General features: G+C 31.2%; 1 protein-coding gene across 1 annotated transcript; it reads left to right on the top strand.

The window, feature by feature from the left end:
• The first annotated feature begins 27,864 nt into the window (after positions 1 to 27,864).
• On the top strand, positions 27,865 to 28,278 carry LOC128995482 (uncharacterized). The gene has a single exon (XM_054420501.1). It carries the CDS (start codon positions 27,865 to 27,867, stop codon positions 28,276 to 28,278), a length of 414 nt encoding a protein of 137 aa, XP_054276476.1.
• The last annotated feature ends 43,811 nt before the right edge of the window (positions 28,279 to 72,089 follow it).

Below are 72,089 nucleotides of genomic sequence, written 5' to 3'. Positions count from 1 at the left end.
ATAAAAAATTATGGTTGTTATTCGGTTTAAAACAACGCCTGTAATGCTTAGCAATTGCTCGAATTCGAGCTACAGGGACACTAGTTCTAATAAAACTTATAAACACAGCTGTATACCCAGATTAATAAATGGTTAAAAAGTAAAGTTCTTTTTCACGATAAAATATTATTTTTCAATATAATATACCTGTGAGCTCTAGCATTGCCACGTGTATACGAACTCCTCACGTTTTGCATATTGTTATGGTGATATTCCAGTCAGGTACACCGTCACACGAAACCCCAGCATGACTACAATCATGGATTAAAATCATAAAAAAACAAACGAGGATTATATGTTTGGTCAAGATCCTGAACTTTCCTAATAAAAAAACTCGCCAACAAGACAAATAATATTAGGTTCAAAATCGAATACTACAGTATAAACCTATAAGTAGAGATATTTGTAATATAAATATATAAACAAACAATAGGCAAACTAGAAAACATTAGCATTCAGATTAGAATCAATTATAATTACACAGCCACAAAGTAACCCTATGTGTAATTTATTTGACACTGTTAATTGTTTTTTTAGAATTTGATTTGAAACAATGCTGAAATGCTTGAATGTTAAATTCGACTATTAATAAAATTCCTTATAATTTGGATATCTGTCGGTTAAACTGTCTTGTCAGTATTTTTCTTTAACATCGAAATTTTCATGTTTTTCCTAGTACAACTCCCAACATTCGTTTACCTTAGTTTTATAGCTTTGACTGTTTGTTAAAACGCTAAATAAACCGATTTAGGTATAATAAAAATCTTCAGAAAATTATGCTGTAAATTGTAAATATACAGAGAATTGTAGGTGTTAAATTACAATTTTATTGATTAAAAATACATTTATTGAGGGAATTATTTTTGGAATTATCAATACAGATTCTATACGGCTATTGTTAAACACTAGAAACGATTTCACTCTGAAAACGAACGCTCTTGTGTGTATCATGTGTTTACTATCAACAGCTGTAATTACATACAAATTATTCGTCTGTTTAAGTAAACAAAATCTTTTCTTCATCTTTACTAATATTATAAATGTAAAAGTTTGTGTGTGCGTGTTTGTTTGTTTATGTGTTTGTTTGTTTGTTTGTTTATGTGTTTGTTTGTTTGTTTGTTTATGTGTTTGTTTGTTTGTTTGTTTGTTTGTTTGTTTCTTTGTTTGTTTGAAGTTCAATCACGCAATAAGCACTGGACGGATTGGGCTGAAATTTGGCATGATGATAGCTAACATTCCCGATTAACATATAGGCCAATTCGTATCTCAAAAATCCATTCGGGCTTCGCCCCAGTGGCTCTGCAATTCCCTGTGTTAATCTTATGAGTATTCATATTTAAAAGGAATTATAGAATTTAGGCAGCTGTTTCAACTTTACAAGTTGGTTCTATAATATGCAATAGCATTAAAAAGTTATAAGGTTTCCCAACAGGGTGCAGCACGATTTATTATTTGTTACACAAACAGCTAATTTGAACTTAGCAGCAACACACAAATAGAAGCAATGACAGCAATACACAATGAGAACTGTCAAAGTAGGATTGTTTACAGTTATGTTTATGTTTTTAATGTAAAAATGGTTTTTGATATTGTGCGAATGTTTGATGGTTTATTTGTTCTATTGTTTAGGTGCAGTGGTAGAACATAATGGTTAAGGTATATGTGTTGTACTATATCATACCGAAAATTTAAAGAACCAAATTTTATCAAACTGTGTCCTTCCCTTATTGCAAACGCAAAGCTTGAGTATAACTGCAATAAGCATTTTATACTTATATGCTAACCCCGTACGAAGGACGGGTACTCTGCTAGTAAGAAATATATCGGGATTTTGATGGCCTGTGGGGCAAAGCCCGAAAACTTTTATTACAAGAATTTGTGAAAGGGGGCTTCTACACAAAAAATACTTAATTTTGACACATCGTTTGTAAACATCCGTCAATTATTAACGGAGGAGTAGTGTTTCGTAGAAATCGCCTTCACATAATATATATAAGGATGGATAGATAAAAGTAAAAATTAGCAGACCATTTCAGATGATTGGATTTAATGGTGTATTTGGATAGATGGAAAGTAGGCTACAATTTATTTGTGAAAGCCTACTTGTTTCTTACAACAATAAATAGTTTGGTATTAAATGGTAAAATGTATTATACCCTAAAAAATTTTTTTTGCCACGAGCATAATTAAATGAACATGTCCTGTGCAGAGTAGTAATTTCACCAGTACAACTGTAAAATGAACCTTACATAAAATTATAAACCATCTATGCTCCATGAGGAAGGGGTTTTACATTAGAATCAGACTATTTCAGATTATTTAGTTTCTAGTCGTGTTAACTGATACTGCTTTTGATTACACGTTCTCACTATTATTCCTCGTTATTTTATGGTTCAATTGGCCACATTTTATTATAACTATCCCTCATAATTATGTTAGCAAGAACGCAGATTCTAAATAAATACTGAAGTCAAGACAATGAAAGAAAAAACAATATATTGTTTTGCGTTACAACGCTGGCAATATATTGATATATAAAGTATAATACATTGAATTGAACACATTGGGTTAATTAAGTGGTATTTTCATTCATTTATCGTGCTATTAAATGTATAAGCCACCGGAAAAATATATAATCGGGCATCTTATACAATGCCTAAAATGAATCTGGAAACCAATGAAATTAAGTTTATTATATAGATCCATGTATTGGTTCTATAGAATGACCGTTGTCATTACAAGTAAAATATTAAATGAGCTGTTGTAGGACTTGCCTTTTGTTTTCTTGATTGACATTAACTAATATAATAAAACCAATCCATATACAAAATCCTATCGTACTCCATTTCACATCTTGCCTAAAAGCTTCATACAATGTATTGGATGCCTAATTGTTTTTATAGAATACCTTTATTATGTACTTTGTTTATAACATCTACAATTAGTGTCGTTTAACTTTCTACTGTCGTTTTACTGTTCCGTATACGACTTTTATTATTTTTTTGTCATAAAACATCAAACAAGGCAAATGATTGATTTCAAATCATCGAAACTATTAAAACTTGTGTTACTAAAATGTATTTAACGAAATACAAATTGCTTTTCATTTTTGACATTAGATAAGATGAAAGATGATCAACGAGTGATACAGCAAAGGTTTTTGTTACAAATGTTTCTGAAAGTATAACACCTGAGCACTTAATATAATGCTTATTATTACCCTGATGTATTCTATAATTATTACACTTGTTATTGTAGGGTTTTATTGATCAAAAACAACATTTTTAAACCAATAAACAAACCGACATTTCTAACACAAGGCTAAGTGTAAAAACTTAGTAATTGGATTCAAATGACTTAAGCAATGTCATGTGTAGGATTGATGAATGAGGTAAAACAAAACAGCCTGAAGGAGTTGCATGTGTTCTGTAATTGGGCTGTGTCCAACTGCTGATGGAAATGCTTGGCAAACATGATTCCAGATTCGGAACATATACGAAATTAAATTATAACATATTAAAATAAAACTTAGATTAAAAATGACCTATTATTCAATATCATCAAAAAAGTGGTTGATAAGTTATATACAATTACTGACGTATTAAATTATTTAAGTTATTTATGGTTAAAAAGAATAAGATGTGTCAACGTTTATCAAACTTCAATTCAATTAGATTTGTAATATTAAAACACCAGTACAAAATTAATTCACTAGGAATATGGGGGTTAGGCTCCTTAAACTCCTATGGCTTAAAATAGAAAGAGGATTTACAAAGCAGTTTCATTCCCTAAACCACATATGGGTCGTTGTCTGCTGTACAAACCAATGTTGTTTTGATTTTTAAAATATAAACAATATGATCCTAGTAAGAAATGCAGGGAGGTTTATTCGTTAAATATCTCGATATTGTTAAATAAGTAGTCTACAGCCCTAAGAGTAATCGACATTAAATTTGTGTGCTAATACAGGGTGGTTATTTTAACTTATTCAAAATTAAAAGTACAGAGCGTTACCGTTTGGAAACATGATATCTTACCAACATATACCAATATTATCTGTATTATAATTCTTAAAAAATAAAAGATGAAACTAGCAATTAGATACAACTTAAAACTAGTGATACTTCGCATATTTCAGTAGTAACAAGAAAATTTAAATGCTTTTCATAAAATGAATTATGTACAAAATTATTAAAAATAAAGGTAGCTTGTTGTCTAAAACATTACACTTGAACTATGTTGTTAAATTTCATATACGTTGGCTTAAAATGGAACAAAACTTCACAAAGCAGTTTCAGTCCACTACAAACGACATGGTGGGCCGTTATCTACCGTACAGTGACAATATAGCCGGGAGTAGGGACATTAGACCACCATATTGTCCTCTACGGAATTACTCTGTGTAGAATATCTGAATGTAATACCTTTTAAATACGATGTATTTAAAGACATGTCAACATGGAAAACATCTGTAATGTATACACAGAACTTATTTCATGTTGTGATCTTTGTTCGGTTTAAAAAAATATTAGAGATGCATTTTTTCACACCTACATTTAATCATTCCAACCATAACTAAACAAAAAGCTTTTGATTATACAATTGATATTTGTAGTAAATAGATTACCACATCAGTTCCTGACTAGTTATTTGTATAAATCTATACTATTATAAAATGGAGGTGGTTTCTGTTTCTCTGTCTTTCTGGGTGGCTGTCACGATTAAAATACTAAACCAATATAGCCAATGTTAATCACAAAGATGGTCTATAAATCTATGGACGTCATTGGACTATTCATTTCCTTAAGTTACCCTCGGGCTTTGTTCCGTAGATGACCGAAGTTTTGAGGTGAGGATTTCAAAAGTAAATATTGATTGGTCTCCAGGTCAGAATGAGAAAATGAATTATGTTTATCTTTGCTTTGACATTTCAATTTATGTAAACAAGAAGAACTGCAAAATGCTAATTTCACAATTTCAGACAGCTGATCCAAAAAATTAAACATATTTTGCACAACTATGTTGTAGGATTATTTAATCTAAATCCTTATCATAGATTATTTATTCTTAATGTCTTAATGTCTTATTCTTCTATGTCAATGACTAAGAAACTAATTTTTATTCCCGTTGCGAAGCTCGGGTACAGCAGCTAATTACTGATAAAGCCAAATGCAAATATCCAAATATAATACTGTTAAGCATGGTAAAACTAACAGCAGAATATTAATAAATAAATCATAACAATAAGTAATTAAGTAGTTCTTTGTTATCCACTAAAGGATAACAAGAATGTTAAAGAAATCTGCTTAGTATTGTCTGAATAAGATTTTTTATACTTTTTACCTGCATAGTAACGCTATAAAAATCTTATAGTATACTATAGGATATAATGATATATCAAAATATATATGTAGATAACTAAGAGTAGGGATGTTATGAATCATCTGTTTAGAATATTTTATTTATTTAAAACCATAGTATCTTACTACAACTGAAATTCTCCAATTAAAGAGTAAATTTTTTTCTACAGCCCAGTAAAATTCACTTTTCTTGTTATAAGTATAGATAAGACCATGGCAATAAACAAGTGAAGGAAATATTAATCCATACCATCATTCTTAAATTGAAAACAAATCTATGTTAACCAAATAGAGTGGAAGATATTCTGCAATTATTATTCATGTAGATCGAGCCATTGTTGTGGGAAGACGCAATTGTTAGGTTTATTGTTATCTGAGAGTAAAAGATTAAAAAGGTATAAATCCACTTTCGCTGTTCAAACCACTCTTAGGCCTATATACTATTGTTTGCTAATAAAAATATAGATGGTAACCAACATATATTAAATGTACTGCATATAGACACATATAGAAAGAGTATTTTCTTGTATTGGTACAAGAAAATACATACACCCTTTTTAATACGAGTGTTTAAACTAAAATATTTAGAAAATTTTTCAAAAACTAAAAACCAAAGATATATTTAACATTAATTGAAAGATTTGAGTTGTACTGCATGATAGTAGAATATGCTAGTAGGAAAGATAAGAAACTGGTGTTATGTTTAAATGGAAGCGAGAACGAATATTTATATTAACTTATAAAAACATATTCGATCTAATTTGTTGTATAACTAATCCTTCGCGAAAATAATATAGCTTCGAAATCAATGTGATATTTACAATACCAATCTTAGCGTTCCGTGATGTAAAATATCTGAAAAAATACTTTACGGTACAGTCAAGGATGTGTGATGAAGCTTTGATGATCAAGATATACCCACTGCATACTAGAAATATAAAATACATATACTGGTGAAAATAGTTTCTTAACAACATCGTAACTTTTAAATGTCATATCGTAATAAAATAGTCAATATATAAGAGTCAAAAAGTAATACTAATGTATATTAAATGAAGAGAATATTAAAGATAGGTTTTTGATTTTAAGAAACTGTCAACGGTAAGCATTCAGAGAGCATTACGAATTCAAAATATGAGAAAGGAAACTCAGTCCAAAGCTCAAGTCTATTACCATTACTCAGGCTCAAGAGTTGACACCCGAAAAGGAACCACCATCTCTTACGCAATTTCTTCTTACATGCATTTCGAAAATTTTGTATATTCACTGGAAGATTTATTAATTAAAGGGCCCCTATAAACCTTAACACGTTTTAGCTTGAATTCGGTAAATCAAGTGGTTGAAGTGTAATAACAACAGTGTAGTCAAAAAGTTGCTAGTTTATCATAAGAGCAGTTTAAAGTTATGAAGCCGTGATTTGCTAGCTCAGAACTGAACCCAGCTTTCCTTAATCATTTACTATTCTCTAACACATTATTCTAGTAAATGAGCCATCTGATTCTTGTCAGTGACGTTATATTAATTCAACACTTATCGCTTGTTTTACAGCATCTTTAATTTCATCATACCAAAAGAGAATTACGAAAATGAATAACATTAAGAACTTAATTTTCAGTAATTACATACTAAATTATTAAAAATTAAAAATGTTAAATTTTCAAGTAACTAGGGGTAATTAGGGGGGTTGTTGGATCAGTTTTTAAAGTATAAGAGATTAATTTTGAAGTCCGAGTTAAAATCCTGATAATTTGTTATTGCCATGTTGATCTGGTGGGGGGAGAGTTACATAGGAAGGGATTTAGTTTTGCCAACATATTAATAAATATGTCAAGTAAAATTACTATAACTTGTCTCCGATATCTTAGTGTTATGTAAATAAAAATATAGTGTAACGTAAATAAAAAAATTATCTGTATCCACAAATTACGTTACTTTAGTTAGATAGACAACTTCCAAATTTACTTAACTTCTTAAGTTAGCTACAGGCGAGTTTCTGAAAATCGAAATAGGTGTACCTTGGTTTGTAAGGCTTTTCCATACAAAGTCTAATACTCTTAGTTTTTGTAGTCATTGTAAATGCTTAGCAAGATATTTTTTATAGTAAACATCGGATAGCGATACTTTTGAAAACTTATAAATGACTTTATGTTGCCATTTATAAGGTGATATTTTCCAATTCCGAATTCACACGAATTCCTTTTTCTAAGAACTAGGAAAGTTAGATATAAAATCAAAGTCGTAAACCTACAGTGCCAGGCACAGCTCTTGGTGTCCATTACATGATGAGATTTCTGTGACAAGATGAAGCTTTTGTTTCCCCGCAAAATAAAAAAAATACTTCGTTAGTATATGATACATGTAATTACATAAAAGTTTTCCTTAAATACACCATTAGTCACGAAGAAAACTCTTATATGTGCTAACACACAGGTGTGTGATTACACGCAGATTTATCAGCTGACATTAGTTATTTGTGCAACTAGTGAGCAATTGCACTTTGCACTCGAGTTGCACATTATATTTTTCTTACAGTTACCATAAAACAAATAAATTGGTAAAGAAACGTAAAATATTGTTACACAGAAGTCAACTTTTAATATGACATTTAATGTGAAGTAACAATACAACAGTACAACAGTACAACAGCTGACTGTTAACATTGTCTCACTGATGAGCGAATTGGCCACTTTGCTTTCTCAAATCAGTGAGATAATATGTACATTGTTAGGTAACTGTAGGAAAAGTCTTTTTTTAAATGTGTGTGCTATGATTCTTTGTCTCACTTCAATGACTACTTTAAATGCAGTTATATGCTTCCAGTTTGCGAAGGTTGGTGAAACTGTTTTGTTGAAATAATTACTAATGAAGAAACACTGTTGTATCTAACCATCCACACGGATAAAAGCAATCTCATAAATTTATAATAGGCTATGTCATTTTTTTTATTAAAACAACATTAATATTCATAGTACATCACATAAATACGGTACCACTGACCATCTAAATCATTTCAATTAAGATATATTTAATAAATCTCTTTTCAATCATATTTTTATTAGCAAATAAGTTGGTTTTATCTTTACAATCCAATACCTATAGGTCATAATGAAATACATATATTCTGCCTGTTTATGGCTCCGAGGAGTTTGAGTATGCAGTAACGTATACAAGATAGCATTATTGGATGTGTAAGTACCAACTTTAATACAAAGAGGAAGATAACAACTTTGGACAATCAACAAAACTTACATATAGTTACTGTTAGTGGGCAAATCATTAAAGTTGCCCTAAGTCAAACATTGCATATTTTAGTAATAACTACTACCTTCTTTTTGTCTTTTTGACTAACAGTCTTTTCGTGTAAGGCACTTTAAGGCTTAACTTTGAACCATATATTGGTTTTATATTTCCATTCAATTTCGCCCTCAGGTATGCTATTCATGGTTGAGTTGAATACGGGTTGTTTTTCATATTCGAATAATATGTAATAAGTTTGACCTTTTATACATTAAATTTCATATAATTATTCAACTACGTAAACATTATTTTATTTAATATATATTTAATATGTCTTTAAAATATGGAAATATATATTTAAAGGTAAAAAGTACGAATCGAATAAGATTATTTTAGTTAAAGTTTCAAGAGGCCAAGTATTACATTACATCCTTCTTGTGAGTTGAAAAGTAAAAGCATGTTCTTCAGTAACAAGAACTACTTGGTGTATTTTACTCTTACCGTGAAAGAAATAGAGATGTTCCACGTACGTTAGCAGTAAAGTGTCAAGTTTTGTACATAATAATCTTCATCCTTTTTTTTAATTTAGTTATTATTATTGAGTACTTTTTTCGTTATCGGATGCCATGGAAAATGTGTATCCAATAGTCAATGGTAATACTTACTGTAATATATCAATTTAATTGATTGAGTGTTATCATTTCAACAAATAATCCAATAAGTAATGAGGGATGTAAGACGATAACGTTGAAATCAGCTGCGCAAACCTAATAATTGAAATAAAATGGGTAATTTTCCATACAAAACATTAAACAGAAAATTCAAATGAATAAGTATAGCAAATTTGATAACTAAAACAGATAATTAGCACATGAATAAATAAATAAACAAAAAATAAACAGATCATACGATTAATGAAAGCAACTTAACCTCAATATCAATTCAAATTAAACACTTAAAAGTCTTCTAGCGAAAGTAAAACTGACTTGAACACCACTCTATTAGCATGGATTTGACCTTAAGTAATAAATAAATTGGATCGTAAGGTAAGCCTTAGATTTAATTATGTTCAATAACGATCCAGAGGCTATATCTCCAAATCGTATAACGAAGTTTCCACGGATAGCCTAGGGTTCACTACGATACTCGGACAGAATACGATTGAATCGATCTATCGAGAGTCTGCAATTACACTATCGATATTGAATTGTGTACACTATCGATATCGGAAAATCGGATTCGAGTTTGTTGTTGGATCTGAGTCTGTGAGTATTGAGTTTTCAATTTCAATCGGATTCAAATCATCTACTCAATCCACTTCTAGTAGGCATTGAGATTCTGTAGGCTTACGTACAGCAGTTTGTTTCTGCTGACTTCTGACGTTCTGACAAACAGAAAAAGCCTACTTAAAAGTAGGTAGTGTCGAAAGTATACCATTTCATTGCAAGAAATACGAATTTATATAATTAAAAGTTGCAACTACAAAATAATAGTGAATTTTAATACATTAACCAATAAATATTAATTGCAGTTTTAACGAATTGGATCAGTTGCTGAAGAGGTCTAAATCCGAAGGTCTAATTAGATCTTCGGCACACATCCACACGTGTCTGTGTGTGTACAGACCTATGAAGTCCAATTTCATGTCATTTTGTTTGTAGGTCCTTGGCATCTCCAGGCATTTTTATAATTTTGAAAAATTTGAATTTCGATGATTTTTCATAGAATACAGGAAAAATACGGCCCGAACGATTTTAAGTTGATAAAAAAATTAGTATGTTACCTATAGGCCCTAGTGTTTTAAATTTTGAACAAAATGGTACAACTCCCATACCTGTAAAAGTTACAATTACTTTCCCATTATATAACAAAAAATCAGATTTTTTAAAAACAGCCGGTTCTTATTAAATTTTGTTTGTTATGGTCCTCAAAATATGAAAAGAAGTGTACAATAATAATACCAAATGTTTAATAAGGTGTATAATAATTCTAAACAAAATAATACAACCCCCATTTTTGTTTGAATTATAATTTGTAATTGCTGTAACAGTTGCAGTTCAAGTAAAAAGCCTTTAGCACCATCTGTTCAATTCATATACAGTAGAACCTCGATAACAAGTCGACCTTGATAACAAGGGTTATTTTCAGATCCCCTTGAAATTATTTTACCCCTGATCATTTGTTATTGCAAACCTCGATAAGAAGTCAACCTTGATAACAAGACTTATTTTATAATCCTTATAAGAGTCTTGTTATCAAGGTTCTACTGCAAATTATAGCCTATACCATAAATAAAACTTACTCCCTTAGACTTGTGCTGCTTTAGTTTAGTCTATGCCTATACACATATAATTAAAAGTCAAAATAATCCAATTATGATGATGAAATTTGTTACAAACGTGTAAAACACCGTTTGTTGTAGCGTTCCGTTCGCGAACCAGCATGATCGGACTATGAGCAGAGGTAAAAATGGGGTTTCCTCATGTTTGACCTTATAAAAACTTCAAACATCTTTGTAAATAATTAATTAGATATAAATAAAAATTATCAACCTATTTTGCAGATAGCTAAATGGTTACCAGTAAGTTGAAAAAAAACATGAAAATAACTTGTTATTTTGAAGTAGATTATTAGGTAAACTTGTTGGTTGTATTTTGGCTTGTTTATGGATATTTGACTTTAATTTTAATTTGTTGTACAATTCAATACCAATCTAAGTACATTTTACCAAGAACACACTTTACCTTCCCTGTATCTTATAACGCTATATCAGCAAACATACATATTTTAAAACAAGAAAAAAAATCTTACTTTGATTGAAATGGGTGATGAGTATACTACACTTTTCAGTACCTACCGAGCTTACATGGCAATTAAATATTTTTTAAAGATTTTATTGAAGGAAAGACTTATTTTAAATAATTATATTCCAACTTGGTGTGAACAATTTAAGTTTTGTTGACTGATAGGCCTACAATGATTAGTGCACTTTATAATCAAGCTTCAACTTTATACTTGACTGTGTGGTAATTTATAATAGAATATATATAAAAGATAGTTAACACAAAACGATAAGAAAGTATTTTACTAAATAATGGTGTAAATACCTGCATTCATGTGATCAATTTGTTGCTAAATTGCAACCGGTTTCGACTCACAAAGGAGTCATCGTCGGGCCAGTACAGATGTCTTCTCGCTTCATTTGAAGGTCGTCAATTCATGATAAATAAATACATTTAACACGCACACGTACACGAACATAAAAACAAACATTTAGGGCTAAAAACGAAAGATGATACAATACGGTAACGGGACACGACGTGATCGGGCGGGGGTTATGTCCCGTTACCGTATTGTATCATCTTTCGTTTTTAGCCCTAAATGTTTGTTTTTATGTTCGTGTACGTGTGCGTGTTAAATGTATTTATTTATCATGAATTGACGACCTTCAAATGAAGCGAGAAGACATCTGTACTGGCCCGACGATGACTCCTTTGTGAGTCGAAACCGGTTGCAATTTAGCAACAAATTGATCACATGAATGCAGGTATTCACACCATTATTTAGTATTTAACTGTGATCAGGAGGCTAAAATTCAATATAATAAAGTATTTTAGTATTTGTTTTGATAGAAGAAGTAAAATATCAATAGGGTTATCCCAATCGAGAGGGCTCTCAATTAATTATTTAGTTTTTATTATTATATAAAATTGTTTTTCTATTATTTGTGTTCACTTATTTACATTAAGTTTCTCTATAACCTCTACAGAGAGGACAAGAACACAAGAATGCAATACAAGAATACAAGAGTACTTTATTTTACAATTTTTAAGATTTAAAAAGGCATCAATACAATATGTTATCGATTAAAAATCTTTGTTGATTGGAGTCCTTGCAGTAGAAAGATGATTTAACTTGTAACGTAGTCGTTGCTGCCAAGACAAATATTCATCAATGCTTTAGAAAGGTCTAAGTAACAGCCCCTGTGATGTTCCTTCTTCAGTCTTCTAGAACAGAGAAACTTTACATGTTATTTAAATAAGGAGGCTCGTGTAGGATGAATGAACAATAAATTCTCCTCGGCTAGAATGCAGTGTTAAAACTTTAACGTGTCTATTTGGGTTGAATGGAGCATGTTCTCGAGAAATTAACATTTGCAGATAAACTAATGCTAAAATTCATTGAACATCCACAACATTTTATTCACTTGTATTTAAGTACGAGTTAGATAGCAGTTTTATAAATTAACATAATTTAATTAAAATGTCCCTTTTGACCAGATTTATTTCTACCTCAAATCATGGTTTCCTCAGTAATTAACAGTTTCAACTTCATTTTTTTATGAACAACGACAGCTTATGGTTTACAAAAAATATAACCCATACCTATTTTAAAATCAAGACTAATGCAGATTTATTTTAGCAATAGCAATGGTTTATCTGTATTAGGCCTAAGCCTAATTTTAATTTTAAATAGTGCCGCAGATGCTTTTATTTATGATCACATTACCTTAATCAAATATATTTGCATGAAATTGGTTAAAGCTTATATGCCTATTCTACCAATTTTGCTGTCCGTTATTTCATCTTCCAACTAAATTAATTCTCTAAATTATTTCCCACATTAAAATACTATAATGCAGTGGGCGGTTCCAAGGGGTGGAGGGCTGTAGGAGCAAGAGCCCTCCCCATTAGAATCTGAGTCTGGAAATATAAGTTTAAACATAAATTTTGTCATATATAGGTGACAGAGGTTTTGGAACACAGTTAGTTCTAGAAGTAAAAACAGTTTTAAAAATAGCAGATTTTCCTAAGGAGAACCCCTGAAACCCCCTCCTAATGTTAATCACCCCTGTTAGCCCTTTACAACGTTCTAATCTAGAACCACCACTAATATGACAACCCTACATGGGATCAGAGGCTGTATAGAAAATGTTACTACTATAAATAAACAATTTAAACAAATAAATGTCTTGCCTGTTCACCGCTGGATTTAATTATTACGTAATAGAGAGATCTGTGACCACACTCCAATGCAATTTACGAATGTTGGTTAGAGGTACGCAAACTTGAAATCTGACTAGGCCTAGAGTCGGTTGATTAGGGTATGAACCTGCAAAAACATTAAAAAGCTTATATTTAATCAATTTTAAAACATCAATCTACAATTCCAAAGAGAATAGCTAAGATATTATCGATGGGATAACTTATTAAGTTACTTACGGTATTACATAATGGAATAACTTATTACATAATATAGCCTAAACTATTGAATAAATTAAAATATAGTAACTTAAGTTTAATCAATAGCCTATTAAGTTATGTAGGCATATAAGTTATTAAATTTCAATATTGATTTTATGTTAACTTATGAGGATTCTCAAGTAGATTATCACCATTGACTATATATACCTACCCAGGTAACTTGTATATAGTAGGTAGGCCCTATATATAACTTAGTCAATGTTATCGCCCACCAATCTATAACAGTGTGCTGTAGCTTTAAAATTAACTTAACTTAGGTTAAGTAGCTAACAAAACTTACAAAAAAAGAATACGATTACAAATTGAGGTCCAAGTGTAAATTTATTTGTTTAAAAACAATTACTATATAGCCTACTTATAAACTCTTGTGTGTATACAATTTAAATACAGTAGGCCTTGTTTGTAATTATCTTAAACTACTTACCGTACCGGTAACTTAAACTAAGCCAAAGCGAAATGTTAGGGTACTTTGGTATTATCCGGAGGCCAATTATTTTAGAGGGATTTTTTACCGGAGAGTCCAAAAATAACTACCGGTACATACTGTAATAGGAAAAACCTGCTTTAATTGACTGACTCCAAATTTGACATGATTACAATTAGCGGCCTTTGAGTTCTGTCTCTCAGAAAAAAAGGCAGCGATGTCGGCGAGGATTGAGTTGAATGCGTCGCTGCCGCTATACTCCGCCAAGTAGGTATGCAGCACGCTGCGGCGGTCATGTTAGGTTGGATTATCATAAATATGTTTATAAAACTTTTCTCGTTTTGTTATGAATTGAACTATAGGCCTAAGTTATACCAAATGAGTCATACTTTCGCCCGCCAAATACCCCAGATACAGGTGGTAACAGGTGATACATGCTATGGTCAATGACCTGGCTAAGTACTTGAGGGGATATGGTGTGCAAAAGTAATTTATGACTTATTTGGTATTTTAAGATTCATAAAGAAATGAGGAAAGCCCTGCAAACAAACATATTTGTGAAAACCCAACCTAACATAACTGCGCTGTGTAAGGGTGGCCTCCGGATAATACCAAAGTACCCAAGTTAACCGCCACAGCACGTGTTAACGAGTCTTTTTGAAAAGCATTAGTAACTTAAATAAATAAGTTATTCAAGTTATATCAAGTGAAAACTTACTGATAGGCCTACGATAGAAATATCAAACTGAATTTTCATCTGATAACTTAGTAATTTAGGCCTAGGCTATTAGGTTCTCTATAGACTAGGCTACCTATCGATTCAATCGCTCTGACAACTGCAAAAAATAATTGCAACTAACCAGCATCTTAGGAAGCGACTTAAGTTAAGCTTTCATAACTTTAATGTTCTTAAGAAACCGATTAAATCTTACTGATAATCCTAAAAATGTTTTCAAACTTCATCAAGTAGGCATAAGTCCCTACGTTAACCTTACCGCCACTCCTCAGAATCTTCTGATTAATACTTTCAAGGCTTAAGAGGTTAATAATCTAATCTATTTAATTTTAGTCAATTATCAAATCAAGGAGACAATAACATGAATGGATTTATTAGGTAATAGCCATGAAGGTAATAATATATTTCTACCTGTACTTCTCGTGGAAAAAGCAAATCCATTTGATGCCAGACAAACATACCTAATTGGTCAAATTCTTCCTTTGACCTTACATAGCCCGAAATTTCCTTGGCGTATAACAAAACCTGTTATATGTGTGTTGCACAAGCTTCCATCTCTTTTAAAATTAATTCCATTTTAAAATCTAATTTACGTGTATCGTGTACCTGGCCACCTCAAACAACTATATAGCTTAAGTAACACAAATTAATGACAATGTCAACAATAACAACATAACACGTAAACGTTAACGTCGTTAACAAACATAGGATACGATACGTAACGAGATACGATGATTCCGTCGTCATAGAACCGATTCGACTTCAGTAAGAAAGATCGCAGAGTCACGATAGATCGATTCAATCGTATTCTGTCCGAGTATCGTAGTGAACCCTAGGCTATCCAGTTTCCACGTGGTATTATATTATTTATGAACAGCTGGTCAGGAGAGCTGAACTAGGTCACTATGTTAGTGTACCTCTGGGACTGCGGAACTGCTTGTTATTTTGCAGATTTATGGCTATTCCTTACCTACCTGACTGGGAAGTAGGAATTATACTTTCCAATAAACGACCCTGAAGAAGTTATACGATTTAAATGTAAGTTTACCTTGATGCTTCCTTGGGTTGATTACACAATTACTTTGAGACGTTGCAATAGTAAAAAAAAATTAAAATTTTTTTTATAAACTCAACATAAATGGTAAAAACTGAAAAGTTTACATCCATAGAGTATTTTACGCGAACTAATAATTTAATAACACTCAAATTTTAAAAAAGCAACAGCGTACTGGACAGGTCAGCACAACTAGATATTGTTTCATACGTAATAGTTATGTTTAATGTTTAAAACTAGTTACTGTAATTTTTAAAACGTTTAGGTGCTGTATAAATTTTTTTACCGTCAACATCTGCATTGAGTCTTCTAAAATAAAAAATAAATTAAACGTGCATTTTGAGCAAACCTAACAGTACAAACCGGGCTTATATTTTGAAGTGTTGTAACGTAAAATGCCATTAAATAAAAATAAAGATTTTGATCTCTATATGACAATTCTAAAAAAAAATGGACCGATGGTTCATTTTTTTAATGTGTCTTTTACAGGGTGAGGCAATGAGAACGCCACAATTTGTTTTAGATGTCATACGTTATGTTGCAACAACGAATGATCAGCTGTGCTTATAACATCCATATAAGGCTATGCCATTTTAGTAAATATTATGCCTGAGGCTATTAACACTGAGATTTTGATGTGGAAACCTATTTTAAAAATAGTGATTCTTCTGCAGAAACCCAGAGATTGTTTGGACCACATTCCATCCTTGGTCAACATGGCACTGTTCCAGATTGGAAAACAATGGTGAACTGGGTAAAATTATTTAGTATAAACGCTTAAACCTAAAAAAGAATTGGTGGGTGCCGCATAACTATTTGTATACCAGCAAATGTTAAAAGAGTGCGAGTCGCAGTAACTCAAAGTCCAAAGGGATTTTCCAGGAAGCTTTTGTTGTTTAAAGCTTTACGTTGGTCTTTTTTTTGAGGAGGGGGTTTGTTCTAGTAATCTACTTGAAGTTTGAGGCTTTTCAAAGTCACCCCACAGATTTGCTTGAACTGAAGCTTGAAGAATCGTCCAAAAACTAAAGTGATTCTTGAAGAAGTGCTGGAGGAGTATTTGAAGGAATGTCAAGTAGGACAAGGATGTCACTTGCAGGATTTTGGTCTCAAGAAAGGGAAAAATGACTTTGTTAGTTTAAAATGGCAAAGGATAAGCTGTGTTTTATGTGCTATTTATATTAATAGGGTGAATATTATTGAGTTTGTACAGCTTATAAATTGGGGTGCTTTCAATGCCCCACCCTGTATTTGGTATTGAACAAAAAAATTTAGACAATATTAAATGTCGTTGGAATGTAACTTGAGTATTAAATTTGGTTTGAATGTGTAAGGCGGGATAAACTGAATGAGTTCGTGAACCAGCAAGATCGGACCATGGGAACGGGGTTTTACGGGTAGTTTTATGGGGTAAAAATTGGGTTTTCTCATTTTTTACCATCAAAACACAAAATTTCCCAACTTCTCTTTATTTTCTATGTGTTTGTTGCTATAAGGACTTGTAATACTAATATTTAATATTTTCTGTTAAAGATGAACTATGTAAGCTACTCCCGGTTTTTGGAATGATGGTGGCTACATTACAGCACGAGCATTTATATAAGACAGCGAAGGCTGTGTTGAGAGCTCAAGTCATTTACTTATAAGTTTGACCCAGTAAAAAACTAGTTTCATAACTACGTTTCATGTTTGTAAGTTGTTGGATAAAATATGAGGTATGCGCCAAAGTAGTGTAAAGTATAATAGACGAACTAACATAAACCTCATTTGAATCTTTAAAATAAAGTACATGTGAAAACGTAATATTCACCCAAAATACATAAATGGAATACGAATGATTCCTCAAATGATAAACTAGTGGTCAAACATTTTTCATTTCATTCACCTATTAAAACAGTTAAATCTGTTTCTATCAACCTTAGGAAGAATAAGTTAAGTGCAGTTGTTAAAAGAATCGCAGGTTTTACAGTAGTTATAAACGGGTTTGATCTAACGTAAGTGATATACCCGTTTCAAAATCAGCTTTTGATATTTAATAAAAGTGCTTAATAGTCTGACTGATCTTTTACAACCAATCTTTAACTTAAGTTATTTTTTAGTTCCCTTTTTATTCTATAAAAACAAATCGTGACTAAATCTATTTTTAAATTAGAAACTCTGTCAAAGTTTTGCATGTTTTGTTATAAAGACGGATAAACTGTGACAAAAACAACATAAAAAATGTAAATACAGTAATTTTATATTTAATAAAATTTTTGTTGGAAAAATATTCCAGGAATTGATAATGACGAAGAAGGTAAATGTTAATGTTAATTGTTCATTGAATTTTGTAATCAAAGTCTTTTTAAGTGAATAATGAGTCTAAAGTCACAATAATCCTTTAATTATCACTCAGTAATTATCATCATACTATATTTTATTTCTTTAGGAGTTTGTAACTATGGCTGTATTTTTGTAACGTGTGTAATAGCAGTTAAGTTCCAAGCGCAGTAAACCATATGACCGCAATGCGGTGAAATATAAAAATTCATTAAGTTTTGCCTCAAAAAGTTAGTCTAATAAATAACCTTAATCTTGACCCCGGATTAATTATTATTCTCACTGCTTTTTGTAAGTTTAACAAACAATGATATTCTATGATGATATAATCATCCAGATCACCAATAAGTATGAAAAGCTATGTGAACACCTGCTTATAGTAATCCCTGAAATCGCATTTAACAAGTATTTTGGTCCCTTAGTTGGTGTTATTTTCAGGCTGTGCGTGAACAAGCAATCTTATGCTGATCACCCTATTTTTATTTTTAACTTAAAGGCAGATTTTTTGTGTACATTCATATACAAAAAATGTAAACACCCAGAGCACATTTACCCTGGACTGCAGTCAACCCGACTAAGGACCGATTATTTTTATTATATCTAGCTGTAATCATGTACAGCTTGAAGCCACCAATTTGGCACTGAAACTAGTTGGCATTTTCCATTCAAATCAGGTATTTAAGGATTTTTAAAACGCGTTTTTGGTATTATCAAATACTTTTGTGCTTACAAACAATGTATCATGTGATATGATGTTAAGTAGTGACATTTGTGGCAACCACTTGTGTATTAGTATAATATATTATTATATGCAGTACCATTTGTATTAGGCTATGTAGTATATTATGCACTATGTAGCTATGTAGTAGGCAAATGCAGTCCAGTCCAGTTGGCAGAGATGATCTAGTAACGTGTTTAGCTTTAAGTTACCTTCTGTTAGTCCAACTCTGTGGATTTGATTAGTCCACATTACATGCGAACAGAAAATCTATTATGCTTCAAGAAACTACCCTTACATTCTTAGAGTTATAGAATGCAATTTCCTAAAAAAAACTTTAGTCAATAGTTAGGCCTAATTTGAATACTCTCATCGTCCATTCAAAGTAATGTTTTTCATACAATAATTTGTGAAATACATTATTTATTAAAACAAAATTATCCTGGCTGATGAAGCAGCTGATCTTAGTCAGTAATAAAGCTACTCGGATCATCACACTTCATTCTACACTCGTCCTTCACTCAGATTTGGGTTATAATTCGCACTACAGGTTAAAATACGTGGTACATTTATCCATGGCTTAATTTAGATGGCTCAATTGGTAGGATGTATTAAGTTAAAGTGTTAAATACGCTCAAAATACTACATAGACACATTCCAAACACATCAGTAGTTTAAAATGGAATGAGATTTAACATAAAAGTTTGAGTCCATTCTAAACGACATGGTGGGCCGTTATCTACCGTACAATAATAACATAGCTTGGAGCAGGAAACATTAGACCACCATATTGACCTTCACGGTATGGCCACGAGAAATATGCCTATTATCTGAATAAACTACTTGAAAAAAAATGCATTGTAAGTCACACAAAATGTTTGATTTGGTAATCAATTTATTAAAGATGTTTTCTTAACAATTTTGTATCATAATGTATAAACATGATATTATTAACAAATTCTCTTTAACCACCCAATCTTTCTTAAGTATTGATACTATTGTTATTTAAAAAAAGTAACAAAAAAGTAAAAAAAGTAACAAGATGGTAGAATGGATGCCTTTATCATCCAATTATGTAAAGGCAAACAAAAAAGTAAATATTAGTTATTAATATCATCACTGTGATATAGTATTTGGAATGCGAATAATATATTGAATGACTGAAGGAGAAGTTTGACGAGGTAATAAAAAACAGTAGAAGGATAATGTTTTTATCATGTTTGGTATTATTATTATTCCCGTCAGAATTTGTACAGTGCTTAGTGTCATAAGCACCGTGGGTTGGCGATTCAGTAGATAGTGCAAGAACTGTTCCAAGTATCATTGAGATCTGCGTCCTGGTGCCGCCATTAATATTTTATAGCTACAATTTATTCTTAGATTGTCCCGGCTCACCTATAGCTTTGCTTTACAAGTTCTACATATAGGGCTTTGTTGTTCATATAGACGTGTAAATGTAAGATTGGAATAGATCCCCAGACAAACAACAAATATATTCCCCGCACATAAAATATAACACTACTGCTGGTAAATAATCAACATATTACGCTACACTCCGTCCTTATATTCACTAGGTCTATTTAAGGTCTATTTTTGTATTTTCTTGACACCAACAATGGATTTAAATGAAGCTAAATTAAACCGCCTGAACCGTATAAATTGCTCTACGGACTGCAATAAAGTTCACTTAGTCCCTATTGTTACTTGATCCTCGAACAAAACTGTTATTTTCTCTACTCGTCGACTTTTCCAGAACTGGGGATGTTTTTTTAATTCTTATTTTCACCTTCCGTAATCACTCACATTTCACTTTGCGATTTAATTTTGCATTTTTAACTGGGTGATCTTAAAGTCTATTCTTGAACTCCGAGAGATAATGTAGAAAGAAAAAACACATTTTTAAAATTGTGTTCAACAGTCGAGTTTATTCACTTTTACAGTGTGGCCAAGTTTGAAAAACTAAATATTTTTTGAACTATTTTTCTCAAATAAATGTTTCTGTGAATCAGTAGCCAAATAAAAGAAAGGTATTATATAGCTGAGAATGCCGGTCACGTAATTCGTACAAATTCTATTTAATAACCAAATAAAAGGTTACAAATGTTACCATTGAACTGATTGAGCCTAATTACAAATAAATTTATTTTTTGCCTATTAAAACATCCAAAATGTTCTTGAAGTAGCTTGAAATTTACCATGGCGTAAACAATAATATAAGTAACAAAATCTAAAATAGCTATCGTCGGACAACAAACTTGTGACCGATAATTTACAAATTTGAATGTAAACGTGGTTTTGGTTATTATATTATAATTATCTCCCGGTTTAGTCAACACAATTTATGTTTATTATTCTGTATCTTTCACCACATTCAATTATCAAAATTCAAGAGAATACAGCGTTGTGGAGGGGGGGGGGATATTATATCATACTTTACTTAAGTATTGTTTAGTTACACAAAAAATTGTATATACGTTTTGGCCTAAGTAAAAATGGATATAGTACAAACTAATTTATTACGTTAGAAGATTTAAGACTAGCATTATTCTTATAACAAGCAAATGTATTAACATTGAAGTATGGTGTTATCTGTCAGGTTTGCAATTAATTTATTTATAATAACATCTGCATTCTGCATACAAGGATTGCCGAGCATTTATACTCGTCTCAGTAGGTCACTGTATATCTTGGTCTAATAAGCCAGACATTGCTGCCCCGAGACTACACTATTGTATCACTTCGGTCCAATATGTTTTATACAGTAGTATACTATAGAGTATGTTTAATTTAAGGGTTATTCCTTTGCTGTCTAGGGATCTTCACACAGATCAGTTATCCACGGTGAGGAAAATTGAGGTTTATTTCAATTAAAAATAATATAGCTAATAATATATATTTATTATGAAAATGTAGTATTACAGTAAAAATTACATTTCTTCACTAATGCAAGCAGGAATGTTACCTAGGTTTTTAATATGTTTTTATTGATAGAAACCCAACTAAGAACATTTTTAAATCAATCTGGATTTACAAATGGTTTTAGGCAGGTAGAACATTGTCTGGGAATATCCTAAAAGATATTATTTTAAAAATAAATAATTTATTTTTGACCAAACGACCTAACAAAGTAACATAAACCTTGGTCCCAATTAGCCAAGCCTAGTAGCTTTGTTGTACAATTCAGAGTGGCTTTTCAGCGTAACTACCTAAACTGCCGGGTGGCGAAATATGCGACACATACATTTCCTGACTGTGCCGTTGCTGTCTCGCTTTACCATACGGATTCCTATTGTTTTAAAACTCATATTAAATGTACTTAAACCATTACCAGGCCTAATTAATTAGCTAACAACCTTAAATTCCTTACGACAAATCTAGGCTACTTTAGATGTATAACATATTTTATGTTTTGTTGTGTTAGATGTTAGGTATAAGAAATATCAATTGCCTTTTTAGACAAAAGAAATCTTCTGAGAAACCCATAAAAATCACAACTAACAATTATTGTTATTATATGTTACATTACAGTGATTACCTTACTGATAAATGATTAATAATTGATCAATTAGAGATTTAAAAATAAATAATATAAAATGTAGTAAAATAATGTTTACTTATTGACGGCTACTTATCACTAATTATTTCCCTAAAAAGAAAGTTTCCTGCACAACTTCACGTTACCCTCTTTCCAATGACACCGAAAACATGTCAATCGGTTCAGTAGTTTCGGAGGAGTAATTGTCACAAAAAACCTGCTTGCGTATTAAATAAGTACTAGTGGTCGTCCTGTGGTCGAAACTCGACCAAAAATAATTTATGTACAGACTTCTCTATTTTCTCCCCACACTGTAAATAAAACATGTGATTGGGATTTCTTCCATTTGTTTTGATTTTCTGTTTACATTTTGTTGTTATTTCGTCACCATCATGGCAACCCAGTTGGTCCATGTTAATTTTTAGAAGTTTTCAAATTCGTGTTTTGTGCTTATTTTTTAGCCTATTTTAATTTTTAAAGGGATTCTGCACATCTACAGGCAAATATCTTTCTAACAGTATGCGTAGATTTCCCCTGCGATGCACACGAGCTGAGAAAAAAGGTTTTAAAGAAACATGCTTGCCTATTAATATATAGATAGATATAGATGTTGCTATCCACTATTTATAGTAAACCTTATAATCCTCTAATAAACATGCTAACTCACTTCTGTAGTATATGACAAACTAGTAGTAGGCATACACTATTTTTATGTACGCATTCGTTAAGGTGAGCTCTGGGAGCGAGCTGGTCTAGTGGTTAGAGCGCAGGACTTCAGTCCCCGGGACCTCAGGTTCAAATCCTACCAAATCACCAACGGATTATATCTGAAGTGATAATGCCGCAACCCCTAGGTGTAGCCTGAAGTAATGTGAAAAACAATTCCGGGCACGTGCCTAGCGTCTCAGGACAAAAAAAGTAATCTTCGAAATCAATGAACCCTAATACGACAATTTAATTTACCTTTTAATTGCAATGATGTAAGACATTCTCCAAACAACACATTGAATTATAAATGCAATCGAATAAGTTTAGCAAGCTCGTGATAAATAATTACAAATAAAATACATTAAATAATTAAGCAATAAATAAACATGGTAAACGATGAATAAAAACAATTTCAACCATAATATCAATTCAAAGTAAAAACTAAAAAATATTCTCGAAAAAAACTCAATCGAATTGCACCCTCTTTCCATGATTAATTCAACCATTAGGCCAATGTTCCATATATATAGAGAGGTTTCCGTGTGGCATTATATTATTATAGACAGCTGGTCAGGAGAGCTGAACTAGGTTACTATGTTAGTGAACCTCAGGGACTGCAGAACAACTTGTTATTTTAAAGATTTATGACGATCCTCTACCTGACTGGAAACCAGAAAATTCTTTAACAGAAATAAAAAAAACTTGACTTGAAAATTTAGGCTGTGATTCCATACAATTGTAAATATACGTGTGTACTTAATAAATTGATACATATTTATAAATAGTTGACAGAAAACATGTTAAAGTAAAGATAAAATTTTCATATAAGTTTACTTTAAGGTTTCATTGGGTTCATCTACAAATAATTTGACCACAGTTAACACTCTAAACTAATTTAAAAAGAATACAAAATAATTACAATCAAAAAAGCTTACAACCATTGACCAATTTTAATAATTTGATAAATCTAAATTTGAAAATCCTAAAAATCTTAAATTTAGAAAAAATGTATTTTACATCACATTAGGATGTTAAACTCCCTAACGCTGGCTTAGGCCTAACCTCTCTAACTGGACCCTGTCTTTGTCAAACACCTAACACTTAATCTATACTATTATAAAGAAGAGGTGGTGTCTGTGTGTGTGTGTGTGTTTGTATGAGCTAATCTAAAAAACTACTGAACCTACTGGGCTAAAATTGCACACAAATGAAGCTACAGTTCCGAGGATACATATAGAACTATTCCCGCTTCGATATTGTCCTACGGCTCTGCCCCGTGGGCATTCAAAAATTTGAGGTGAGAGATTTAAAAGTAAATATTGATTGATGGTATCCATGGTAACAAAGAACAAACCTACAAAGTTTAAAAATGTAAACAAGCAGAACTAACTGTCAAATGAATTTTGATTTTACAATTCCACACAGCTGGTTCAAACATATTAAATACTGCACGAATATTAGAACAGAGAGGGTAAGGATTATAAATTAAAATAATGATGTCACTAGCCTAAATGTAAACATTATTTAACATCACTTAAATGGAGCTGTCAAACCATATGTATAAGCATTTTATACTTCTATGCCAACCCCGTACGAAGGACGGGTACTCTGCTAGTACTTCATAAAACTGCTTCTGATAAAGTACTCAGAATTTCTTAAAGCATCGGTGTTCCGCCGGTCAGCACAACTAGTTAAGTTTTTGTAATAGTCAAAAGTTTTTCAAAAGATTGACCTAGTTTTCAAAGAAAGGTGGTAACAATAATTTAGAAGACATTTTACAATCCATATCTAAGTTGGGCCTTTAAAAAATTGTAACCTAAAATGTGTTTTGCAAAAACTAGTTTTGCGAAACTTTAAGTTTTTATGTGATGTTTTTAAGGTGTTATTTCTTAAATTTAATATTTAATGATATTGCTAGGTTGACGAATTTCAATATTGTGACACAGTGGTGTACAAAAGTACAGAAATATAATTTTTTTAACCTTTTGAAGATATACTTATACTACTAATTATCAGTGCAGCCAGTGCATGCAGCACTCAGATGACCTCGGAACAGTTAACCATCTGTGAAATGTATAACGTTTATCATAATAAAAAAGAAGGCAACGATAAAGAAACTAAAAAATCTGTGAAATAGTATTATTTAAGTTGGAAAAATCTCCAACCTAAATTGCTCGAGGACTAACATTAGGAGTTTGAAAGTTTTATGAATAATGCATGAAAGATGCTGGTGGGTTAGGATAGTTCTGCGGCTCGGAAATCATAAGGTTTACTTTAACTTAACGGCTTCCCTCGTTTAAAGTAAAAGTTGTATATAGTTGATATTGTTAAGTCGAGTTTTTGTGAATATTAAAAGTTGATTAAAATAGCTTGAAGTTGTAGTAAGATCATATAATAACGATTGATAACGTAGTGGGACTGTGTAAAATTAAAATAACTTAAATAAACGTTTTTGCATTAAATATCCCTGAAATAGTAAATCTCTCTTCCTACATATGAACCAGTTGTCTTTTTCGATAGTTAATGTAAAATAAGTAAAATCTATATTATGATTTTACTTTAATCGAAAAATACAGTGTTAGGTACATATTTTTTTTATTAAAACCTTTTTAAAGTGATATTTAGTATCCTCTGCCAATAATAACCTAGTGTAAAGCACTCCTGTTTTGGATTGATACAATTTAAACATAACACGTACGTAACAAGAAGAGTAGTTTGTTATGACAGCACAAGTCATTTTACCTACTTTTGACCCATTTTTATCTTCCAAGTTTCTAAGTTTCCTTAGTTTCTAAGCTAGGACAACGTTTCATGTTACTAAAGTTTTTAGATAAAACATGAAGTATGTGACGTAGTGAAGTATACGAGATCAACATACATAATGCTCGTCTTCTGCAAAAGAACAAAGCTTCTGTTGAAAAAATATGCCATAGATACAAATGTCAAAAAATACTAAGATTAATTTACCAAATAATGAATAAGTGAATGAATATAGGCAGGTTATTTTTTTTGTTTTATCTACAAACTATGATACAATGCAATTTGTTTTGGACTCATTTTTATCGAGCTTGAAAGAAATGGTGCACAGGTTCTTAATGATGCCATACAATGTTTAAGACAATAAAATAAACCTAATTGTGTTGTGTGTTGTGTATTATTTTTTACTAATTCTAATTGTGTTGTGTGTTGTGTATTATTTTTTACTAATTGATGTGTTGATAAAATTGCTCAAGAGATTTTGTTATCTTCACTTACCTTCTGAAGATTACTAAAGTTTCTTGACAGCCAACTATTAATCATAGCCATCCGTCTACTCCATTGTATTCTAGATAAATAAAAATGTGATTAATTGGGTCACAAAGTAGGCTATAAAGAACGTTTTAAATAATAGAGGCTATAACATAAAAGTTAACATATTTGAAAAAAATGTTATATATAAAATAGTATGTTTAGAAAAAAAAATAGACGACAAATAACGTTATTTGTATAACCTTTCAGGATTTAATTCTTTAAAAATAAGCTATATGTAATTTTAAAATCAAAATAAAATATAGATCAACGATAATTTTTAGCTCATTTTCTGCTGAAAACTCTCTCTTTTGAATATCATAAAGGTTAAACGGTAGAAACCTACACTCACGAAACCTGTTGGAGGACAAGTCTTTTGTGTAGTCACACTGACTAAGGAGGAAAATAATCAATTGGCCATCCCTAGCGGTATCATATACAATTCAGTGTCAAAACTAGCAGTTGAGTACAATTTAAAGCATGTAATAACACAATAAAAGCGTTACACATTACAATAACTATACGTGTACAACGTGGCATGCAATAAGATGTGTATAGTAACATGTGATAGCCGCATTAGTAATTGTAGTAACATGTGCAGTAACCTGAGTATTAGGCTGTGTACTAGTAAGCACTTGGATGACGTAGAACTGTCCAGTAGCCAGGGATTATCTGGGTCGTGTCAATGCAACTGTAGCCTAATTACTTTATAAGTCCATTTCTGAGGAATGTACAACATCATTCCTTTGTTCGAAGTTCATTGTTGATAATGGCGAGTTAATGTTGTTCAAAGGTTTATTGCGGACATCTTCCATCACGAATGTAAAAAACAATACACAACGTTTCGGGATCTGGAATCTGATCCCGTCCTAAGGTGAAAAAACTTAATACATTACAACTAACAATACACAAACGCCCAAGCTAAGTTGGAATACACTACAGAGGGTAGTAGTCAAAAATATGTACTGTATAGAAGTCAAGATAAGACATGCAAATAATAACAAATCACAAAACACTATAATCTATAAAAGGTTTAACGCAAAAAGCTCACACAATGGAACGCTAATAGCACCGTTCGCAATGACTTCAACAATGAGACTGACCATATAACATCATATTAGAATTGATTGTCCATTATACTTGTATAAACTGACTAGTCATAAAATCATAACATTTTATAAGTCTATGGTGCAGAGTGTGGTATTGTATGGCTCGGAAGTCTGGGAGTTGAAACAAAGGAACACTGGAAAGTTGTTGGCTACGGAGATGGATGTGCTCAGGAGGAGTTGTAGGAAGAGAAGATTGGACAGGGTGAGGAACGAAGATATTAGAAGAGAAATGGAAGTGGAAGGAGACATAATAGATGAGGTTCAAAGAAAACAGTTGGTCTGGTTCGGCCATATAAATCGGATGGAGGAGGGTCGGCTCCCACGGCAGGTTATGAACTGGGTTCCACCTTGGAGGAAAAAGAGAGGACGACCCAGGCGCAGTTGGTGGATGGGGATTCAGGAGGCAATGGCGACAAGAGGCCTTGAGATCGGCGACTGTGCCGATAGACAGCTTTGGAAGCTGGGAGCGGAGAGACGGCGCGAGCTGTAGAGATCCGCAACAAGTAACAAGTAAGTAACAATTAAATCTACAGTTCTGCTGGATCGATTTAGTAAAATGATGTGTCTTTGGAAGGCATAAACTCTTTGAGTTGCTTTTTCGTTTGATGTGTATTTTATAGCGGTAAGTTTAATAGTATAAAAATTATAAAGCATTAAAAATGGGTCCATTATTTAGAATAACCTGTACAGCTATTAATAATGAAATAGGACTGTAAATAGATATAAAAATGTTATATGATCGATGATCGATCTCAAACAGTAATTTAATCCAAAATAATCTATGAACTAATACAGGGTTATTACAAATGATGTTCATGATTTCAAACATACATAAAATATAGTTTTATTTGTTATACAAAGAAATAAAATGGTTACAACTTTTGAAAAACTCAAAAAGTTTTGACACAGATACACAGAACTGTAAATGCTCGATACGGGAACCCCTTGTGGTACGACAGACGTCAATAATGTAGTCAAGCTCTTGCTAGACTTTGAAAAGTTTGTCTTGATCTATTGTTTCTATAGCATTCGTAATCCGTTGCTGGATCTCAAGTATGCTATCTGATAATGGTGGTGTGTACGCCTTATCTTTGATGTATCCCCACAAGAAAAAAATACAGGGGGTGATGTCCGGAAATCTTGTAGGCCAGTTCAGTGGTGTGTCATTATTCGGACCACCGAGCTCGTTCCATATCTCAGGCAGCACATTGTTAAGTTTAGCCCTACTACAAGTAGCCTAACATTCAAATGCAGCCATTTCTCTTAAATTTCAAGTGCCACTTGCCAATAGAGTGGTTACTAGGAGGATCATCGTTAAACCTGGTTCTAAAGTGTCGTTGCACACTAATAACAGATTGGTTAATGTAATATTCCAACTGGCAAAAAGCTTCCCTGCCTTCAAGTTCAGCCATTACACAACACTTACAACAATTGACTTGACAAACAGCTGATATGCACCCAAACCAATGTAAATGAAACTTTATGAGCTTTTCTTTCCAATGGTACCAACTAAAATAGTCTTGAAACAAATTAACCCAGTAATATTTATAATCAAAATCAGGAACATCATTTGTAATAACCCTGTATAATTTGCTTGAGTGATGGATGAGATAAAACAAAAACAGAAGAAAGGGATTTCATGTATATTCCTCTAATTGGGTCATGTCCCACAACTAGTATGTCACCAATTCCAAAGAAAATCAATTAACAAAATTTCATTAGCTGAGTTTTATCAAATTATTATGAATCTTAAAATTTGATTTAGCATGTACTGAGAGAAAATCAATATTAACAACACCTTGATTAACAATTTCTGGACAACTATTTAGGTACCGGTAATCAATGATTTAAGATTTATCTTACCAATATGATACACATTATTTAATTTTACCTTTTTCTATTTTACATATCAAGAAAATGTAACGTTTAAATTGATCAAACTGCAAATTGTTCAGAAACACTGCTGTTGCAAATGAAGTAGCTTATCCCTAAAATAAATTATCCATCAATTTATACTGCTCATGAGGTTTATCATAGATAAAAAACATATTATTTGAGTTCACTTATAATAATATTGATATGCCGTCCAGTTACTAATTACAAATTTACTTCAGGGAGTTTATAGTTTTAACCAGTATTGGGAACAATTTTATGTAATCAAGCAGTTTATAGACAGTTTTTTGATAAAATATCTCGGTAGTATGTTGAAAGAAAATTGTTTTTTTAATTCAAGAATACTATAACTGCGATCTGATTCTTATTATTAATCATTACACAAAGTGTTTGTGATGAAGATCAATCAACTTGATGGTTCCAGGTGTTCAAAATTAAACTTTATTTTAAAAATCAGGGTTAATCCATAATAGGTTGTGGACCATTTCAGCCAAATTGCATGGCTTGGTGTTTTAAACCAAAAGCCTACCAAGAAAGGTTTTCGTTAAATTATGTTTAAAGTCTATATTTACAGATTGTAAAATAGGCTATTTAATTGATTGTTGAGAATTTTGTTTATCGTGATTGGAAAAACAAAGTTAACAGCACACAACAAAAACGTAACAAAGTACTTGGTTATAGATTTCAGGGCTAGTACAGTCTTTGAGTAATCAGCATTACTAAGGTCTATGTCATAATAATTATATGATGATCCTAATAAACTTAGCAAGCAGATAAACCTTAATAACTTGTTAAACTCCACATATTCCGGTGGTTTTAAAATGGAACAAAACTTCACAAAGCAGTTTCAGTCCACTACAAACGACATGGTGGGCCGTTATCTACCGTACAGTGACAATATAGCCGGGAGTAGGGACATTAGACCACCATATTGTCCTCTATGGAATTACTCTGTGCAGAATATCTGAATGTGATAAAGATAAAACAAATTCAATAAAAATAATCAATAAAGATTCAACAACATTAGTTGTTTTATATGCATCTTAAAATAAGTTATTTATTTTCAATGAAATGTATTTACAATAATGAACTCTATCTACCAATTATTTTTAATCACACTAAATAAATATAATATAATAGTGGACAAAACTTGACTAGCATGCTAAAACATTTTATTCCATTGTTTTTGTATCCTAGATTAACTTTTAGTTTGAAATTAAGTTTCTTTGTAAGAGTTTCCAATTTTAAGTCGAGACAACGTCTTTGTCGACTAGCTTCAGAGTAGCATCAGTGTTTATTTAAATTTCGATTCCTTCGGGTTATTTTATATTTGGTATTTATAAATACATAATAAAATAGTAGGCTAACTATAAACATAAGTTTAAGATTGGAGACCCCACACATCATAAACACATTTTCAAGTAATTTTAGGTCTTATGGGGGTTGAAGGTTGAAGAATTTTCGAGTTTCAAGTCAGGTAGGGAAAGAATTATCATAAATCTTCAAAATAACAAGCAGTTCCGCAGTCCCTGAGGTACACTAACATAGTGACCTAGTTCAGCTCTCCTGACCAGCTGTTTATAAAACATATAATGCAACATTAAATAGTATATTTCATCACTAGGGCGTAAAGTGGTTTTTTTCCTGAAGAAAGCAGCTGAGGTCGGAAAATGAGTGTAGTTTGTCAAGGCATTTCGCCCGAGTGATGAACTATATTTTAAAAGTTATTATTTAGGTAAATCTTTAGATTTTAAGATCCAGTTATGCTGACAAACCTTTTTTACGTCAGTCTTATGTGAGCTGTAATTTAATAACAGCTGTTCCTTCAGTTGATTTTTTTTAGATAGTATACTATTAGACGGAGCAGTTTATAAAAATTGGTTTTAAATAGGCTACTTTTTCATACCGCTATAGCCTAATAAGCAAGTAATCATAATATATTATGCAGATTTATCAAATAAAAAAATTATATGTTTTAAATCATTATTTTTTTATTTTTCCATTTTAAAAATATACAATTAATCAATGGTAAAAGAGTATTACATTGGGTTCATTTTGCATTGGAAAATAAATTTTTAATCCCTTTAAAAATGTGCAATTTGCGTACTTTACTCCATCCAGGTATTCTCGTTACATTTATTTGTATATCTATGAATTATTTTAATATTGCATCATTATCAATAACGGTAGCTACTCCAGCGAAATTCATCAACAAACCTGCACATACAGCTCGACTTTTAAAAATATATATTTTAAATTGGCATATCAGACAAATTAAACAAACAAACACAACACTAGCATTGTTTCAAGACATTTCCAGCTAATAAAAAGTATTTGTAATCAAATTATGCACTTATAATACATTTTTTATTAAATAATAATTTTATAGTCTTTTTAGTACAACTACTTTCGGGAAATTACAAGTATCACTCTCTATCATAGTAGTGTTTGTTTTGTAGGAAAAACAAAAGCGTTATCTTTTCACAGAAATCTCATCATGTAATGGACACTAAGAGCTGTGCCTGCCACTGCAGGTTTACGATATCTAGCTTTCTTGGTTCTTATAAATAGAATATTTGTGAATAACAACTTGCAAAAAGATTTTTACGATTATAAAAACTATCGGCTTTTACAAGTTTTGTAATGATTCAAAATGAGCTAAAGCTAATCAGATGATTTGCATTATATGGAAACCCCTTGTTTCCCTTGTGAAGTGAGGTAGGCCTATATCTAGTTTAATTTTCAGAAACTCACCTGTAGTTAACACAACATAACAAGTAAACTAAAGTTATAAGTTTTCAATCTAAGTAGTGTAATTTGGTTTGAAGATGCAGTGTAGAAATGTTTACATTGAAGTACACAAAGTAGCACATTCAAAGCAGAAATCTTAATTATTGCATAAAATACTGAGTTGACACAAACTTTAAATTCTTGAAAGTGTTCATTTATATAAAACACATTGTATACAAGTATTTACTCTAAAAAGAAACATTAAAATTATTCTTGTTTTATGTTATACAAGAAAATACGAGGGTTTAATGTTCACATCTCACACGATGTCACTGTACTGCAGCTAATAACTGCCCAAAACGTCGTTTACATCGAACTTTAACCTAACTGCTTTGCAAAACGCCATTCCATTTTAAACCACCCAAACACTTGAAACTCAACCAGTTCGTAAGTTTTTATTACGTGCTAATTTTATAAAAATAGAATAAAGCTGTAGACATTAAAAAGCAATATGTGTTGCTCTAAGAACCATAAGGCTAGAAATTAACAATTATTTTTTTTAATAGTAGGATATTTTTAAATTTTACTAACAAAAACTATAAGATCTTTTTCTTCAGATACAACTATAGACTTGTATCTTACATACAAGTCAACAGATACAACTATGTAATTGGACTTAATGTTCATAATTAATGCATCATAAACAACAGAAGTTGTTAAATTTATCTTTTATATTTATGAATAAATTTTAAAATTCATAAATAACAATTTATTAACAATTATATAAAAATTCATTGTATATTCATAATTTTCATGAATCAGGACACTGTTATATACAGAGTTTTTTACAAATATTGTCAATACAGTAGTAGGATATATCCCAATTAGTGATCGTACAGTCCTGCAATTCAAATCCGTTAGATGGTTTCGTTTTATGTCATCCATCAAAACACAGTATGATATCAGTTTTCACAGTTAGTTTTGGTTAACGTTTTTGAGGTTTACGCAATCATAATGCTCCTGAAGAATATGAAATAAAACAATCTGATTAATAGAATCGAAGTATCCTAGAATTTAATGAAACGTCAAAGAGTAAAAAACGTTTATTTGTTTTATTAAGAATATTATTCATAAACATTTTAAGTAGACTGCTTTTATATGAATATTTATGTCGCTCTTTTGATTTCCTCAGTCTCCAAAGGTGCTTGATGGTGACCAGTGTGGCTGACAAAATCGATAAATATTTATACATTTATATAAGTGCAGTATACATTTAAGTACGCGAACGAATATGGATGATACATGTATTTAGGCATACTTATATTCTCATAGCAGTAAAAATGCTGAAATACTAATCAAGATAATATTTATCCCATTTTTCGAACAATACAGATAATTTTAGTAGTTTTAGTTGGAGATGTTGACACCAGTCAAAATTTTAACATCTACTACAGTGACCGATTGTTGATGGTTTCATTTGTAACCGTAAATCACCAAGTTTGAATGGCCCGAGTTGTCAAGGTTACGTGGCTTTGTTTGGAATCACCGGGGACAACACTGAACAACTGTTAATTAAAGGCACTGAACTGTTAAACGGTTCTCTTCACTCCCAAACTACTATGTCTCCACTGGGACCTTTAAAACCATATAGTTTACTGTTATTTACATAAACACTATGTTACTGTTCCTGTAAAAACTAAACTAGACTAATTATTTTGCTGGTGCTCATTGTAAATATGTCGAAAGCAATCTATTATTATTTAAGAACTAAATTAATGGATTAAACAAGCTGCCCTTATGGACTTATCATAATTATTGCGGCCTTAGTCCCTAACCAGTCTACAAGATCGCGCCACTCATCCTACACTCTTCTCCATTCATACTTGGCTTAAAATACCTACTGTGTATGGTCGCCATTTCAATGAAAAGTATTAAAGATAAGATACAGTTTTTGGTTAGTTATATCTGGTTTTAAGTTGATTTGTTTTAACCATAGGTTTAATATTTTAAATTTAACTGGGTTTAATGGAATTTAGACAGAATATCATAGTATATTGGTATATTCAGTCGATAAGTACTGGTAAAAGGAGTAAACCAAAAATCATAAAAAAAATTAAAATGGTAACATTGTTCGGGTTGATCTTAGCAGTTCTCTTTATGTAACTGTCTTAAGAAATTTATATTGTTTGATGAGCACTTTAAGGTATCAATAAAGGATAAAATGTTAATGATGATTAATAAAATTGCTAGTTATAAAAATAATTATTTATCAACGAAATATTTTGCCGCTAGATGATAACAGAGCCCAAAGGTAACTGGTAGTTTTTACCTCCAATTCTCATCATTACATTACTTTTCTCTTTATTAGGTTGGTTTGTTAATTGAAAATAATATATCATTGAATATATATATAAAATATCTTCCTTGAATCTTGTAAAAAAAGGTTTGAAAATACTTCTATAAACCTATATTCCTTACAGTCCAGCACAAGACAGTTTACTTCAGTTTGGTATTCAAAGTAGTGCAACAAGCGATTTGTTTTTATTCAATTTTTTATTCCTAACCAACCTTAAAAATATTTTGACAGATGTTAAAAAAATATAGGTTTATTGAATTATTTGCACACCGGCCTCATAATAAAAGATTTGACCACAAAAAGTTAAACATACCATACGAAGGAGGCACAATCTTTGCGGGAATGTTGTCTGTGAATTTGTGGAATAAGATTGTCAAAGCTACAACACAACCAACACTCAACCACAATGCAATTTTGGTAAGTCAGTAGATTTTTTCGATATGCGACAGACTGTTAGATCAAGGCAGTGATGTTGTGGGTTCGCTTCCTGGTACTGCCATTTAACATTTATCATTACCATTAATTATTAGCTATTTTCAGCTAAATACCCTCAACGGGTTGACAAATATACGTAATATCTGTTTTAGAATTGATAAGATCATTGATGGAAACGCTAGTTAACTGAAATAATTGTTTATTATCTATTAAACAATATATGTTATCAGTGGAGCAGAAAAAGGACTTAAGATAGCCTGTTCTGTTATTGATTTAAGTATCTCATTTTAATAAGCCAGATCCTTTTAACGTAATGGACGTTCAGATATAACAAGATACAGTGCAATAAATTCCTCAGAGTTTGACTAATAGATCGAAATATACGGTTCAGTTCAACACGTTGATGCGATCAAGATAATCCATGGTAACTGGACTGGTCTACATTAGCCTGGTACATAAGCTGGAGCACAGCCTAACACACATGTTACAGATACTAATACACATGCGGTTACCACATATTTACTACACATATTATTTTAATTTGGGTAGCGTTTATTACCAAAAAATATAATCCTGTTACAAATATTAGCTTGAAGTGTTTTTGATAATTGTGCCTTTACAAACTATGAATTAACTTTGCGACTAGATTTTGAGCCAAATTGGTGATATCCTCAGGCAGGATACCTTACACTCATACAGCCAAAGTTGGTAGTATTTTCTTACTAAGTTTGTGTTTGCAGTGATGACTCAACTTCCAACAGGTTTCGTAATATTGTATGTACTTTAATGTAGATTTATGTTTTTAGAGACCATAAGTTACAGCTTTGGTGAAAAAACTAGCCAATTATAAAAAAAAACTTTGGGATTTGCCAAAAGAGATTCGTCATATTCATTGGAAGAGGTGAAAATATCATCATTAAGTATTTTTAATTTCTTTAACTTATTAAGATGAAAGAGTAGGAGGGACGTAAGCAGCGAAAAGCGTTATTACAAGTTGCAGGGGTCGTATTTTTATATAGAGTAACTTTTAAGGTGATCCCTTTATTAGTGTTTATACTACAACGCATTGCGGCTTTTACTATACTGTTGAACAAAAAAGTAGGGCATGAATGTAAACAAAGAGAACGATTACAAACTAAAATTTCAAATAATAATTTATATGTGCTATTGTACTGTGGGTTATTGTTCATACATAATTTGTAAAAATGTTATCATGTGTTAACAATCTCTATTATTTAAAACCAAACGTAGCTGTCAAAAAGCGTCGTGAGATTTTGGCAAACGTTAACGTAGAGTATCAAGTCTACTGAATACACTGATAAAAAATATCGAAAGTTATCTATAACATTTAGGCTAATCCAAAATTTGTATTAAACACACAAATGTTAAAGATCCGAAATCATAGTGTGCAAATTAATATACTATTGCACCAAATTATTGATTCTAAGCTCAACAAAATGGATGATATAATTTATTTTTATGGAATCAAAGATATAAGATAATCCGGAATTTATGAAATCAAATGTTCTGACTGTGATAAGTCGTACATTGAACAAACAAGCCGAAGTTTTGAAAAACGATTTAAAGAACACATTCAACCGTTAAGATCAGGAAACTGAACAACGATGAAATCTAACTTTACAGAACATTTGATACAAACAGATCATGAATACAAAAGCATACATGAAACTTAACAAATTCTTCATATATGAAAAAAGACAAATCAAACTTACACGTTAAAGAAGATTTTTACATTTACAAAAACTATAAACAATACACAGAAAATTTACCAAACAAGATGAACATTAATAAAAATATTTGAAAAAATCCTGCAGTTATATTACGAATGAAAGTGATTATATTTAGTATACAAACCATTAAAAAAAGAAGAAATCACAATTTATCAATGCGTATTAAGTCAGATGTTTTCATTTATTTATTTAGCCAAAATGTGTATTGTATTTGTTAAGATAGACACAACATGACTATGTCATTACTGTTGAAACTAGTCATTTTATTATAAAATGAGTTCCAAAAGGTTATTCATTTTTCAATAATGTATATATATATATATATCTCAAAACAGTAGCCCTAATCACTAAAATTTTCATAATTGTTATTTTGTTATACGAAAAAAAGCTCTTAAAATAATATTTAAACCTGTTGCAAGTCTTTTAGTTTTATTTGAATAATGTAATGTATATAATATAACAGATGGCTTGAATCTTGTTAAGGGATTGAAAAAAGAAATGCTGAATCAACTTTCCTTAATAACTAACGCCATCAATCATTTCAGGGGACAGTCAAATCTTGATTGTTAAATAATTATTTCTTTTGGAAATGGAATATGGCCCATCCCGATACTGAAATCTAAATGTTTGCATTTAAAGTTTGTCAATCTAAGAACTGTTTGTGTTTGCGATTGTTTGTTGCAATCATGTGTAAATTAATCGTCTATCAAATGTTGTGAGATAATAATAAATAATAAAAAAAAATTGGTCAGGTTTAATAATTTAACACAAATGTTTTGAATAAAAAAAAACTTAAATGTTATGAGAACACATAACACATTACACATTATTTACATTACATTACAACATTATTTGTACATTATTTGTTAATTTGCATCCTTTACAATGCCAAAATTTATCCGTCCTCTATCTTTGTGTATAAAAGACGTATATTCTTCGAGATCTTGTGTAGGATTAAATTTCTCTCGTGTAGCTTTATTGGGTTAGGGAGGATAATATTTGCTCACACCGAATTGCTAAATAGGCTACACTACAAGTAAAAGCAAATTATATCCTACCGTACGTTTATTCTGAGTACTAAATTTTTCTAAGGGATGTGTAATCAAAAAGATGATGAGAGGATTATTTGTGTTAGTTAATTTCAGAAAATTGCACATTTTGTTAGCTAATAAAACATACGTTGCACACAATATACTTAAGTTAGCTTGCTTTAAATTATAACCTTTATAGTTTCGTCAATTTGTCTGCATTCATTCTCTATTTAGATCAAAAGATTTAGATCAAAAGACGACATAAGTAGTCTTTGTGAAGTGATTAATACGAACTAAAACATAATACTTAAAGTCACTGTTAAAAAAATAAGCGAATTTCAACGAGTTTAAAAACCTTACACATTGCATTTCCTTAGTAACTAAGTTGGATTCAACCAAGTAGAGAATGATATTATTATTTATCTATTATTTATCATGAGATCGATGAACAGGTTACCTTAGTAAACTTATTCATCAGTCAAGATCTCATCATTGCACAGTCTCCAGATGATACAACTGACATAGACATATGGCACAGGATTATGTTTAGACGATGTATTCGTCTAAAAGCTGAGGTAATTATAATATGATGAATGTGCTTAGTTACACTTTATTAGTTTTTTTATAAAATAAAATTTCCACAGTTAGGCCAACCACTTCATCGCATTCTGCTATATAACATTGGAATAAACGTAGTGATCTTTTCAGTACCAAAAATACCGAATACGTATTGACTAATTAAAGACTATTTGTATATCTGATAATGAAATGATAGAGGTATGAAAAATCTCATGTGAGTGATTTTCAAAGCACTATCAAAGCCAGTAATAAATCTTAAGGTATATTTTAGTGAAGTGCATTTTATTGTAGTTCACGTACACGTTCACAAGAGTATGTGTATAATTAATCAGGTAATTCGGATTGAGTATTTTTTTTTAATATAATCTAATTAAATCCTTAAATATTTGTGTTTTTTGTTGCTGTTCAATTCTTAATAGTAGGCGGCTTAAAGAAATATATTAGTGGAACTATTGGTATTCATTTGTCTTTTGCTTTGTGATCTAAACATTGATACGTTATTGATGTATTATCGCTAGATTTTTGCAAGCACCAACGACTCCTGTCAAAAGTAGGCCTACTGTAATGTGTATACGTTATGTCTGGATACACTATTTATATTCTACTTTTGTGATTTGTTATTACCTTTATGGAATAAGATACACGAAATAAATAGTATGACTACAGAAAATGGCTTAAATTTTACTTAAACTTACATACAGAGACTTTTTTTGGGAGAGGAGGTAAAAATGCTTTTACGCACACAGGTAGCCAGCCTGTAGTGTGAGAATCCTGAGCTTGTCAGACTACTCACTAAATAAAAACCCTCTACTCTATTGGACACAGACCTGGGATTGTTTGTCATATTACTTAAGGTCAGATCAACGTGTGACCAAAGCCCTCAGGGCTCGCGCCGTTTCTGGCATTCAATTTCTTTATGACCTAGACTGCATCTCGGTCAAGCTCTAGCTTCTTTGTGCGGAGAATACCCTGGACGAAATGTGACATACAGGTCCAATTGTCCTCACCTTCCGTCATCATCGGGATGACCGTGTCCACCAAAAACTGCCCTACATGTTGTTCAGCCTCCAGGCGGGAACCTTCCCAACGCTGGCAGCGGAAGAAGTTGTGCTCCGCGTCGTCGGGAGTGCCTGGGCAGTAGATGCAATCGGGTGACACGGCTTTGCCCTTCCTGAACGGGTACGACCGTGACCTGTCAGAAACTGGGTAAGGTAATAGTCCACCTCACCGGTCAATATACAGAGACTGTGCCATAAAAACATGATATTGATACGTAGGTTATGCAATTATTCGCCCAAGAAACGAAATAAATTATACAGAATCTTTGGTAGCTGTAATAATGACCGTATGGTGAATATTTGATTAATACATTTTGAATAAAACGATTTAATAAGTTAAAAAGTGTTTAAAATTGGTGTTTTTTTGCTATCAGGAACAGACTTCCGTGAATACAACGTCAATCCAGATGTCAATAGAAGCTGCATCATCGAAAAAAATGAAACTTTTACTAAAATAGGATACGTCATGTAAGGATTGGCCTTTTTCATTAATGCAATTAAAAACTGTAATCTCTGCCATAGAATTTTCTGTATACAATAATATAATCCAACGCTTTGTTCATTTGTAATTATAATATAAGATTCATTGATTATTTGACATATTATAAAAGATTTTGATGAAACTTTGGTAGGCTTAATACATTTATAGCCTACCATTGATTTATTGGGTACTACTGCAGTTAATAAACCTTGTTAAAACACCCATTGGATGGTTTGTTTCATGTTTTAAAATATCTCACAAATGTTTTTTATGAATCAAACCTATCGAATAAGAAAATACAGGAACATACATTACACTATACAGTTCAAAAAGTTGGTTTATAAGATATGTATGTTAGTATAAGACTGTCAAATATCTTATTTTTGTACTAGTGTTCTAGTTTAACTTTGTCTTTTTCAAAGTTCAAAGTCAAGTATGTTACGTTATCTACACTTAAGCTACAAGTTATTGTGTAATGCATAGAACATTATTTATGGTAACATTTCCGAACAAATCTAAGTTTTATATAAATACTGAATAACATCTGTTGTTATTTGAAACACGTAATCCACCAGCACGACTTGGATAAGTTTGTTTATCTGTTACCAGTAGATGTTTTCTTTTAATTATTAGTTTTCAGTTATGTTTTTTACGTAGCTCTGAAATACATTTGTTAATAAATCCTTATAGGCCTAGCAATACAAATACAAAATGCGGAACCAAATTAAATTTTTTTCAAAAAATGTTAATACAATTACTGACCATATCTCACATAAATTGAATAGTAGGTATGAAATAAGGTACACGAAATAAATCAATACACCCATTTATTCTACTGCTTAAAATTTTTTTTATAAGTACACCTTACAATATATATGTGTTAAATTTTGTAAGATAAATGGTGTCAATTCAAATAATTATAGAACACTAGCACAGTACCCATTCTTCGTACGGGGTTGGCGTATAAGTATAAAATGGTTTTGCAGTCATACTCATGCTTTGCGGTTGCAATGGGGGAGATAAGGTTTGAGAATATGTCGTTCTTTATATTTACGGTATGCTATTGTATTACACATCTACCAAAGCCATACTGTTATACCAATGCACCCAAACAATAGAACAATAAAGTATAACAATAGTACAACACTAAAAACAGTAAATTATTAAAGGTTCGCACAATATCACAAATTATTTATTTACTAAACAATACATTCTCTCACTGGGGTGGAGCCTGAAAGGCTTTTTGAGATAATAATATGCTTCTATGTTAATCAGGAATGTAAGCTCATCATGCCAAATTTTAGCCCAATCCAATAAATGTGTGTAAATGTGTGATTAAACTTCAAACAAACAAACCCAGAAAATCAAATTCAAATATATTTATTTGATATTACAAGCATGGCCTCACCAAGTTTACAAAACTTGTCGGGGAGAACCAATAGATTTATAAAATGAAAAACAAGGTTTACGGATTTTTTTCTTTAGTTTTGTTTTCTGAGTGCAAAAAAATATGAAACTAGTCTTAAGGTGGTTTGTGGCAGGCACTTATTTATAACAAGAGTATTTTGGCAGCTAGACTTAATTCTAAAAGTATTAAAAAGAAGTGTAACAATAAACAGTAACAAATAAAAAGATACACATTAATAATATTACTACCTTTTACCTTTTACCTTGGTCCTCTTCTCCGTAGTCGTAGAGACTAGGGAATCGTCATCTTCTTTTTTTGTTGTGTTATTGTAGTGTTAATGTGTGTGTGTATGGTGTAAAGTGGTTTTATTTTAAAGCCTATCTTTGTGGTGAGCAGTGTGCTCTTCAAAGAACTCATCTAATTTGTAGAATGGTTTCTGGACTAAATATTCTTTGAGTGATTTAAAAAAAGGTTTTGGAGATTTGATTTGTTTTATATGTTCTGGGAGAGCATTAAAGATTTTTGACCCCATGATTTGGGGTATTTTGCTGGTTTTTGACAATCTGTGTTGTTGGATATCGAAGTTTGTTTTTGTGTTTCTCAAGCTATATTTGTGGCAGTTTTCCCTAAGCTTTGGGGGGTTTAGTTTTAGGAGGTTTACAACTTCAAGGATGTATAGGTTTGGAACGGTAAGGATTTTGTTTTTAACGAAGTATGGTTTACAATGCTCTTGTGGTTGTAGGTTCTCAATGATTCTTAATGCCATTTTTTGAAGAATTTGGATTATGTAGATGTAACAATCCGCCGCTGTCCCCCAGGCTACTATTCCGAAGCGTAAGTGAGATTCGAAGAGTGCGTAGTAGGCTATTTTAGAAGTATTTTTATCAGTTATAGAGCGTATTCTTCGTATGGCAAAAAGTGAGGATGATAATCTTTTCTCAAGTTTTTCCAGGTGGTTATTCCAGGTCAGGTGTTGATCAATGGTTATGCCCAGGAAAGTTGTATGAGTTGCTGTTGTTATCAATGCTTCTTCGGTTGATAGTTCAGGTTGTTTACTTGTGGTGGTGAAGTTAACATTTAAAGTTTTGGATTTATTAATTTTGAGGTCCAGGGTTTTACAAATTTCTATTGCTTGCTCAATTGTTTCTTTTATGTCTGATGATTCCTTGCCAATTTTTGTGGGAAAGAGGATGGTTGTGTCGTCGGCGAAGATAATGCTGGTCTTGTCCATTGGTAGAAGGTCTGGTAGGTTATTTATGTAAATTATGAAGAACAGAGGTCCCAGTACCGACCCTTGGGGAATACCTCGAGTTGTACGTTGTAGTGTTGATTTGGCTTTTAATTCTGTGTTATTGTTGTAGTAGTTTATTTCTACCTGCTGGAAACGGTTTGTAAAGTAGCTTATTACCCAATTTAGGGCATTCCCCTTTATATTCATTTCATTAAGCTTGTTGATGAGGATGGTTTGATTTAGGCTATCAAAAGCTTTTTGGATATCAAGAAAAATTCCAGATACTTTTTGTTTTTTCTCCCAGTAAGAGGTTATGGTTTCACAGAGTTGATTTAAGGCTGTATTTATGGACTTATTTTTGCGGAAGCCGTGTTGATTAGGCGAAAGAAAATCAATATTAATTAGGTGTTCCATGATTTGTTCGTAGATTACTTTTTCGAGGTATTTTGATAGGGTGGGAAGGATGGATATCGGTCTGTAATTTGATATTTTTGTAGTTTCATTTTTTATGTTTTGGGTATACTGTTGCTATTTTCATTTTTGTCGGTACTATTGCTTGATGAATTGCTTAAATACTATGATAAAACATTATAAAAAACGCGTTGATTCTTAAAATTAATGTACGACAATGACTTAAGATTTAAATTCAAATTAATACATATGGATGTGTATGATATGTAAAACAAATTAAAACAATTCAAAATATTTATAAGTTTGCGTAAAAAAATATTAATTTAGGTATTTACTTGCCAAAAGTCTTCACCGTGTAATGTAATTATAACCTATTCCGATTAAAATTTAGTTTGTATTTCCAGCTATCGGTCCAAATGAATCTAAATGTATTCACTGACCATACAAACACATTAACTCAATAGAACAAACAGATAAAGTGAGCTTTATATAATTGTAAAGTTTCGAAGACATTGCGTTGCTAAATGATATATTTTCCACAGCATAGCATTTCGGGACGTGTTACAAAGGCACAAGTCCTGATCTAAATTCCAATCAGCTACTGGCACATGCATTGAAACTATCACTCCACATTTATGTTTGGTCTTTGCTCATAATGCTTCTAGGGACCAGGGTAAAACCAATTTGTATACGTGGTATGGTTTATACACGTCAAAAATTTACTTATAATCTATTTCGATTCAAAATGTTGACTAATAAAAAGTACGGAAAGTAAATAAAGATACGTCTTATAACACTTAAAACATATATTTACGCTTATACTGTTAGTCATAAGACGGTAAATATACAAAAGATGGTAAGTGGTGATCGATTTCGATTGGACACTCCAATCATCATCAGACCCAATAGGCGAATGACAAGAATCTTGAATGGCGTCCCTACTTATACCCTATTGGCTACCGGAAACACCGGCCAATGCATTTTTTTAAGTACAACTGGAATCGAAATTTACTTGTTCATTAATCAACTTATTTCTATTTTTACATTTTTCCTTATAAATATACAATTCTTCCCAAGCATTCATCACATATCCCTTCTTACAATTCTTTAAAATACATAGATTATCCTCCATTTTTCCTAATGAGTGCCCATTTTGTAACAGGTGTTCTGCGACGTTTGATCTTTCTGGTTTGTTGTTTCTTCATGCAGATATGTGGTTTTTGAAGCGGTTGACGAAGTTCACAGTCTGTCCAATGTAGAAGCTATCACAATCGTTACAATTGATTTTATAGATGCCCGATGCATCGAATCTGTTACAATCTTCTATTTTTAGATGTAGTATTTTACTCATGGTGTTCTGAGTCCTGTAGACTATCGAAACTCCGTATTTCTCGAATCTGTTAGCAGTCCTTTGTGTTGTAGTCCCCGTGTAGCTAAATGTGACATATCTGGTGTTTTCCTCTTTTATCTCTTCTAAAGTTGTTCTGCTGTGTAGTGTAAACATATGTTTTAAGTGTTATAAGACGTATCTTTATTTACTTTCCGTAAATTTAATAACACGTACAATGCTGATCAAGAAGTTATTTAATAACAAGTATCTAAACATAATACATATTAACTGGATCCTGCAGAGTGGTGCACTCGACGTACTCAGATCTTACCTTAGCAATAGACAGCAGATAGTATGTTGGAATGGTAGAAATTTCACCCCTTTGGCAGTAAATCATGGTGTCCCTCAGGGCTCCATATTGGGCCCTTTCTTGTTTTTGGTGGCCATTAATGACCTCTACTATGAAGTGTCAGGTAACGTTATTATTTATGCAGATGACACTACCTTGTTTGCCAAAGATCCTGACTTGAAGCTCTCAAAAACCAAAGTTGAGGGTTTTCTTTCTACTGCTACTGCCTGGTTCAATGTTAACAAACTGATCCTCAATGAATCCAAGACTCAGGCAATCACCTTTAGCTTGGGAAAGTCTGCTGAGTGCACTGACCATGTAAAGCTGCTGGGCTTTACTCTGGACCCTCACCTTGACTGGGGAGATCATATTGAGTCGCTGTGCTGTAGGCTTAACAGGGTTATATTTTTATTGAGAAGACTGAGTTTTTACCTGCCAAAAGATTTTATTCGTGTTGCTTACTTTGCTTTTTTTCACTCTATTATTGTCTACGGAACGAGACTCTGGGGTCACTCGCCTAAAGTCAACAAAATTCTGGTTCTGCAAAAGAAAGCGATGAGGGTACTTTAGTGGAGCCCAGGATCTCGCGCACTCCAAACCACTGTTTCTCCAAAACAAAGTCATGACTGTATATAATGTATATATTTTTCAATGTCTCCTAGAAATTAAGTCCAATGAAATATACCTACCTAGAAATCAGCATGTACATAGCCATAACACTAGAAATAGGTTTGATATTTTCACTGTAAGGCACAGACTGAGTAAATTAATTAATTGTTTTCCTGTTACAGGTTGCAAGTATTTTAACCATCTGCCTCTTGAAGTGAGGCGTTTGCCTTTACAAAAAATCAATGCCTTTCTAAATAATTGGCTATTAGAAACACCTTTATTTGACTCTAGTGAGTTCCTTAAGACAGAGGTCCACCTGTAATTAGGTAATGCATGGTGTGTGCTTTTTTTAACTGCTTTTTGATTTTATTTTCTCCAAATGTGCATGGTCTTAATCTGATTTATTTAACATTTTATTTTGTATGCTATTTGACTTATGGTTTGATTTTATTGTTAACCAATCTCTGATGATGGTTTATTTTTATTTTACTGAATTATGTATTGACATAGCCTATTATGTAATGTTTAATGGCCAAATAAACAATTTGAATTTGAATTTGAATTTGGATAAACCTTCTTTGTCATTGTTTAACAAAATGTTATGTTTTGTTTCTAGCTGCTGTAAATTATTGGAAATGAATAAATATCATCACTATATATATATATATCAGTGCTGCTATATGGTTTATGACCGTTGGTAGAGAGAGTTCTGAGATTCAAAAAACGTTATATTCGTCGTAAAAACCTATTTTTTTGTTTTCTTGATAAGTAGCTTGAATGTAGTGTTGAACTTCTGAGTAACCACGACATATTCACAGCTAGAAGGAATTCATTTACGTGATTAGCGACTTGTGTACTTAGGCTTCCAGGATGGAAATCCTCTGATCTAACTATTATACTAGCCACGGCACACTACGTTCAATAAATTTACCGTCCGATCCATGCGTGCCACGTATGCATCATTCATAGTCATAATAATTTACAGTATGTTATTTCTGTAATCCAATATATTATATTGTTCATTTTACTTAAGTAATTTAATTTTGTGTAGTTCAAATTGATTGATGCATATACCTTGTGAATATTGGAGTTCCAAATTACGTTTACTTGGATGAAATGTAAATTAACATAAAGTTGTATTAAATAAACTTGTAAAATTGTGTTTACTAGACGACTTACTTTTTGCCTTTTACTTTGCTTTGGTTGAAGCTAATTAAGTGTGTTTAGGTAATTAAAGAACATGCCACAAAATCTAGAGAATCGTATAAAAGATCTGCAATAAAATCACTGTGAAATAGAATTAACCATCTAAACCTTTTTGTTACAAACAAATTGATTCCGATACATAAGAGGATGTACGAATGCGTCGATAGATAATTTGTGTAACTAGTGCGGGAAAAGACTTCGAGCTTCTGTTATACATTATATTTTTCCTACAGTTACTACAGTATAAAGCGTATAAAAAGTGTTTTTTTTTTTTTTTTTTTTTTAAGTGTGCGTTAAGTTTATTTTGGGGGAAAAAACGTATAATTATGGGTAATTTGATGGGTTACTTGTACGGTAGAGATTCACAAATTATGAAATCCAACCTAACTGGAATTATCTTACAAACGAACCCTAAATAAACCTGCATTAAATTGTTTCGAAATTAGCCAATAAAAATATAATTTCGCCACCATAATGAATTTTAATCTTAATATCCTTATTGGTTTGCTATGTTTATGTTAACACTCAACAACAGGTTATAGGTTAAGGTACGTCCAAAGCGTGAACCTTTGTTGAATGACAAATAAACACTGCACCAGTTAATCTAATTAATATAATAGTGCTGCTAACTTGTTTTCAATACAAGTTTTGTGTTGTTTGATTGAAAAGTACGGAAAAGTAAAATGAGTGCGAGAAATTTAAATCAGTGCGCGAAAGTACAGTAAGTAAAAGCAAAAATCAGCTACTTTGTGATAATCAGTGCAAAAGGCCCCACTTTGTAAGGGAACTGTAGAAAAATTACATTTTTGTCTACATTCAAAATCTGCTATACCATCTTACTTTGACTTTTGAAGTGTGTAGTATTTTGTGTTAAACTGTATACTTTGTAACTATTTTAAATTATGAAATCAGAAGCTTTATAATGAATAATATTACAAGTTTAGTGACGAATGTAAATACACTTTCATCTCTTAAAGTTAAGGGAATTGGGTCGGGCAATGTCTTTTAGTTAGCAAAGTTAAATAAGAAATTGTTGATAAAACCTGACTTGGTTTGTGGACAAGGCTTGTCATGTTACTTAAAACTATTATAAGGAAAATACTTACCTTATAGTCGTGAAAGAAATGATCAATTGTTTATGTAAACAGTTTTTCTTCGTATTACTAAATCTGTTACTTAAGAAAACATTGCAACATCAAAACATGTACTTCATTGTATAACCCATTTAAACAACTCTTTTTTTAAATAAGCATTTTCGGAAAGAAGGTGTATGGTGTATGGATTTCATATTATAATGAAATCAAATGAATGTGGTTTTAATAGGATTAGAAGTCAATCAACAAAACGAATCGATTGAATCAGATAATAGTTCAATGACAGCTGCCAGCAGTAATCTCCCGATTCAAACCAATACATTAAGAGTAATGGACGTAAATAATCTTGACATTAGCTTCATTTCCGTTGAACTCTCCAATCAGTAAAACATTCAATCATATTGTAGTGTTACTAAGTGTCAGTAACTCAGTTTAAATCCAAGTGTTTATAAATATTTTCTATATGAATCCTAAAAACATATGGACTTAAAATGTATCAAAGTTATACGTTGATGAAGCTTAAAATCCAGTGTTGTTATGTATTTTATTGAAATAAATATTTTTGACTGAAAAGGTTAGACCTATACTAAAACTTAATTAGTTAATAACTTAATTAATAAGTTTAGCTTATCGTAGTAACTCATATAATTTATAACAATTCATAGAAATAATTACATATATTAATCGCTACAGTTTTGTCCTTGATAAAATATGAAATCCCTAAAATAACATCAATATGTAGGCTTGACTTAAATCATATCAACAATCAACTAGACTTTTAAAAAATTATTTTGTATTTAAAATGTGAATGGTGAAAGTCTTTATTTATTAAAACAATTTAAACCGTTGAAATGAGTGTTACTAATACTTATTATTACTGTTATGAAAACAGGAAACAATTCCTTTTCGTTCCATAAACACTTACTTAATGGTGATGGTCGAAATCATTGTTTAAATTAATACTAGTGTACATGGTGCTCGAGTACGAGCAATTGCAAAGTATTACAGGTGTTATTTCAAAACGAATACCATATTTACAATGAGTTTAAAAGAGTCAACTCAAAGTTACTGGTGTGTAACTCAGACCATGTTTATCTTCGTTATTGATAAACCTAAAGAATTCAAGCCGGTTTCTCCTTCTCAAAATGCCCTATACAGGCAACAAAGGTCATTGATAGAGGGCCAATTGAGAACGAAAAGTCGTTTCGGGGTAGTGTTAGGGCGCATTTGTAACTTAATAGTTGAGATTGTCCAGGGTCAGATGCTGACTGTGATGATTTAAACCTATTATGCGCCACTGTTCTGTAGCTGCGGTCGTTATCACGATTACGCCTCCTGCCTAAGTTTCGTTGTTGTCGCGTCGGAGGCATTTAAAAGAAAAAAAACCAAATAAACAAATTATAGCTACACAAAACAACGATAAATGCACAAATTTATGCTACAATCATGCTAACAGGATTCGTCATAGCGACAAAAAACAACGATAAATACACAAATTTAAGATACAACCATACTAACACGGTCCGTCTTGGGGGTTATGTTAATACAAACTCAAATAGTAAATAAATGTACTCAATGCGTTTCATTGAATTGCAAAATAAATAACAGCAATTAAATTTTACAGCTGATCAAAATGTAAACAATTATGCTCTTCATAAGGATAACATGGGAACTTTAAAAGCCACTGGGGCAGAGCCAAATGGACTTTCTCAAAAATGTAAGGCCAGTTTGCAAATCTACGCGACAAGCTCTTTCCAATGGATTGTCAATGGATAAAATCGGTTAAGAAATAGCAGAGGAGTTCAACCGACAAAGTTTCATGTAGCGTATTAATTATATAGATGTATATGGTAACTAATTATGCAGAGTGTCTCAGAAGTCCACCTAAACTTACAATTACTTTAAATATAGTGTTTACTATCTTTGGTGCAATCAATTTCTTCTATTACTTTTATGTATTTAAATAATGGTTTCAGGTACAATTCCGCATGCTAAATTTAGAAAAACGTATATAAAATGTTGTTGAAGTTAATATTCAACAACAATTCAGTATGTCACTTGATGAACAACAACTGTCCAAGGAAGATGTCCTTTGATGTCAGTTGCAGGAGGTGGGTGGTAATGTTCCTGGAGGGCTGTTGAATGTGTAATGATTACAAAAGTACATTTACTTTGTACTATGAGGAGATAGTTCACTGCAGTTTTGACTAAGTGAACTTGTTGTATGAGATAGTAAAATGGTAAAACACATGTAACTACATTACATAGTACATCTTACATATTATTATTGAAGTGTGCACAAAGGTATTTATGTAACCATTTTATTACTGCATGAATATTGTATGTGTATTTATGACAAGGCTTGTGATACAACTAAATAGGGTTTGTATTCTACTGTATATACAAAACTGGGAAGGTTTTGAACTAAAAAAAACCGTAAGCCGTACAACTAACTATCAACCACATACATGAATGTATGTTCTTGATGTGAAACTCCCCCGAAATATATAAGTTTTTCTATAAACCCTCTTATAAGGGCAATAATCTTAATTAAATTCGTGCATGTTGTATCACATTGAGTTAACCTTTTGATTCTACTATAACATAGACAAAAATGTTCTGCATAAAACATAAATTTTTCAATGTTCCAACATATATGATAATGTTATATGACTTGCATAAAAGCCTATGCTATATAAACTATAAATATGGTGGTGGTAACATTTCTAAAAAGTTTCATTATAAAACATATGTATCTATTAACCTTATGATGTTACATAAATACGACGAAAACGTAGACTTAAAAAGTTAAATAATGTAAACGTATGTACCAACTGGAAGTTCCATATAAATTATCAGTGTCATAGAAGCTAGAACGGAAATGACTTCGCAATCTGAAATTCAAAGCATGACAATATACATTTCTGAAGTTTCTACATGTTTGCACGATCAACTTCAAATACATGAAAACTGTGTTAACAGTGAACTGTTTGGCTTTGAGATTATGAGAGTTTTTCTTAATTTGTAAGATTGCATTTTTTGGAGTGATGGACAAAGGGATAATCGCTGTAATAGGCCTATAGATTCTCATCAGAATTGTGGTTACTTTTTAGTGAGTCGGTGGCTCAGTCGGTACATCGCGGACTTCGGGCCCAAGGCAGCGATGTCGTGGGTTCGGATCCTGGTCACTGCCGATAACATTTTATCAGTACAGTTCACCTTTGTACTGTACCGGCTCACTCATTGCTTTGCTGTTAACGATCCACGCACGGGCGCTTAGTCTATGTGGACGGGCAAGGTTAAAAGAGGCCGCCAACCTTAAAAAAAAAAAAAAAAAACTTAATGACTGTAATATACTGTAATAAGACAATATTAAATAGGTTTATATGCCTTACGTCGTCAATCCTAGTATAGTCTCGGGCAAGTATGTAATATACTCTCAAAGTTGACAAAACTGCCAAAATGGAAAAGATGACTTAAATACAACATATAAATAATAATAATGGTTTAATTTACCTCTGTCAATATGCGGTCAAGTATCCGCGGCATTTTTTTCTTTCAGAAAACTATGTTAAATTTGTAAAGGGTTTTTGAAGTAAATACAAAATCGGGGCATAAACTAATAATGCACAGACTCATTTTGAGAAAACATGTTATATAGGCCTATTTATAATATAGAAACGTGCAAAGTATATATTAAATATGTCTTTCACATCTATATTGTCATTTTATCATACAGTTACAGTTCACGCGAACACACAAAAACAGCAGCTACAGTCATCTTTCTGGCATTTAAGAAATTGTACGTTACAATAAAGAATATCACATGACACAATGTTAAGGATATTACGTACTGCAACTAGTTACAAATTAAACGTGAAAGACATATTTGAGATTTGTACTTTGCACTTTTCTTCCCTTCGTCAATTATTGGTCAATGTACTTACCTTTTTCTACAAGAGCAATCAAACCATTAAAAAGATAATTAACAAACAGTCGCCTAAAGTAATTTCCCCTCGAGAGAATGTGATGAACACTTTCGATTATGCTACGTTTGTAACTGGGTTAATCGAGTACATAATTTAATTGCTTTAGGCCAAAAGCCCTGCATCAAGGCAGGAAAAATTGTTTACACAATAACATCAGTTTACAGAGCAATACCTGCATTACAGCTATAATGCCTTGGTGCAGGGTTTCTGGCCTAAAGCAATTAAATTATGTATTGCTTAACCCCGTTACAAACATAGCAATTTCCTACCATTGACCTTTTATATCCAGGTTGTGTTTATATTATTAAATACGAAAGAAGTTAAACTGAATTGTTTTATGGTTTTCCAAAGGATTTGAATGCAGCGTTCTTAATACAAAAATCAGGCAATGTCCAACCCATGTTACCATTATGGGTTTATTTATGTTTTTAATTTATGGAGGTACTTTTAAAAGCATTTTCAGGCTATTCATGTAGGTATAAATATCAGGTTTTCGTTAAAACTCAACGCGTCCATAATAAGTAAATCGAGCTTCAAGTAGGCGGTAGTAAAAAATGTCAAATTGTGTTTTAACTAAACAGACCGTTTTTGTATCTAATCAGAGTATCTAATGTAAACATTTGTTGGATAGCCTGACAAATTGATAGTCTAATGACAATAGCATCTGGGTTCTGACCACTTGGATCAAAACATCGAACCTTAAAATTCGAAATAATCTACAACAAGACTCAGTTTTAAGTTACCCTGACCACCAAACAAATTTTGTTTTGTGTAAGTACTACAGTATCTAATAATTGATAGCTTATTATAATAGTAGCCTTGGTATGTTTTGTATTAACATGCTTCCACAGAAAATATACAGTTTACAGTTAGAGAATAACATATCAAAAGTATTATTTAAAATGTCCATATAGTGTGTCGGACCTTTTTATGAGCTACATTAAAAAGAATATTCAGTAAACCTTTATACAATGTAGAGATAGATAATCCCTGGACATATATTCTCGTGTGGAAAGTTGTAGCCATAAAGCAAGCTGTAAACATAAATTTCCTAAATACTGTTAAAATGTCTTAAGAGTTTCATAGTCTAGAGTAGGAATATTTATGACGTACAAGAGGTAGAATGGTGAGTCATGATTTTGATGAATAATCAAAACCCCTGTGTTTTTACAAAACCCCTGTTGAATACATTGATTTTTTTATGTTATAGTAAAACACTTTTAAGTAATTTTAAATATGTTAATGCTAAAATTTGTAAACATAAAATTCAAATTCAAATTCAAATAATCTTTATTTGTTAGTAGTATACAATACATACATAAATAGTGTCAAATATACAGGTATTGAAAAATGAAAAACAAAGGTTTCTTAGAATTAACAATATAGGCTATGCAAAATTTGACATTACCTCCTACAACTCATCGAAAGAATATATAGCTTTGCTGATGAGGTACTGCTTCAATTAAATTTTGAATTTTTTTGTTGACACCTCATCTGTTATGCTTTTTGGAATTTTGTTATAAAATTTTGAACCAGCATATTTAGGTTTCTTTTTGAAAAGTTCCAGAGTGTGATAGCTCATTGCGATACAGCCCCGATTTCTGGTGTTATATTCATGATTGTTACCGATTAGCTCCAATTCCTGAAATCTATTTTTTATGGATAAAACAGTTTCAAAAACATACATTCCATAAACAGTCATTATGTTTTCTAATTTAAAATAATCTTTAACTGAAGTTCTGGGTTGTAAATTACGAATAATTCTAATGGCTTTTTTTTGCATTATCAAGATAGAGTTTAAGTTTTCTTTAGTAGTTGCACCATAAAGAGATAGCCCAAATGATATCACTGAATGGATGTAAGAGAAATAAACAACTTTTAGAGATTCTTTTTCACAAAAATTTAAAAATGGATGAAAACAAGTTAAGTTCAACAACAACACAACAACAACAAGTTAAGTTAACAAGTTAAGTTGTTTTATTTAATAAAATGGATGAATACATTTTCCACAACAGTTTCTCATGTATTATAATTTGATATTTACCGAAATCAAATCAATTTTCGGTATTCATACGAATGAAGAAAAAGATGTTAATTATACCTGGTAAAATTGTTAAGGTCAAGTCATTATTACTCAATTACTGTTCGGGGTATAAATGTTTTAAATAAAAATAACTAAACCACGTTGATCACTGATGTAAATGTTGTTAAATGTTTTGTGTATATAATTTTTTTTTTATTCCAATGTGAATTTTTGCATGTAAAAATACTATTGTATGTAAAAATACTATTGTATGTAAAAATACTATTGTATGTAAATTAGGGCATTGAATAATAATTTATCAATTTGTATCAAGATATGTTTACCAGTTCAAAATATTGCAAAATGTGCTTGAAGAAATTGTGATAATATAAGTGTAAGATTTTCCTCGTCACGACTTTAAAAACACTACCTTTAGGGTAGTTCAAATTGTCCTTAACATCAATGTCTCTGCTTTGTTGACTTTCAACAGGGAATTCTCATATTCCTTGCAACATTTTGTGTTCCGACACTTAAGGGTATGTCTGAAATTTTGCATTTAGCTAACTGTATTGAAAATATTTTAATTTATTCGTCTAAATAACGTTAAACTGTTTAATAACTTTTTTAACAATGAAAGAGAATAAAACATAACATGAAGTAAAAAGCTGGTTAAAATATTATTTCCATTATCATAATAATGGAGGTTGCACTGATAAGTATGTTTTTAATAGTTAATAATATTGAAGTTTATTTAATATTTAGGTTGCCATATCTCTCAGAGAAAAAGAAACACATAATGTTATTTTTTTTATAAAAAAGTACCAGACCTTGAACGATTGAATATTATTAATAATGCCCATTTAGGTATCGTGTCACAATTTTTTCTCAGGAGTTTACGGGGGAGAACTGAAACCTACTTACATAATGTGAATTTGGTTATGTTTCCAATTTCAAAGCACTCATCGAGCTTTTCGGTCTTGAAAAGTTCCGCCACTGAGAAAGCGAAAGTGAACTCGTATGAACCATTGCTGACGTCACTAAATGGATAACGAAACTCTTCTCTGCCGTATTAATAATTAACAACACCTCTCTCGGCAAAGCTAAACTCAGTAACTCAGCGTTGTAAAAGCACATCACTGTGTACCAAGTTATACACCCACACAACATTTGACAGCACAACTTATTTTTAAGAGGTGTACGATATTTCTGTTGTGGATATAAGTGTTGCGGTAATTCGAGGGTTTTTTTAAAATTAATAGAATAAGATTGTGATTGAAATAAAGTAATAAAAGACCCCACAACATTGGAACTGATAAAAACATTGGATTCTTTATACGTGATTCATTATGTCGTACTTTTGTAAAAAATTATAAAATTATGTAAATGATCCACAGTTCAATCGTTAAGCAAACATTTTTAATAGAATTGATTAATTTTTCTAAATGATATAGATATTGTAATTCTCCATATCAGTTAAATTTATTTTAACCACTAGACACTCTTATCCAAATTCAAAATATTAATAGTGCTGCAGATTAAATTTATAAAGTAAAGAACAATATAAAATGGTAAAATGGTCTTAAATATTAATTGTTTGTTAGTTAGTCTTATAGTCGACTTTACTTAAGGATGCAAAAAATGTGTTGTACCAACAAAACATTTATGATTTTGTTATGCAGATCTTTGTTGTCCGTGTATTGGTTCTATTATTTTCCTAGTAAGTAGAATCACGTTTCTTTAACGAAGCAAAGTTGCAAGTTATCCAGGTAACTTTTATTACTTGATCTTGTTAGACCTTCCTTAAGCTCTTTTCAAATAAGGATTGTTAACAGGAACCAATCACTCGCTGTATGCCTCGCTTTTCTTGATGTTTTGTAGTTATTATCATAGTTTGGAATTTATTTGAATACTATTACATAGCTTTATTACGGCTAAGGATAAAGAAAATCAGTTAGTTTTGCATTGGATGACATTTTTTGAAACGTTTTTATCAATCTCTACAATTATTTACACTACTCTTAGAAGAATTTTGGTACGACTAAACGCTATTGTAAAGTTAAAAAAAAAATTTGCTGCCATAAACTAACTTGGAGGTTGATAAACAAATTGTAAAAAGTGTATGTTAATTGTAATTACTATTTATAAAACATAATCTCGTCTCAATTTAAGAAGGCTACACAATACTTTGGAGGTGAAGCAAGATGGTTTTATCAGGTAATAAATTAAAATTTCGATATTCACAGAAATATGAAGAAAGACATCATTTAAGATGCAACGATATACACGAGTAATTAAGTAATTTTTCATCGCATGTTTCTTTTTAACTGTCCTATACATTAAAATGTAAAGAGTGTTTACTTGAATGGGCTAACTCAAGTTAATGTGATGATTCGTTTATTCTTATGTACACTCGTAATACCTAATGTAATCTATGTGCAATGTGTATTAGTATAGTCAAAATGTATGAGGATATAAAATAAATAACACGTTTTGAACTATTTTGTTATACAGTAATTACAATAGTAAACATTTAATACAGATAGATAGATGATCCCATTCCGTGTTAAATCTTAAGATAACAGTTATGTTACTTAAAAAAAAAATGAACTCAGTTAAATTGGACCTTCAATAGTGTGCGGGTGTTAATAATTAAAATAATTTGAATTTACTAACTATCATAATTCTAAAAAATTGAAAAAAAAGACTCCATGAGAAGCTTGTTTTAATATGTTATATTCAAATAAAACTTGGGTACGGCTGTTCATATAAATGAGATATCTACTGCAGTATTTCCAAGTCAATAATAGGATCATACGATTATCATCCTTTTTTGTTTTAGAAAGAACAAAAATGCTAAGACTAATATGTAATTTTTATTGCAAACTCTTCCCAACATGTGTTTGTGGCAGCCAATAAAAGATTAAAACATTTAGCACAGACCATCTGGTGTAACGATGCGGAAATGTTCTGGCTGTGTAACTAGTGTAAAACACATGTTTTGTAGTTATGTTGTTATTTTTAGCTATTCGAGTGATAACATAAGTAAATAACACTAAGCACGATGTCTATGTTAATGTAAACTATATTAATAAGGTGTAGGCTTTAAAAATTGTTCATTTCATGTTTAAAATTGTAAATATAATATTTCTTTAAAAATCTTGGAAGTTTACACATGTATCTCACATAGTCCTATGCAATTTCTTATGACAAGAATTACTTAACATTTCTACTTAAATACTACTATATTCGACCTACCGTATGTTCCGTGAATGAATGTTTTTCTATTAGGCGTATGTTTAAAATGTGTAATAGCTATTTACATTATAGATGTAGTAAGAGCGTTTTTTACATCACGCAGGTCCCGTGAGTTGCATAAATGACCTAAGTGATGTAAGCACGCTCTTGCGTAACGTGTAACGTACAAGATTTTACCTGACCCTACAATATAAAGGGGGTTACAATATATTTTTCACTATCCATTTCACTCATCTTCTAACAGTAACGTTCTTTTACAAAAAAAGCTAGGTTAGGAAAATTCTTAAAGCATAATAATAAAATTCAAGCGCACAGCTGATTTCTAACGTTGAACGTCGTAGGCTCCATAGAGGTATATTTTTTTAAGTTGTGCACTCAATGTTATTTCAATGGGTTTCATTACTCCACCGAGTGAGTTTTTGAAACTTTACTTCACTCGTGAAGTAAATAAGTTGGATACATCACGCTTGGGATCGGGAAGTTTAACATGGCGGGTTAGGTAAAGAATATAACAGGTGTTTAACCACAGCCACCTGTTTAACCTTAAATAATATTAATTTGGTGAAATATAGTAGTTTATAAAGGCTGCGTTCTATTTACCAAATTCAGTGATCTTGTGAAAAATCGTATGTCTACTGTGTATCGTTCTTAAAATGATACATAGCTCTAAAATTCTTCAAAATCCAAACGTTTTAATCACTCCAAAATATTAACTATTAAAACTAACTTAAGGTCTATTTTGAATTTTCAAAATATAATAGTTATCCAAATCTTAGTTGAATTACTCTAGTATTTTACGGGCTAGCATTACACGTGTATTCCTAAAGCAGTTACTAATTCATATTTGGAAATTTTATCATTTAAGAACTGGTTGATCTACTTTTCAACGGGACTAAAAGAAATATACTGCTGTTTTACTCCAATGAAAGTTGCAAAATTTAGACGTAACATCACGAATACATAGCATCAGTGAAAGGAATATAATAGGTGTTCTTAAACTTTTCAATAAACATAAATGCTGAACTTATGGAACTTACTACTTGTATTCTAACATTTTAGATATCTTAGGGAAAAAATATACTCGGCACACACAACACCACTCAGAAATTACGTCACACTCTACTGGCGCTCAAAGCCAGGCGTCATGTGTCCCCAAAAGCTCATTTCGTTCTTGTCTCGAAACAAAGCATCATAGCATTTTAAGCTGGCCTATGCTGCCCTTTTGAACCAGCAAAGTGCATTTAAACTTTTACATAAAGTAAATAAACATTCGTCTAATAACAGTTAAAACGTATATTTACACTTTTGGATTCACAAAACAATGAATATTATAAGAGTTGATAAATAAGGTAACTGATTTATCCAATCGGAATAGATCACCACTAAAGAACGCTTTGTTATAAGAATGAAACAAGTATATTCTTTATGTAATGCTTCTTTCCGTTTATGGATGTATGTTTATGTAAGGCTTCTTTATGTAATGATAAAGAATATACTAATTGTAAATTGTTTATACTATTAATGAACAAATCATAAATAAAAAAGAGATAAACCAAATTGGTCTATTTTAACTATTAACTGTTAACAACAAAATAATGTTTGTATTTGTTTTATTAAAAATGGAAACTAATTTGCTGTTGTAGGCCTACTTAGGATTTAATGATATTTATGGCAGAAAACCCCTCATAAAAAGACCGTGATATCTGAATCGTTTTAAGAATCAACTTCTGAAAGTGTTTTTTTTTAATAATCAAATAGCTGAATAGAAAATCTGTAATACAAAGGTTATTGTGGTTTATTGTAAAAGGATTAAAGTGTGTGAGTTCAAGGTAGGACTAATCTTTAACTATGTTTCACATTAACTTTCTAATTCAACAATGTTGTATACAATTTCACACTTGAGATGGAGAGACAGGTCTTAGAGGTAAGCATGAAAGCATTACAGCAACAATACACATTGTAACAAATAATCTCTATAATATACTCTAGACTAAGTCTCCATTGTTTGCATTGTTCGTTGTCACACAAGTTCATCGTCAAGCAATGTTTATTGTTAAGAAACATTTTGCTTGAATACAATGTTCCTCGGAAGAAATTGTAGTCTGTATGGGTATCCATAATGAATGATTCAAATTCACAATTTTCTTTTTTAATTATTTAAGTGAAAATTGTATCTTTTGAAATTTCTACTATGCTTTAGAATGTTTTTCGGATGTATTTTTTCCCGTATAGTATAAGTGTCTTGATATGAAATGTAAACTCATAAAAATTCAAATAATCCTTTTTAATAAAGAAAAGGCGAAAGAGTGTTTTTACAATCTGTACTTATTTTCAATATTTGGTTTTGTTTAACCGAGCTATCTTTCTAGGATGAAATTGTTTAGTATGTAAACCACTTTAAAAGACATCTAAGACAATGGCGTTTTTTGTTGACAAAAGAATTATATCTGTGTGTTACAAAAACAAAAGAAGGTGTAAACCACCAACTCTTACACAGTTTCAAGACGGAGGTGTCTTCAAGGAAGTCTATTGTATCCTCATCACTTCATTTATATTGTGGTGGCTTCTGACAGACTACTCGTCCAATCTTAGATCCTTGTACTCTTCAAAGTTTCTTCACGTTTTCTCATACGTTCAAATATGTTTTAAGACATTAGTATCTAAAACCCGAAGATTTTAAAAACTTCAATCATACGTTTTTCAAGTTTTCGGATTACCATTGTTGTATTTTATATTACCCAAAATATATATATTTTTTTAAATGAATGCAGCTCATTTTCAGAAATATTTTAAAATTCAAGAATCGGTTTTTAAACCTTTATAAACTTTATATACCATTAATTTATATTCAATCCAACGACTGCTATGCTAAATTAAAACTAATACTATTGACAGATTTCCTCCACATTTATTGCATATTAAGGACGTCAAGGTTGTCAAGTTAAGATAAAAACTATTTAGCAATTTTCTTACAGTCCGTCACAATTCATAACTAATCATTTTACAATAAAAAACTGAATACTGTACTGGGTATGGCGGTTGGATATAACACTTTTAACTAAATGTTAAATGTTTATCAATACTGCTCTACTATTCATTTATTGGTTACTGTACTGCATTATTTAACAAGTATACCCTTTAGTTAGCTATTTTAATGTCCCACACTTTTTTTACTATTGTTTAATCTGAGAGTAAAAGAAATACAAGAACATTCAAAACTAATTAGTCATCACTTATTTGCTCTGTGGTTAGGTATTTTTGGTTTACTATAATGAAGCACTTGAAAGGTTTGATGACAAACAAACACAATTAACATTCTCTAAATACAACAAATTTCTAAGTACTGTAAAGTAAAAAAAAATACAATAACAAGTATTTTATTTAAAAATCATAAACCAAATTCAATTGGCATGGTAGCAAAAAGGGACAATTCCTATTCTAGTCTTATTAATTCTTATTAATCTTATTAGTCTTATTAATTAATAAGAAATGTGTATATACAGGGTGAATTTTAAATGAGTTCCCCCCCTACTTTTTTCTACATTTCTTAAGATATCATCTCCGGACCACGTCAGATCATTGTTGAGTAGTAAGTACTTCATTTTGACTGGGTATACATTTTTGGCCGCCATCTTGGATCCGCCATATTGGATACAAAGTTTTTTTTCAAATGTAAATGTAGGGTTGTGACAGATTATTTCAAACTAGAATTTTACGCTGATTACAATGCCGCAAATTGGTTTTTAAAAATTAATCTTGATTCGTTCTAAAGTTATGAGGACTTTTTATAACTTTATTTTTAGCCCATTTCAACATTGTGCATTAACAAACTAAGACCATAATCTCAAAATAGTGCTAGATAAAGATAAGTATACACCACCATTCATTGTCGACATATTTTCACTTGGTTATGACGGATGTAGTTTTTTCAGCCGCCATCTTGGATCCGCCATTTTGAAATGTGATTAATTAATTTAAATATGAAGGTGGTGTTGTGACCCATCATTTTGAGCATCTTTTTTATGCTGAACTCAATGCTGCAATCCGTTTTTCATTTGCATCTTTGGATTTTGAAATATTGAAGTTTAAGAGTATTTTAATATTTCATCAAGAAATCTTGATAACCAAAAACGGATTGCGGCATTGAGTCCAGTTTAAAAAAGTAGTTCAAAATGATGGGTCACAACACCACCTTCATATTTAAATTAATTGATTACATTTAAAAATGGCGGATCCAAGATGGCGGCTGAAAAAACTACATCCGTCATAACCAAGTGAAAATATGTTGACAATGAATGGTGGTGTATACTTATCTTTATCTAGCACTATTTTGAGATTATGGTCTTAGTTTGTTAATGCACAATGTTAAAATGGGCCATAAATAAAGTTATAAAAAGTCCATATAACTTTAGAACAGGTCAAGATTTTAAAAAACTAATTGCGGCATTGTAATGACCTTAAAATTCTAGTTTGAAATAATGGGTCACAACCTTACCTTTACATTTGAAAAAAAAAACTTTGTATCCAATATGGCGGATCCAAGATGGCGGCCAAAAATGTATACCCAGTCAAAATGAGGTACTTACTACTCAACAATGATCTGACGTGGTCCGGAGATGATATCTTAAGAAATGTAGAAAAAAGTAGGGGGGGAACTCATTTAAAATTCACCCTGTATAACAAAAAAGCTTAAAATGATACATAAAACACTATAGTGAAGTTAATCCCTAACCTACAGAGAGTAATGTCCAGTGACAGAGAGAATGATAAAGCTCATCTGAGAAGTGATGATGTACAGTCGGGTTGATTACTAGAGGGACCTCAAGCCGGACAACTGAGGACAATGTTTTATTGTGAAACATAAAAAGTCTACTTACTTTGCGTCTAAATACATTTCAAACTACTATTTTAATTAATTTGAGCCATTCCCTCAAATTTAAGGAGTACTAGAGTCAATAGCTTCACAACGGGGTGATGATAAAAAGGTGAATAAAGTGGGTCCAGTACCTAGCTGTAAAGAGTCTTGAATATACCAGGTGTTTAAAAAATCAGTTTACCAAGTAAATGTATTTGTTTGAAGCAAATAATAAATCATTTTATTTTTATCATAGTTTTATTGAAACTAAATTTACACTACATATTGGTTTTAAACTTAAAACAATTGTTCAAAATAATTTCCACTAACTTAAATGCATTTTGCATCTAGTTTTTTTACACTTAAAACAATTTTTTGCATAGATTTTTATTGCTGTTTAAGGCTCAAATTCTCTTGCGATGGCTGCTCTCAATATCTAGGGGCCTAACTTTTTTTATGATCCCCCAAATAGAAACGTCTGAAGGTATAAGATCGCAGTACCTTGGGGGCCAATCAATTCAAAAGATAATTTGACGCCTTAAAAAACCATTAAAATCTATGCAAAAATATTGTATTAAGTGTAAAAACCGTTGTGAAAAATGCATTGAACTTAGTGAAAATCATTTTGAAGAAATTGTTTGAGTTTAAAACCTGTGGGTAGTGTAAATTAAGTGTCAATAAAATGATAATGTAAATAAAATTTATTTTTATTTGCTTCAAACACACACTCAATAAACAGATTTATGACACACCCGGTATTTATTTGATGTGTTATTCTATCGTAGTTTTTTTTATCGTAAAATTTTAGGACCCAGTTGAATAGTAATATGACAATCATCTGCTTTTCGAAGTTACATTTTGTAAAGTTAAGCTTAGGTGACATTATTCAAGAGATTATTCTGGAATGCCCAGCATGATTCGAATTTTGCACGGGGTCTTTGGTATCTCTGAAGTCCGAATCTATTTTAAAATGAGAAAGGATGACGATCATTTTAGTAATGCACTCACTATTACTGTGATTTATTATCCACCAAAGAAGCATTGTATTTTTTAGACAACATTTAACTAGAAAATACATAGAATCTCTTAATGACTTAAATGTTGTGTACTGAGTTTTATTAAATAAATAGAAAAGTAAGGGACCTAACCACATTAAATGTATTTACAAAACCCCGTATCCCGTATCAGAGGAAGCTGCTGAAAGCAAAATCTTATATTCCCTTTTGAATACAGATAAAGACGCGTATGAGGAGCGCTTTCTTTACGACCCTCGAGGTATTACCGAGAGAGAAAGCAGAAAATAAATTTCCTGGAAAGAACACGCGTGATAAACAAATCCCGTTTTAAAACATTCTTAAACATAATAACACTTAATTCATCTCACATAATTTACCGTTTTCTTATGTAAGAATACTATTCGATAAAAAGGTTATTTTTGATCATTTATGTTTGAAATACGTCACGTGCTTCAAAAATGAAAAAGAATAATTACATTTTTTGCCTTGAATTCAGACTGGAAAATTTACGTGTTTTTATTTACGTACTCAATTATGACTCATAACCAGTAAAAAAATGGTCTTAGTCGCAAAGACTTAAAAAAGCGTTATAGTTTAGCTGAACCTATGATTAATGAAAGTTCATTCTGTATACCCATATTAGCATGCTTAAAAAAAAAACAAAAAAAAAAAAAACTACTGATTATAATAAAAAGGTTTGGTGCCAGGACAATATTTCCGATTTTTCTTTATTAACCCGGTAAACTAATTGGTATTTCTAAGCACAACATGTTTTTCAGGCGTATATTATAGAAAATATCTCGTCAATAAAAAAATATGGTTAAATGGTTTAATAAAGCTTTCTCGATACTTTGTAAACATTTTTATTAATTGAAAATATATGAGAAGGAAGTGTAAAAACTAATTTTTGTCTGAGGGTTTCAACGTGATATGCCAACTCACCTCTTCAGCTAACCATATGCATGTGGATAAATGGTGTACTATCTCAAGGTTATGGTAAAAAAAAAAACTAACAAAATCGTCTTGCGCTATAATACGATCACAAAAAGGTCTAATACAATTGTTAACCCTCTTGAGATACAATATAAGGAATTAATTACTTCGGCGTCATAAATATAGCTGATATTCATCTCAGTAGCTTACTGGGTCATTTATGGTATGGCCAGACTTGTGAGGTGAGGATAAAATATTGATTGATCTTAAACTTCTGAAAAGATCTTTTGTACTAAAGGAAAGAGAGGCGAATATTTCAAACTAATGTTGATGCTGACTTATCTCGTCTGCAAATAAAAATGTACACAAACGCGACACAAAACATATTTATTATTATTGTCTTAATTATTAATTTTTTAATTCTTTATGCGTATAAACCATTTTGAATGTTTTTTTGCTAGTTGTGATAGATCATGAAAGAGTACTCTCGATTAAAACATCAACTGTTATACTGTATACAATTGATGTATTCGTCAATGCTTTCAACCTATCTCTCTGCTTTGTTAAACGTGGTGTGCTGTGTAGTGTTAGGAATGTGTTAAATTAAATTCTTCAAATAAAATGATTTTTGTTTGAAAAGAAATTTATTCATTGGTCTTATTGCAACTACGTAGTGAAAAAAATGTAATTAACATTTCTTTAATATTTTAATTTCTTGAAAACATTTACGGGACGGTTTACTGATATCGCAGTCAGCCAGACAATAACCCGTATACTGTAATAGGTGAGCGGTGGGGTTATGATATAGGTAAAATTACTAAATAGCAATAACATTTTTACCTCAAATTTTTTTAGTGTTGGAGGTTTTACCATTTCGTTAAGTAATAAAATATCTTTGAAGCCATTTGTGAAATCCAATTTCCCGTCATCTTTTGATAATATCACCATTAAATACAATGTATCCATAACCGGATCCTTTTTCCACTATCCTCACCAATAGCATTATCCATGGATATTTTAGAATAGTAACCATAGATCATAAACATAAACAAGTGACGTAAGTGGCCTGAATCTCATCCCAATGACTCAGGTTTGGACCTATTTGACAGCTCTATTTAAAAAGGACAAACATGTTTACTAAGCAAGAACTATACTGTTTGTGTTCTAGTATCCGTGTCATTGGCCCATTCAATGTTTATGTACTTGGGTCTGAGACTGATGGAGGCCCTGATTTATTTGTGAGCAGTAAATAAATAAACACTAGACCATTGACCTTAATTTCATAAATAAAAATCAAATACTCTTAAATAATAGATTGAATTTTGATGAAAACCCTGAAAGAGTTATGAAGCCCCTCGTTATGAAAAAGTGCAAAACATTTTTTGCATTAGATTTCTATTATTAGTGCAAACATGTAACTTAATAAATAATATTTACATTGAGTTGGTTGAATTAGTCAAAACTGATATTCCGTTGACTATATTTTTAATTATATTTATTATTATTGTTTATTCGCCCATTTTTAGCTTATAAAACAATGATATGGAAGATGTAAACATAAAAGAATTACTTTAACCCTACGCTTTGTAAATTGTAAAAATATGAAACATAAACAATTGAAACACACATTGACATAATGTGGTTACAGTTAGATTCCCGTAAATTACAGGCCGAGTCCTGCTCTCTTTTGGCAAAGACATAAATCTAAAAAGGAAAATAAATTACTCGAGCACCAATAGCTCCGTTTACAGAGATTCAGAGGCTTTTAGGTTTTTGGCTTTCGCCGTTCTAAACTATCGGGAATTATGGCTTTAGCTTTTATACTTCTAGTAAAAGTCAAATGTTTTTGGATGTTGTATATTATTCTGTCACTTTTTAGTAACCGATTTATTGAAACAAACCTTGGATGAAATATTTTCAGTGTACTCAACATGTAGATACAGGCCTAATGTTTAAGGCAGGGAATGTACATAAGTGTGAAGTATAGAATTATATGAAAATAGTTTTTAGTGATATGTCACAAATTGTCCAGTGACTGTACCGATGCTCAACAGTGTTTAGAATGTGTAAAAGAGTTGATTGAAAAATAAAATTACTTAAAAATGTAAGTAAACGTAAATAAATGGAAATAAGTTGCATAAGTTAGTAGGATAGCTGAGCGGACATAACGGTAGAGATATACACGAGGGTAAAAATATGAGAGGATGCATAATACATCACATAGACAGCTGCTGTCGTGTTTCTGTAATGTAACTTTGAGTTAGTCCATCTATAGTGGGTAAATATTTGCATCATATTTTTCGCAATGCTTCCTTTGCAGGGCTGAATAGTTAAACACCTCTTAACTCAATAATATTTCAAATAAGCTATTTTTAACCTGGTTTAACCCGTTATTAAGGGTTTCGAAATTACTAACGTATAAGATAATCTACACAAACATGATATTCAAAAAATAGATCAAAATATTATAATAGGTACCGTAATTGTTTTCATGAAAGAGGAAAGACAGGATGAATTTAACTCAATCTCTTTACTTAAGTATCTGTATGACAGACACGCAATTTCCCAGTGATGTGATGAATAATTCATAAATAAAACGAAAGGGTTAAAAGCATTCGAGACGAGAGAAATGAATAATTTGACTTTTTGCATCAGAGGAAAAATTATTATTATTTTTCTACATAAGAGTCCAAGGTAAAGCGTGTATATATTTGCATTGCACATATCGTTTGTAAATATAAATTGAGAGTATTTGGGAAGGCATGGCCTACGATTAATGAGTCAGCATGAGCTATTAGGAATTTAGAGTATGAAACTTAAAAACATTCCAAGCTATTCTTGTTTAAAAGTATATTTTTAGCGTAAAATGTCAGCCTTTTATGGGTAGGCTGAAATATTATACACTATGGAGTGTAATATAAATACTTATTGTGTTGTTTAAGACAATCTTTGGAATAGTAAATCTTTAGTTTTGTTTCGGTCCTATAATTTCAATTTTTCCATAATTTCAATTTAATAAAGAATTACCCAACTCGTTTTCTACCAGCTATCGACCCCGTCGGTGTTTTAGGTTGTGTATGTTGGTTTAAACGTGTTGTTTAACAATTATAAATTACTAATATTAAATGAAAAAATCTATGTAAAAAATAATTACCACTTTACGTACCGTCATGCCGTAAGGGAAAAATACAGGGTAATTCAAAAAGAACTTTGGAACTTTGAAAATTCATATAAATCTTATTAGTCAAGGTACAGAGCTGGTTTTGGTGTTGTTTTAAAGGAAAAGACTTCAAGTTTTTTTTACCTTAAACTGAAGATGTTCTATGTGATTTCCGTTGTATTGGGGGAAAATAATTATTTAGGTATGAAAAAATAGTAATAACCGTTAAAAATTTAAGAGAAATAAAAAAAAAATTAAAGTAGGGCGTTTTTTGACGGTGAAGAAGTGCGATACACCCACTTCTAGATGTGCTAGGGAGGGAGTTGTAATTTTGCACACTTGTATTTCTTGGTCCCAAACCACCCATAAAATTCCAAAAAGTCGCATTTTCAAATTTTAACCCCCCCCCCAAAAATCCAAAATGGTGGACCTCTGAAAACGACAAAACACGTTTTTTTTCAAACGGCTATAGCTCGAAAACGGTAAGAGCTAGAAAATATTTGAGGAAAAAACGTAGGTTCGGAATTAAATTTCCAAGACACTTATTAAGTGTTTTTCAAAAATTGCACTCCTTCACCGTCAAAAAACGCCCTACTTTCAAAACTTTGTAAATTTCTCTCAGATTTTTAATGGTTTTCACTATTTTTTCATACCCAAATAATTATTTTCCCAAAATCCAACGGAAGTAACAAAGAACATCTTTAGTTTAAGGTAAAAAAACTTGAAGTGTTTTCCTTTAAAACAACACCAAAACAAGCTCTGTACCTTGTTTAATAAGATTTATATGAATTTCCAGTTAAGTTGTAAAATCCTTTTTGAATCACCCTGTAGTAGGTGGGGCAAAGTTTCTATATCTACTACCAAGTCATCTGGTAACCTATTAGTCTCCTAACACCTACCAACATGAATAGTCGACAAAGAATGAGGTGTAATGCAAGAGAGAGACGGCGCATTATATACTGTAGGGTAGTACAAGATCTTAGTATTAAAAATGGCATATAAGTAACAATATGTTTATTTTTTACTGTTTATACATCAACTAGCCATACGTTGACTCTAAAACTGTTTAATAAGACTATCAAGTAACAAAATGTGTCAATGTTATGTACAGAGACATAATGTGCTAGGTATTGGAAGTAACAGAAAAACGAGCTATTTCCAGAATTATATTCAAGATTGTATTTCATTGTTGTGGTAATAAAAGGGAAACTTCAAGGTAATTTTAGGTAGGGGCTACCATAGCATGTTTCTCTCTTATATAGTTTTGTTGGATCCATTGTTTTAAACTTGCATTCTTGAACATGTGTAAGCTCCTTCCTCCAGGAAAGAAGTAGGCTATATTAAAGAAAATATTGACGTATTCAGTAAAGGTTTACTTTCAAACCTAATGCACACATACAAACACTTTCACCCTATCATCAAACTTGACGATTCGTTGATCTCTACGACTTAGCTGAGAGGTTTTACGTAATTATTTAATTTTAAATACTATTTATGTACCTATGTTGTAGTATCTCTGCTTTTCCTAAATGACGATTCTTGTCATCAAAAGTTAACGAAAGAATAGCAAAAGTTTTCCAAATGAAAAAAAAAATTAAAAATATTTAATTCATTTTTTAATACAGAGACTCTGCACACACCGTTTAGGGTTGTTAAATTTGTCCTTGTCATCTCTGGCAACACTGTACTGGCTTCTGCAGGGCTGTTAAATTTGTCCTTATCATCTCTGGCAACACTGTACTGGCTTCTGTAGGGCTGTTAAATTTGTCCTTGTCATCTCTGGCAACACTGTACTGGCTTCTGCAGGGCTGTTAAATTTGTCCTTATCATCTCTGGCAACGCTGTACTGGCTTTTGAGAGAGAATCAGCTGATTCTTAAATGCTCCTAAAATTTGTTGTTTGTTTGCTTTGTAAGTATCTCTGAAATTGAAGATTCCTTTATTTAGAGCTTTATTGAGAAATTTTTCAAGACTATTCATATCAACAACGATAAATTAAACGATAAATTATGTAATATTTAGAAATCCTATTTAATAAACAGTATTGTTACGGTTTAATTTCTTAGAACTGGGCTTATTTTTTTAGTTAAACTTAATTTAAGAGGGGATTACGAAAGGTTGTTAAAATAATTATTTTACTTGCAATAAACAATCTCAAAATTTAAAATTTAAATCTAAACAGTAGGTTTTTATCCATTATTATTTCTTTATATTGCATACTACTAGGCATTTTGAATGAATGTAAGAATTAAAAATATATATCACGGAGTTAAATTTATGCACGCTAAAAATGTTTTCTAGTCTTCACGAGTTTGAACGTATTTTTACTTAAATTCGCAAAACGTAAATTATCAAGCATGCCTTTGAAATATTCTGAATTGTTTTCAATTTATGGATAACTTCAATTCCTTTAAACGCCACTAAACAAAAATTGAGATCCTAATTCTACAATTATAAATTATTTGTTTGGTACAACTCGATTTGTCTAGAAAGTTAATTACAGAAGTGCAAGATACAAAACACACAACAAAATACAAGTTTTATCAACATGTAATGCAATAAGAAATCATATCAAAATAATTTTATTCATATATTTTTCATACTTTAAAAAATTTACTTAAAATATTCAATATGTATGTCGTAAGTAATTCGTATCCATCGTGTCTGACGAGTAAGCAGGATAAATGACAACAAACACATTAAGATACTCTAACATATATTCTAGCCGAAGTTAAATGTATTTTGAAACAGTTCCAAAGATATATCGTGATGACTAATGCGTATTCTCACAATACATAAGCAGGCCTAACTTTCATAAATTATTGTTGTTGTGTTTTATAAAGAATATTATGTATAACAGATTACATATACATGTTGTGGCAGCAATGATGAATTGTCTTATTATTGTTAAATGTCTTAAAAAACTTAATTCTCACTAGGTAGTACTAGTGTACGATAAAAAGTAGGCTAAATTTATTTCTCTTGTATGATTTACATCATTATAATATTGTTTAGGGAATTATATAATATCAGTAGAATAATCGTTTCAAAGTATAGAATTTGGATTGGTTCAGTTTGACTGTTTTAAGCATCTTAAAACACATGCTTACTACATTATATTCTAACAAATGCATGAATCAGTTTTTACCAACCGGAGAGGTGTTCAGTTTATTTTTGCACATTCATCGGCGCAAAGTTTCGTACTGGAACTGAAAAAAGTAATTTCTTAATTTGAAATTTACATACGTCTAACTATTTGCATTCCGTTTTTGGATTCAGGATGAAAAATGACAATTTCATTTAATCCCCAACTAATAGGGAGAAACCACATATTTGCTGCAAAATTAATTGAATTATCAACTTAGATCAGTTACCGTATTAATTTACACTTAATTTTCAAATGGTTCGTTAGAAATAGTAAGGCTGTGATAACATGTTGTTATAATTTTAGTACAAACCAGTAGTATCCGAATAACCCAAAACCCAATTCCAAATTTTGATGTTTTTCGAAGCACGGGGTTGAAATAATAAAAGCGTTCCTTGCCAACTGACCTTGAGCTAAGTCACCTACAATTATTGTTTGACGAAAACAAATTTTATATAGTTTAAAAACTTATTATTAAAATAAAATTTACCTGTTAGTTTTGCTTAAACGTTTAATTTTTATGGATAGTTATACTGTAGTACAAAATGGGGAAACTTCTACATGGAAATTCTTAGATGATAAAAAATACCCTTTGTAGTAGCTAAGATAAAATAAATGAAGATGATGAGGATAAAATTGAGTCCCCAGGGTTATGTCTCGTGGTGTTGTAGGGAGGGTGTTTTACGCTTTGTGATGTCTTTGTGTCACAAAAATACAGTTTTGCTTTATAATAACAAATATAGTTTTAGGTTGGATCTCAAAACTGATTACCAATAAAATATTTTATATCCTAAAAAGGTAAATTAAATAAACATTTTGCTTATAGATACAACCAGAAATTCCACTCCAATATCTAGGTCGTTGAAGAAAAATTTGATTTTTCTCCTGGGATTTTTCTTTAGTTTTAGACTGATGGAAATAAACTTACTGTTGTATCTAAAGTCATAGTATTTATGTAATTAATCCTTATATTTGTACATATATACCACCTATTTAACTTTCAATGGGATTTTAAGTAGTGCAAAACTGTGCTTAAAATTATAGACTTCAAGTTCTACGGAAAGTTGAATGAATACAATAACTTAAACGTAAAACTAATTATAAAGAATACACAGCCTACTAAGTAAGTTAAATAAAACCAGCGGAAACAGTTTTGCTATAACTTAGTCGTTTGTGCGAATAACAATAGAATGAACATAAGACTTAGTCTTGAATAAAACTAAACAAAGTAAGGGGATTTGTTATTAAAACACATTTAGCAATTCCTCGTAATGCACACAATTTTTTATTGGTTACGATGTAAAAACCCCATCATGTTCTTAATATTTAAGGATATTTACTATTGTATGTTTGACCTTCACGAGGGATGTATAATCGCAGTCAAAAATGATCTAATGTTCCATGTAAATAAATCGTATACGAATATTCGCTACCTTTACTTTACGATACCTTAAAGTTAACCTTTACTTTACCTTACGATACATATACCCTAATGTCAAGCATTCTTATTTAAATAATAACGTAACAAATTATTTTAACAATGTAAATTGTTTTTAACACTTCTAAACACTATGGTGAATTATACATTATGAACGAATTGTATTACTTATGCTTTCTATAAATGTTGTTATCAGTTTCTTTTATACGCTGAGAATATAGGAGATGACAGTGTTACTAAGCACATTCTGAGACGATATCTGGCACAAGGAGTTCACCGTTATATCTGCTCACGCCTCCTCAGCTGAGTAGACGGTTGAGTAAAGATGATTGCGTGAGACAAATTTCATCTGTATATGGGAAAAAGTAAGTTAGTTGAGATAGTTTTGTGTATTTACTTTCTTGAGCATTTTTGGAGGTTTCATTGTTAAATCAACTTCATCGTCTGTTTTTTTTTACCGTTTCATTATTAACTTAACCATAAATTTAATTAAGATATCTAGATATCAATAAACACTACATCTTGTTCAACCTGAT

Source organism: Macrosteles quadrilineatus, unplaced genomic scaffold (assembly GCF_028750875.1).
Source record: "Macrosteles quadrilineatus isolate MER2022 unplaced genomic scaffold, UCM_ALF_1.0 Scaffold_5__1_contigs__length_97177068, whole genome shotgun sequence".
Taxonomy (NCBI): domain Eukaryota; kingdom Metazoa; phylum Arthropoda; class Insecta; order Hemiptera; family Cicadellidae; genus Macrosteles; species Macrosteles quadrilineatus.
Note: the sequence above shows the minus strand (reverse complement) of the source record. Positions and strands in the feature narration are given on the sequence as shown.

Bases quoted from the DNA above. Each gene is read 5' to 3' on its own strand.
- LOC128995482 (XM_054420501.1), top strand. From the start codon at position 27,865: ATGGTGCAGAGTGTGGTATTGTATGGCTCGGAAGTCTGGGAGTTGAAA.